This window comes from Myotis nattereri (genome assembly GCF_964212035.1).
Source record: "Myotis nattereri genome assembly, chromosome: X".
Lineage (NCBI taxonomy): Eukaryota > Metazoa > Chordata > Mammalia > Chiroptera > Vespertilionidae > Myotis > Myotis nattereri.
Window position 1 is genome coordinate 119,226,327 of NC_138078.1, and position 70,748 is coordinate 119,297,074.

Consider the following 70,748-nt stretch of genomic DNA (forward strand, 5'->3'; position numbering starts at 1 on the left):
TGCCTTTGTCTTCTAGTGTTTTTTTGTTTTTGTTTTTGTTTTCGGAAAGTTTTTTGCTTCATTATGGTTTCTCTTCTACCTGCTTGCTCTCAGCTTCGCTGCTATTTTCACCATTTAAAAGTTATTGTTCTCCTATTAGTCCATTTTCTTTTTGGTTTTTCCTGTTTCATAGTTTGGTGGTTATGTCTGGCTACCTACTTGCTGCTGCCTGCTTGTTGGATTCATTCTCTTGGATCTTGTTCGTTCGTTCTACTTATGTGTACATGTGCTTTCTAAATAGAAAAGTTTTATTTATTGGTTTTTTGTTTTTTTCAACCACACTTAACACTTTGGGTTGCTGGAGCAAGTGCTCTCCTTTGTTCTCACTATGAGTTGAATGTGTCTTTTGAGTTTTCCCCCACAAAGTGGGGCTAACTCACTGTGGTCCCACTGCCTTCTAAGTGGTGACCAGCATTTGATTTTGGGGCAATGCAGCTGTTCATTTCTTAACAATTATATGGTTGTGACATCTGGGAAAATCCTTTGAGGTATTTCATATCCTTGTGCCTGTGCTTCCTGGGTCACATGGGGTTACCAGGTTTCTTCTAAGTTCCTTTTAAGAATTTCGCCTTTTGCCTTTGATGTGATGGTTCCCATCAGAGAGAGAGAGAGAGAGAGAGAGAGAGAGAAAGAGAGAGAGAGAGAGAGAGAGAGAGAGAGAGAGATTAGAACACACACCACACATGAGTGTAGGTGCTACGAGCAAAAGCAAGTGGTATACGAGTGTGTACACCAGCAGAACCTACCAAGTATGGCATATCTGTAAGGTTTTTCCTTTCCTCTCTTCAGAAGTAGTGTACAATTGAGCAGTTAGTGATTTGATTGGACATGCTAGTAAAACAAAACCCTAGGCCTACTGGATTAGAAACTCCAGGGCTGGAACCTACAACTCTTGTGTTTTGAACAAGCACCTCAGTGATCCTGACTTGGGAAACATTAATGTCTGTTAGCCATCTTGACTCCTTCCATCCTGTGTGGGCATTGGCGCCATCAGTGCCTCTTTAAAAGTTCCCCTTGCTTATTCTCCAGCTCAGGAGGATCCATTCTTTCCTGCCTATGCTTTCTATCCCTCCATGTCCCTCTCCTGCAAAGGCTACTGCTAATTAGCACCAGTGGGCTTCATATAGGAAGGGATGCTGCTCTGACAAAAGCACAATTCAAGACTGGGAGGCCAAGATTTAAACAGGTGTTTCATCTTTGGGAGCTTGTGAAAATGTATGTATCATTTTTTTCGTTAATCCTCATCCAAGGATATTTTTTCCATGATTTAAAAAATGTTTTTATTGATTTTTAGAGAGAGAGGAAGGGAGAGAGATAGAGAGATAGAAACATCAATGAGAGAGGAACATCATGATTGGCTGCCTCCTCCACCCCCTCCCCCACTGGGTATCGAACCTGCAACCAGGGCATGTGCCCTGACCAGGAATTGAACTGGTGGCCTCCTGGTTCCTATATCGACACTCAACCACTGAGCTACACCAGCTGGGCTCCATGATTGTTTGGAGAGAGTGGAACGGAGGGGAAGAGACAGAGAGAGAGAAGCATTGATGTGAGAGAGACACATTGGTTGGTTGCCTCCCACAAATACCCCAGGGACTCTGGAATGATCCTGCAACCAAAGTATGTGCCTTTGACCAGAATTAAACCCAGGACCCTTTAGTCCGTGGGCCGACTCTGCAATCACTGAGCTAAACTGGCTAGGGCCAGTATCGGTTTTGATCTCTAGGTAGTTATAAAATGAGTATTGTGTGGTAATTATTTTGGTTTTTACTTGGTTTTCTTTCTGTGGTTGTTATTTTGTTTTGGGGGACAGGAGTCTAAAAACTCCTTTATCTAGGTGATGATATTTTTTTATGTTGTTCTGTTTCCAAATGCCAGGATTTCCCCCTCTGATTGCTGTCCCAGGCCCTAGTTTACTTTTATCTGCTGCCACTAACACTCATAATTCGTGTTGAAATTTATCTTATGGCAAGAACGACCCCTTCCATGACTGGAGTCTTCCAATGCTTCATACTGAGAAAGGTGAAAAAAGTACCTGGTGTATCAGCCAATAGGCTGAGCTGTTGTTTCTTAAACTAGGATATTCCAGGACAGTCTAAGAAACAGTCAAAACTTGATTGACCAGGATGTTCAGGGAATGCAGTCCTGGTGAACTGATGTGAAACAGTCAATCTATTTGTCATACTTCTTGTTGAAATCTTTCTAAAATTATGTGTTAACCCATATAACTGTCTTAGTAATATTAAAGATAATTTTCAGAAAAGACAAAATCATGAGTCTTGTACAGATATAAAAATGAACACGTGTTAAAGATTTTATTTTACTCATTAATCAACAAGGGAATCAGACAGATGTTATATATGGTTGAATGTAAAAGTCCGGAAAGCATAAATTTTTACGGAGCAAAGGAATTGAGTTGCAAATGGAGGCAAAACTGGTTTTTCCACAGTAGGGAGGGAAGTCAATCCAAACTCTATGGGACAAGACAGAGTTTGCATATCCATCAGTTACCTGCAATTTACAGAGGTACAAAATAGCTTAAAGACAGTGAACCGGGCTAGGATCTGGCAGCTCCGAAAGGGTGTGTGCTATAGACAATTCATAGGGTTTTCATTGAAGTACAACAGTTTTTTTCTGTAGTAAAATACATGGTGGATACTTTTTTGGGGGTTGATTTTTCTTCTTATATTTTTTCAGGGTTATCACCTCAATTCTCATCCGAGATTCAGTTCCATATAACATGTATTTACTAATTACTTATTATATGTAAGACATTGCAGGAGAACTAGAGACAAAAAAGGCGGGCAGTATTTCTTTACCTTAAGTAGCTGATTGCCTGGTGGGGGAGACAGACATGCCACTCCTCCAACTAACCACACTGTGGAGGAGAATAAGAATCAGGGCTGCAGTAGAGGTAGGAATGAAATGCTTTGGAACCAGAGAGGGAGGAGTTAACTGACCAGGGGCTAGGGCTGGGGAGATGACATGATGACATTTAAGCTAGGCTTGAGGGTGACAAGGAGGAAGAGGGTGTACAGGAGAGACCATTTCAGGGTGAGGAAACAGCAAAGTCCTGAAATTGCATGGCCTGTTCAGGGAAGGGTTAGGATGACAAGGACAGCAGGGGAATAGCAGGATGTGGCAGAGAAGACAGAGAATTGAGGCTAGGTCGTGGAGGGCCCTGAATGCGGTGCTAAGAAACACAGGCTTGATTCGGAAGACAGAGGAAAGCTATTGAAAGCTTTTGAGGAGGGAGGGGATGACGGGATCGAACTGGTGCTTTAGAAGATGAATTGATTGTAGAATCAGGAGATTGGAGACAGAGGGACGAGTTGAGAGGCTATTGTAATATTCTGGGTGAAAGATGATGAAGACCTGCATCAAGTTTAGTGGCCAGAGGGTAGGAGAGGATGGAGATGGCATGATTTAGGCTTGGCTGCTGATTGGATGTGGGCAATGGGAGAGAGAAGGAGTTGGATATGAGGAAGGTGCTGAAATTTCCAGGCTAGGAGATAGTGGTGCTATTGACTAAGAGAGAAAACACGCTGGGCGTGGGGGTGGGGTGGGGAGCAGGTTTATGGGAACAGATAATGAGTTCAGTTTGAGACACATTGAGTTTGAGGGGCTCTGTGGACATCCAATTAACAGCAAGTTGTTGGCAGCTGGAAATTCTGGTCTGGGTCTAAGAAGAGAGGTCAGGGCTACAGGTAGAGATCTGGTTGAGTTGAAACTGTGGGAGCTCATGAGCAGAGAGACAAGAAGGGGCGGGGCTGACACACACATACACACTGAGGGAGAGAGGTGGGGGTAGTGGAGAGCCAGCAGGAGCCAGACAGACTAGAGGAGGATAAGAGAGGAAGACTGAAGGCTGAGGTGTGAGGAAGGAGAGTGGGGGCGGGGGTGAAGGAAGGAGGAGGGGGAGTGGGAGGAGAGAGTGGAGCCTGAGGGAATAAGAGGAAAGTGAGATAAAGGAGGGAAAGGACTCTCGGCTAGAGAGGCAGGAAAGGAGAGAAAGTTGGAGGAAGAAGGGACTGTGCCAGAGAGACATAGGAAATAGGGAGAAGCGAAGTGGGAGCCGGGGGGAGGGGGGGGGAGAGACTGTTGGGAGAATATGAGGGTGAAAGGGAGGTGATGAGGAAGAATAGAGGGAAATAGGAGAGAGATTGAGGGGGGAAGGGAAGGGAAAGAGATGTATGGGGGTAGGAAAAGAAAGAGGGAAGGAGAAGAGATGGGAAAGGGTGGTAGAGGTGAGGAGAGAATGAGCATGATAAGGGCCAGGTTTCTGGGGTGGGTGGAGATAGAGAAGGGCCCTAGAGAAGGCAGCAGGCACAGAGTCAGAACAGCTAGGAGAGGGCCAACTACAGGGAAAGGGGTGAAGGCATCAGTAGCCTATGCTGCAGAGATAGGGATTTAGGTGAGGACCAAGAAGTGTGCAGCTCTGCTCACCCCTCACTGCATCTTTCCCTTCGCTCACTCCCTGTGTGCCAGACTGGCCTCCTGGCTCTTCCTTGATTTTAGCAGGCAGCCTTAAGCCTTAGGACCTCTGCATCGGTTGTTCCCTTTTCCATGGAATGCTCTTCCGCCAGATAGCCACATCGGTCCCTTTGCTTCCTTTAAGATGTTGAAATGTCTTCTTCTCAGCAAGACCTACCCTGATCACCCACTTTCAAGTTGTAGCCCATTCTGCCTCCCACCCCTGACCATCACCATGCCTCTTGGCCTGTGTTATGCCTCCTTCTAACACTACAATAAATATAGAATCATTTAATGTGTTTATTGTCAGTCTCCTCCCACTAGAATATAAACACCATGGAGGCGGGGTTTTTGGTTAATTGTTGAATCCCCAGTACCTAGGTCCTAGGACAATGCTGGCACATAGTAGGAGCTCAATAAGTATTTGTTGAATGAACAGTATAATTGTGTTGAATATGAGCAATATCTGAAAATTGTTTAAAGAATGAATTAAACAAATCCCTAATATGACTATGAGTTGCTTCTTTGGAAAGTGGAGAATAGCATAAAATTCTGGTCACTGTAGGTTTCTGTTTAACTGAACCTTGATGAATAAGGCTTTTGGCTAATAAGTCAAGAGTTTAAGTGTCTCAAGATAAGCTTATTGGGTAAATCTCTTTTTTTTGATGCCTCATTTTCTCTAGAAGGTGAATTGGCTGTGCAGTGGTTGTTAACAGTGAGAGAGAGCTGGACATTGGCTGGTGAAGGGGGTGGTATGTCATGGGGGTGACAGACTGAAGGCACAAGGACAGAAATGTGTGGTTCTTGATGGTACATTGTTGTTTGTTTCTTTGCTTATTTGCGGTCACAGTACAAGGAGTATTGCATCTGATTTGGAGGGAGCTTTAAAGCAGGTTAGATATATGCATCACATCTGTATAACTCCCAACTTGAAATCAGAATAGAGTATTTTTGAAGAGCTTATAATGAAATCGTGTGCTTCCTCTGGAGAGCTTAAATTGGCTACGTCACTCAAATACTTCAGTACCCATGAATTAGAGTTGACGAGAAAAAGATCCCCAGTAGTCTTTCACTGTTCACATATGGGAACGACCCTCTAATTGTAGTTGGTTAGGCTAAATGTGTGTAGAAAAATATACTGTCATTTCATTTGTCTAAAATAGATTGAATTTCCTCGAACACTCAAGCATATCTGTCTTTATGATAATTTAGAAAATCACTCTAGGTGATTAACAGCATTCTCATCTCCATCCTGAAACCTATGGATTCCTGAAAAGCTGGTGCTCCCTCATCCCCATTTGGACCTTAATTTCCCATGGTAGGCTGGCTTATGAGAGAGATGGCTTTAACATCTGGGTGCTATAATTACGTTTTTTTAAGTGTTTCCTTGTTAAAGGTGGTTAAGCAGGTGGTTACAAGTTTTGATTTTTGGGGGATTCTTTTTCCTCAGGGGAAGTGGCCACAGCAGGTCCTATCTGGTGGTGAGTGGCTGTCATGATCTCTACAGCACCGCTCTACAGCGGCGTACACAACTGGACCAGTTCTGACCGGATTCGCATGTGCGGTATCAACGAGGAGAGGTGAGGAGGCTGGGAAGGTGGCTGTTGCCGGCTTCCAGTGAGTGGTGCCTACTCACTAGGAGGTTAGCCACAGCAGGGCCTGGGGAGGGACCCTGGGGATGTGGCTGGTAGTCATTTCTAATTTTCCTGAGATAGGACGGGGCTGGGATGTGTGAGTGGCCTGCTCTGCCTTGCCATCTCTGTTCAGATGAAGGTGAGGAGGCCAACAGATGACTTCACCAACCAATATTTGTCTACATATTAAGAGCTGTCATGCCCTAGCTGGTTTGGCTCAGTGGATAGATTGTCAGCCTGCGGACTGAAGGGTCCCAGGTTTGATTCCGGTCAAGGGCACATGCCTGGGTTGTGGGCTCTATCCCCAGTAGCAGGTGTGCAGGGGGCCGCTGATCAGTGATTCTCTCATCATTGGTGTTTCTCTCCCTCTCCCTTCCTCTCTAAAATCAGTAAAAAATATTTATTTTAAAAAGAACTGTCAGATGGTAGAAAAAGGGGAAGCTCAGGCAACTGCAGTTTTTATTTGCTGTATCCACGTTTGGTGCTCAGGATATGCATGCGACATTTTTGACCCTTGATATAAGCCTGGAAGAAAGGCAGTTCTATCATTGAGCTTTATACTGGGTACTGTTAGTGAGTGTTCTGGTAACCAGTGCTTTCCTGCCTCACGAGATTAATGATGATTCACAGTAAGATCCTTGTCCACATAAGAGAGATCAAACTGCTTAATGTAGTTTTCATATGAAATTGAGAGTTGGTGGTGCCTACTCCATCTGGGTGTGTGTTCAGTTTTCTGCACACCAGAATATTTCATTGACCAACCTCTATGTCATTTTCTGATCATGCCCCCTGTGAAGAACACTCAAAGTGGCCTTTAGATTCTATATTTGACTTTCATAATTCTTGGCCAGAGCTGTGTGTGATGGTTACAATGCCTCTCCCATTTTTAGAGAAGGCATGGCTCTCCCATGCTTGCTGGTATTTAGCCGTTGTTTCAATCCATTGCCTGTTCACATTTGGTCAATCACCTAAAACATAGAACGATGTGGCTTTTCCTAAAATTTAAGATCTGGCATTTTCCTTGGATAAATCTTAGAAGAGTGTGGATGGGTATGTGTATATATGGGGGAGTGTTGGCAGTTTTGAAGGGAAAAGAAATGGACATCTTTGTGTGGATCTACTTTCTTTTTCTGTTGTTAACTGGAGAAGTGTGTACTTGTCTGAGGTTCAGGTTAGGAGACTAGACCTTTTTTATATTTTTAAAAAGCCATCAGCACCTGACAGCTTAATGTTCTTTATACTGGGGAGCAAATTAGAGATGGACTTAAAAGGAATTTAATTTTAGAATATGAAAGTCAAGACCAAGGAAAATGAGACAAAATTCTTCTCATATGTGCATGAGAAAGGTATTTTCCTTTGCATATGAGGTATGGCCATAGATAATTATTACGGGGTGGTCGGGGGAAGGCAGGGTAGTGCTATTGATTTGTGTTAAGTATTCATTGGCAACTAGTTGTAAGTGGTTGAGACTTTGATGCAGACATCTGGACTAGAGCCTTCAAAAATATCAATGTATAAGTTACTTTCCTTCACTGTCCAGTCTAAATGCCTTCTGAGAAGGAGCAGGGAGTGGGCCTCAGACCTGATTTTCCCTCTTTATGGACCTTTCTTGGGATGTTAAATTACCAAAATATGCCTAGTAGTTAAGAAGACCTTTTAAGCGTTGTCATTTCTGATCTCGTCTACCCTTTATTGTCACATTCCCACTGCAGTGTAGGCCATGCTACAGCTGATTTCCAAAATGTGATCTCACCATATTTAAAAGCCATTTCTTCAGCCCTTTACAACTTATGGAACTTAGACATTTTGAGTATAACACTGCACCTGTGGCTTAACTCTTTTTATTTTAATATGTATTTTTATTGATTTCAGAGAGAAAGGGAGAGGGAGAGAGAGAGATAGAAACATCAATAATGAGAATCATTGATCGGCTGCCTCCTGCATGCCCCACATTGGAGATCAAGCCCGCAACCCGGGCATGTGCCCTGACTGGGAATCAAACCGTGACTTCCTGAACCACAGTTGTCTGGACTGTGGCTTAACTTTTAAAGTTATGTTTGGAAGCCTGTCCAGCTTCATCAGATACAGTGATGGCTGCAGGGACAGTGGGCAGGGGCTTTCTCCTGGCCCCAGGTGGCTGACTCTAGTAAAACCTCCAGCTAAAGCTCTCTGCTTGCTTGCTTCCTTTTTGCACCCATTCATTCCTGCATTCAACAAACATTTATTAAACCCATTGAGAGCAAACCAGTCATCACGAGATATAAGTGGTGAGTGCTGTAGAGAGACAGATACAGGTTCTGTGGGAGTCTAGGTGCAAGATTGACAAACATCCTCGGGGAATAAAGGAAGAGAAGGTTTCCCAGAGGCAGTGACATTGGGGTTGGGGCTTGAGGGATGAGTAGGAGTTTGAGGTGAGGGTTGGCCTTTCCCATATGGCATGTTTGGGGAAGACCCTGTGGGGAATGAAGGTGGTCTTGGGATGTGGTGGGACTGAAGCAGGGAAAGTCTGCAGGAGCTGGGAGGGTAGGAGCCTGATGGAACTATAAAAGGCCTGGTCTGACAGGAGTGCTAGCCCTTAATAATTAGGAAAACGGCCTGGAAAGGTTGTGGCCAGTTCTGGTTTAAGTTCAACACAGCCTTGAGCGTAACAGCCCAGGGTCATCTCTGTTGGGAAGAAATTGTGGGATTGATTTTCAGTCCTGATTGAAGCCTGCTTTGACCCCTGCTCCCTCCTCCTGGTCACCTGAACCCCCCTAACCTTGCCTTGTTGACCGAGCTCTCCGAGTTTACCCCTCCCCTGCAAGCTATTCCTGTCCCAGGTTCTCTCAATGGAGCAATTTAATGTTTGCTTAGCTTTGCACACCCCTCTTCTCAGAGGATTTGAAATGTGGCCTCACGACATTTTCCCAGAGCCTCGGGGGCTGGCACTCAGGCATGGGATGGCTGGAGTAGCCAGGACTGCTGCTCCTGCTGCCACTGCTGCTGCCACTTCCAGTGTCTCTGCGCTGGCAGGTGGCTCTGCACTCCCTGGTGGAGGGCAGGGTTTCTGCTTTCAAGATGATTTTATGCCAGGTGGGAGCTGAGCAGGGCGGGGGGGGGGGGGGTGTCGAGTATGTAGCCAGCTCCCCTTTGCATGGTCAGGAGGGGAAATAATGTAGATAAATAGCATTTTCCCTCTGCAATCCTTCATGTGGAGTTGGTGAACAGGGGGCACTTCCGCTTAGTTTTCCTGGTCACACTCCCCCCACCCCCAAGCATCCTTGGCAAATCTATTTGGGACACGCTTCTCCTCCCATCCCAAGGCTGGGGGATAAGTCTTGCTTTTCTGGTCTCTCGGGAGTTGATGTCAAAGTATGTTTTTCCTTTTCCTCAGGCCCCCTTTTGCCCCATCGATGCGAGACCCCCGACTGCATCTCTAGCCCTTGCTTCTCCTTACTATCATTTCTGTTTGTCGCCAACAGTCATTGCCAGCAATGGAACCCTCTCACTTCTACCAGCTAAGCTGTCTTTTAAAGGGAACAGTCCACCCCTGCTCCCCATTGCCACCTCTGGGGCCCTGAAAAGATGGGGAGAGGCCTGTAGTGAACCCCTTGCCTTGCCTTTTTGCTTCTCTTTCCCCAGGTATAAGTTTGGAGTCCTTCAGTGGTGCCCTGTTCCAGTGAAAGGGAGGAAGTTAGCCTGGCCCTCCCCATTCTCATGGGCTTGCCTGCAAGTGCCCAGACTGCCCTTTGGCTAGGGTGGTGGTACGGCGGGCACTAGCTACTTTGGGAGCTCAGAGTGAGGGCTCTGAAGAAGGGATCCAAAAACCCAGGCAATCTACCTCCCCAGTGGCACACAGGGCATTCCAATCTTTTGCTCCGTAGGAACCACAGTGGGCACTTCTGCTGGAGCTTTATTCTTGCATCCAAACTCCCCTCGCACCATGGCTCCTGCCCCATTGTGTCTTCCCTAGGGCAGGCAGTGGTACGCTCTTGCTGTGGTCAAACCACCAAACTTCCAATGGGTTTTCTCTCTTTAACTTCACCCTCCTAGTCTGAACTTCCTTTTTTTTTTTAAGTCAGGATGTACCATGTTCTAAGGTTCTTATCTGAAATGTAGAGAAGATTTTTGAGCAGGTGGGACGATACAGTTAAGTTTTCCTCCTTTGGGACCCAGATCTCTGGCCTGAAGCCCTTCTCCCTGTGATCTACCAATTTGAATTTGGAGTCTGTGGCTTTAAAGGCCTTGCTTGGGATGGGAGAGAATGCAGTAGTGCTGGGAGATCAAGGAGAGAATGGAGAGTTGGCAGGGGGTGGGACACAGGCAGGGGAGAAAAGCAGGAGGAAGGGGCTGGCTGGAGCTTGGTGCTACTCTACAAGGTGGGAAGAGGTACCCTGGAGGGAAAGAAGTTGTACCCTTGAAATGCTCTTCAGCACCCAGTGACCTCCAATCAGTATCATTAAATGTACGTACTAATAAGCATGGATCTGCTCTAGGCAAGCCCATCGGGTGACTGGGTGATGAGTCATATTTAGAACATGAAACAGTGGAGGTGGTTATTTGTTTTAGGAAAGGATTACCCTTATGGTACCTGCAGCCCACTTCCTTTATAGACTTAAAATAAGATTGCATTTAAGAGAAAAGCCCAGTTTGCATGCCTTTTGATATCTTCTGTAACTCACCTCTCCCCTCTTTGGCAACGCCCAGTAACTCACTTTGATGGGTAAGCTCTGGAGACAAGGCAAAGGTGCTGGGGTGTCTTTCACACTCTTGATGAGAGCCCTAGAAAACAGGATACACGGCCCCAAGAGGGGAATCTATAGATAGCAGATGGGGCTCCTTTGCAAGAATTTGCAAAGCTGGGTGTGGAGGCTCTCGTTTATAACCTGGACCCTCCAATTCCTTGTGATTTCCCCCAAGCCAGCAAGGGAAACAAGGCAGGAAGGTTTATGGGAACCCAGGCAGGTAGGGGGCATTCTGGGGAAGATGGCCGGAGTCCAAACACGAGGCCTCATGTTCCTTCTCTGGTTGTGTCTCCCATGATAGAAGAGCACCTATTTCTGATGAGGAGTCCACGACAGGTGACTGCCAGCACTTTGGATCTCAGGAGTTTTGTGTCAGCAGCAGTTTTTCCAAGGTAAGGGGCCATGTGGAGCCACATGCCACCCGCCAAAGGGTGGAGCTAAATTGCCCGGGCAATGTGCCCAGCCTGTCATCCTCAGAAGAGGGACAGGAAGGGGCAGGGTATTTCCCAGGAGTTGCTGTATGTGAGACAGAAATTGGCCAGCTGCTCTTTGCTTCTGCCGAGACCCGGTTGGTCAAGTTGCAAAGAGGACCAGCCATCGCCTCACCCAGGCCTTGAGATACTTGAGCCCTCCACAGAGAACTACTAAGATGGGCACGTTGCTCTGTCGTTGCAGGTGGAGCTCACAGCAGTTGGAAGTGGCAGCAATGCCCGGGGGGCAGATGCAGATGGCAGTGCAACAGAAAAACTTGGGCACAAGTCAGAAGACAAGCCCAACAGCCCCCAGCCAAAAATGGACTATGCTGGGAATGTGGCAGAGGCCGAGGGCCTTTTGGTTCCCCTGAGTGGCCCGGAAGACGGGCTCAAGCTTCCCCCTACTGACAGCACCGAGGCCGGCAGCAGCAGGCCTGACTGCTCCTGGACTCCCCTCAGCACGCAAATGAGCAAACAGGTGGACTGCTCGCCCGCTGGGGTAAAGGCTTTGGACTCTCGGCATGGTGTTGGGGAGAAAAATACTTTCATTTTGGCAACTCTGGGAACTGGAGTGCCCGTGGAGGGAACCCTGCCTCTGGTTACCACTAATTTCAGTCCGCTGCCAGCACCCATCTGCCCCCCTGCTCCCAGTTCTGCCTCCGTCCCCCCATCTGTCCCTGATCCATTCCAGGTTCCTCTCTCTGTCCCCGCCCCAATGCCCCATTCAGGGCTAGTTCCTGTCCAGGTTGCCACTTCAGTTGCGGCTCCTTCCCCTCCCTTAGCACCAGTCCCTGCCCTGGCTCAGGCGCCACCATCAGTGCCCACACTCATCTCTGATTCGAACACCCTCTCAGTTTCAGCCTCAGTCTTGGTGCCTGTGCCGGCTTCTGCTCCCCCTTCAGGCCCTGTTTCCCTGCCGGCTCCAGCCCCTTCCCCCATGTCGGTCTCAGTTTCAGCTCCTTCCTTGACCTTGATCCAGGCTCCTGTGCCCCCTTCTGCTCCGACCCTGGTCCTTGCGCCTGTCCCCACTCCAGTTCTGGCTCCCATGCCGGCATCCACACCTCCAGCAGCTCCTGGCCCTCCATCAGTGCCCATGGCCACTCCAACCCCATCCTCCGGCCCGCCTTCCACCCCCACCCTCATCCCTGCCTTTGCTCCTACACCGGTGCCTGCACCCACCCCAGCCCCAATCTTTACTCCAGCCCCCACGCCCATGCCGGCTGCCACACCAACTGCCATTCCCACGTCTGCACCCATCCCGGCCTCCTTTAGTTTGAGTCGAGTGTGTTTTCCTGCAGCTCAGGCACCAGCTATGCAAAAAGTCCCTCTGTCCTTTCAGACAGGGACAGTACTGACACCGAGCCAGCCGCTGGTATATATCCCACCTCCGAGCTGTGGGCAGCCACTCAGTGTGGCCACACTGCCAACCACTCTGGGGGTCTCCTCCACTCTTACACTCCCTGTCCTGCCGTCCTACCTACAGGACAGGTGTATCCCTGGCGTGCTGGCCTCCCCAGAGCTACGGTCTTACCCATATGCATTTTCTGTAGCCCGGCCTCTGACTTCAGATTCCAAGGTGGTCTCTCTGGAGGTGAACAGGCTTCCGTGTGCTTCCCCATCCAGCAGCACCAGCACCCAGCCTGCGCCTGATGGGGTCCCCGGGCCTTTGGCAGATACTTCCCTCTCCACTGCTTCTGCCAAGGTGCTTCCAACGCCACAGCCTTTGCTGCCAGCCCCCAGTGTGAGCTCAGCCCCACCGCAACCCGCCAAGATGACAGGTGGCACCGAGCAGCAAACAGAAGGGACTTCCGTTACCTTCTCTCCCCTCAAGTCACCTCCACAGCTGGAGCGAGAGATGGCCTCTCCATCTGAGTGCAGTGAGATGCCCCTCGACCTCTCCTCTAAGTCCAACCGCCAGAAGCTTCCATTGCCGAACCAACGCAAGACACCCCCCATGCCCGTGTTGACCCCTGTGCACACCAGCAGCAAGGCCCTACTCTCCACGGTCCTCTCTAGGTCTCAGCGTACAACCCAGGCTGCCGGCAGCAATGTCACCTCATGCCTGGGCTCCACTGCCTCACCCTTCGTCATCTTTCCTGAGATAGTGAGGAATGGGGACCCGAGCACCTGGGTGAAGAACTCAACTGCGCTGATCAGCACCATTCCTGGCACCTATGTGGGAGTGGCCAACCCAGTGCCTGCTTCCCTGCTGCTGAACAAAGAGCCCAACCTGGGCCTCAACCGAGACCCCCGCCATCTCCCCAAGCAGGAGCCCATCTCCATCATTGATCAAGGCGAGCCTAAGAGCACTGGTGCCTCCTGTGGCAAGAAGGGAAGCCAGGCTGGGACTGAGGGACAGCCAAGCACAGTCAAACGTTACACCCCAGCCCGCATTGCCCCAGGGCTGCCGGGCTGCCAAAGCAAGGAGCTCTCTCTATGGAAGCCCACGGGGCCAGCAAATATTTACCCGCGGTGTTCAGTCAACGGGAAGCCCACCAGCACCCAGGTCCTGCCTGTTGGTTGGTCACCATACCATCAAACATCTCTGCTTTCCATTGGCATTTCCAGTGCCGGGCAGCTGACCCCCAGTCAGGGGGTGCCCATCAGGCCCACCAGCGTTGTTTCTGAGTTCTCTGGTGTGTCATCTGTTGGCCCCAGTGAAGCTGTGCACGGACTTCCTGAGGTGCAGCCACGGCCTGGTGGCCCCTTTGCTCCAGAGCAGGACACTGGCACAAAGAACAAAACTTGCCGGATCGCTGCCAAGCCTTATGAAGAACAAGTCAACCCTGTCCTTCTGACTCTCAGCCCTCAGACAGGGACTCTAGCACTGTCTGTTCAGCCTAGCAGTGGGGACATAAGAGTGAGTCAGGGGCCAGAGGAATCAGAGAGCCACCTCTGCTCTGATGGCACTCCTAAGACAGAAGGCCCCCAGGGGGCTTGTGGCCTGAAGCTGACAGGAGACACAAAACCTAAGAACCAAGTGCTGGCCACCTACATGTCTCATGAGCTGGTCCTGGCCACCCCCCAGAACCTGCGCAAGATGCCTGAGCTGCCTTTGCTACCTCATGACAGCCGCCCCAAGGAACTCATCTTGGACGTGGTCCCAAGTGGCAAGAGGGGCTCCAGCACAGAGCTTTCACAGCTTGGAAGCCAGGTGGACCTGGGGCGGGTGAAAATGGAGAAGGTGGACGGTGATGTGGTCTTCAATTTAGCCACCTGCTTCCGGGCTGATGGCCTCCCAGCAGCTCCCCAGAGGGGTCAAGTCGAAGTTCGGAGTAAGGCCGCACAGACTCGAGTGAAACAGGAAAGCGTAGGGGTCTTTGCTTGCAAGAACAAGTGGCAGCCAGACTCAGTGGTGACCGATGGGGTGACTGAATCTCTGCCGTCTAAGAAAATAAAATGTGGCAAAGAGAAGGATGGTGAGGAGCAGCTGCCACAGGCAAAGGTCATAGCCCGGAGTTCTCATGGACCCAAGGTGAGTATTGGACTGAGGTTGAGGGTTGAGGGCAGGGCTGAGAAACCAGTGGCCTGCTTTGTCCTGCAGGTGTCAACCTTGTTTAACTGTGGCAGGATTCTTGAGTAGCTCTGTGACCTGAACTGATTGGAAGGCTTGTATAGAGTGAATAATCTGCTGTCCCCTTTCTAAGTCACATTCTCCATATATGGTGTTCTAGCGTGGGGAGGGGCTATATTTGTAGGATGTGGGAAATGATTTGGTCCCTGAGGTGAGGGAAGCCATTGTCTCAGATGAGGTTGGAAAGTGGAAGAAGGTATTCGTGAGGGAAATCAATAACAGGCCCTTCCCAGCAAAACCATTCTTCCTTTTCCTTTTCCGCGATGACCTCTGGCCTTGAGAACTTGGGACCCAGGGAGGGAAGGGGCCTTTGACAAGGTTGTTGTCTCAACCACTGGGGAGCCTGTTCAGGATTTGCTTGGAGTGTAGTGGGGCTAGAGCCAATTTGGCTTCTGGGCTCATCCACCAGTTTTCTACCCCCTCCCAATGCTTAGGGTGGCAGCACTGGGGCTCTGCCCATTGAAAATTTGGTGTGCAAGGCAGATGGGCACCTGGGCCGGGATTGTTTTTTAAAATAAATAAATAAATATATATATTTATTATTGATTTCAGAGAGGAAGGTAGAGGGGAAGTTATGTTAACAAGCATTCAAATTGGATGTTGATATACATCGATGAATAGATTTGCAGCCAGAGCAGCATGAATTTGTTTTGGCAGGAGTTTTTAGTGTTTTTTGGACTATAGAGTGCTTTGAGAAGTGATGAGAGCTATAGAGCCTGTCCCCAGAAACATGACTTCAGAATTTTGACAATAATTTCAAGGGGTCCATGGACCCTTCCCAAAGCCCGCCTATGGACTGCAGGTTAAGAACCCTGGGGATTGAATTTGGTTGAGTTTTACTCAGTGACCTTACAACCACCTCTGTATGGCAGAGATATTCCAAGTAGGAACATAGGACATGACATAGTAGAGCATAAGTAGTAGAGCATTTGCTCAGGTAATTGTGATCTGCCCTTGAGGGTAATAATAATAATAATAATAATATAGTTGTTACCATTTGTTGAACTCCTATATACTACAAGCTTCCTATATATGTTATCTAACTTAATCTTTAAAATAACCCAAGGAGGTAAACACTACACTCATTTTACAGATAAGAAAATAAAGGAAACAAACTGAGTGGGTATGTTATCCGAAGTTACACAGCTACTAAATAGCAGAGCTGGAATTCAAACTCAGTCCTCATTGGCTCCAAAGTTCACATTCATCTCAGCTATACCATAGCATCGTTCACCCTCATGCACTGCTGTTTCACTGACCACTTAGCAAGTGTTTGTTGGGCAGCTCCTACATGCCAGTTTCTCCCAAGCAGTGGGAATACATTGTCAGGAGGGAGGTATAGCATTTTGGTGAGTGTGCTCTCTGGAGCCAGGCACAGTGCCTGAGTTTGAATCTTGGCCCTACTTATCTGAGTGATGTCAGTCAAGTTACTTAATCTCTCTGGCTCTCAGTTTTCTCATCTATACAATGAGACCATGATAGTGCTTACTCTAAAAAAAAATAATAGTGCCTACTCATAGGGCTGTGTAAAGATGAAAGGAATGATGATGTGAAATGTCCAGAAGAGGCAGGTCAGTAGAGACAAAAAGTAGATCAGTGGTTGCCTCAGGTTGGTGGGGTTAGGGATTTGGGGAGTTATGGCTTCATGAGTATCGGGTTTCCATTTGGGGTGATAAAAAAAGTTCTGGAACTAGATAGTAATGATGGTAACACAACTCTGTGACTGTTAAAAACAATTGAATTGTATGGTATATCTCAACAAATTATATGTCAACAAAGCTGGTAAAAAAAATAGATTAAATGAGGTGATATACTTAAATGCTGAGAACAATTCCTGACACATAGTAAGTGCTTAGTAAATGGTAGTGGCCGCTGTTATTATTGTTAGTATTGCTAACAAAATAGATGTGCTGTCTGCTCTCATGGAGCTTATATCTTGCAGATGACTCAATGACAGGCTAGGCACTGCCTATTCCTATCTTGGATGGACAGTTCACTGGGCTCACTGACAGACGCAGAGGCCAGAGAGTAAAGTTACAGGATTAGGGACCTTGAGGCAGTGCTTAGCCATGGCCTGTAATGATTTAATAAATGCCCATTTTTTCAGGAGAGCAAATAACTTAGAACTTTCTTTTCTTATATTCCATTTTCCTGAGGGGGAAAAAAACACGTTGATAAGCAAACTATGATCAGGAGTTAATTTAAAACAGCCCGTTTCAGGGCATGGCCAAGAATCAGAAGAGTCACCTGCCTCCAACTCCACCTGCCCAGGGCCTTGCAGAATCCTGAAGAGCCTTTTGAATCATCAGAGAAGAATGAGTTCTGCTTCATCTGGCTCTGAGTGTATTTAATTGTCGTCTCATCCCTTGTAAAACTTCTTGGGGAAAACCTTTCAAAACCCTGCTCACTGGAACATTCATCTTACACAGTGGCCCCATCCTCTCAACTTTTTGCCTAAGTTGGAGTACGCAATATATTTTCACTCTTAGTACTGCCCCTGCAGAAGATACAGACAAACCTTCTAGATGTTGTACTTGTTTTTGTCTGTTTTAGTTAGTAAAAGTTAATGATCTGTACTTGAAAGAGCCAACTGAAAAACGATATTCAGAAATAAGTAGGACATGTTCAGATTTACATGCAAGGAATTTTTTTCCCCCCTGACTTAAAATAGTTTTTCTCTGGCCATATCCGAAGGTCAAATTTTAAGCATCAGTTCCTATCTCCTTTCCTCCTCAATTATTATTTTTTTCTCTTAACACGTTAGATTGTAGGAACTGGCAGCTAGCAAAGGGAGGAACTGAACTTAAATATTCAGCCGAATAAGAAGCAGGTGGTGTCCATGGGCTAGTAGGAGTCCCCGGAATTTGATGGGGAATGGTAACTTCCCTGTCCCTGGAGAATTGAGATCCCCATTCCCATGGAAAATGTTCCATCAATAAGATAACTGCCATCCCCTTAGCTGGAGCTAGACCAGTGATGGCGAACCTTTTGAGCTCGACATGTCAGCATTTTGAAAAACCCTAACTTAACTCTGGTGCCGTGTCACATATAGAAATTTTTTGATATTTGCAACTATAGTAAAACAAAGACTTATATTTTTGATATTTATTTTATATATTTAAATGCCATTTAACAAAGAAAAATCAACCAAAAAAATGAGTTCGTGTGTCACCTCTGACACGTGTGTCATAGGTTCGCCATCACTGAGCTAGACAGGGATAACCTTCAGTGGTTCTCAATCTGTGGGTCGAGACCCCTGAAAATACATCCTGCGTATCAGATATTTACATTACGATTCATAACAGTAGCAAAATTACAGTTATGAAGTAGCAACGAAAATAATTTTATGGTTGGGGGCCACCACAACATGAGGAACTGTATTAAAGGGTCGCAGCATTAGGAAGGTTGAGAATCTGGTGGCGTATAGGTCTGCTTGGGGGAAACAACTTTCTTCCTAGGGCTTGCTTTCATTGTTAAGACATTTTGCTTATTCTGCATTCCCTGGATACTAGATACTGAAAATCCCTACCCTGTCCTATTTCTTATTTGGTGGAATTAAGAGACCTCGGAGCTTGTGAGAATATGTGACTATTAGGCTGAGAGTGTCCGTACAGTGCCTGTCTGATGCATTGAACAGGAGGTGTGAGTTGGGTTGAGCAAAACAGTTGAGGACACAGGTAGGGAAATAGAAGAATGAGAGCTGATGCAAAAAGGCCCAGTGTGGGAGCCAGGAGCACTGATCCCAGCTGCCACTTTGTCACTGCAAGCGCAAATATGCTAACTTGCCAGATTTGCCTCGTAAGTGGCAGCCCCTGAGTGAGCATATGCTGTGGGTTATGTGTTGCACAGGACAAATCATTTAACTTATTGTCTTGGAACCTCAGTTTCCTTGCCTTTTTAATGGGGATGATTGTAGCTTCCCTCTCAAGGTTGTTGGGAAGATCAAATAAAATAATAAAGAGGAGAGTATTTTGAAAAGTTGAAAGTGCTGCAGAGTATAACGTGGCTTTATTAATAATGCCTGGGCCTTTTCCATGCATTTCATAAGTGTGGGGAGATTTGGATTGCTCCTGTGTCATGCTTTTCTACTTGTTTCAGTTGAATCTGTTCTCTGTTATTAATTTGCACGTGAAAATAGATAATTTTTATTGAGTTGGCCCGTATAGCAAATCATTTTCAGTTGTTGGTGTCAATACCATTCACAGTGATTTTGCACTGTTTAAAATGACTTTGAGTGTTTATTTAGCATGTGAATGCAGACTCTGTAGACCTGTTTAAAATGATGGGGTATAGATGTCTATGAGGATTACCTAGGGCACAGGATAAAGTTCAGAAAAACCTCTGCAGCCTGCTGTGGAAGGCAGCCAGCAGTCCCTTTCCCTGGCCCCCACCTGGTGTCCATGTGTCAGAATCGGGGCACAGGGCTCAATATTAGGAGAGCTTTCTTAGGAAGGGAAACTGACCTCAGACCTGACCTTCTCTACCTCTCCACAGTGCCGGAAGCCACCTAGTGACTCCCAGGAAGTCACCAAGAAAACCCCCAAGGGGGCTTCAGATTCAGGAAAAGAGCACAGTGGAGTCAGGGTAAAGCACAAGCACCGGAAGCCAACCAAGCCGGAGTCCCAGTCTCCAGGAAAACGAACAGATGGCCAAGAGGAAGGTAGGTCCCTGGGTCCTGGCCCTCTGGGCTGGGCTGGGCTGCAGAGGGATCCTTCTGCAGGCCGGGAGGAGGGGCTCTGAGACTGACCCAAAAGTGAGACTTCCTCACCCTACAAGGAGGATATAATTGACACCTCTGAAATCAAAGGGAAGAGAGAAGGGAGAAGCGGCTTATTTGCCTCACCCTGGTTGCTAGAATAGAATAAGACATAGTCTGAAGGCCGAAAGAGGTGGTTTTCAGACAGGCAAAAGTCAGTTCTGCAACAGAGTAGGCAACCCATTACCCTGCAATAGGTCCAGGCTCAGAGAAGAAACGAGTTTAATGAGGATTGAGACAAAACAGCAGAATGGGGTTTGTTATACTGTTTTCTTTACCTTGGGTGTACTTGAAAACTCCCATGATAAAAAAGCTAAAAATGACCAGTTAGCCAGCTAGAAGGGTTTAGAGAAATTCTAAACCTCTATTATTTAGGGACACACAAGATGTTTGGGGTGGGGAGGTGTGTACTTAACCTGTATCCTCTGCCACTAATAGCTCCTTGGCGCCCTCATCAGAGAGAGAAGCCCAAGTATTTCTGCCCACAGTAGCCTGTGTTCATGGCCTTGCCCGTCTGACACGACCTGCCTCTTTTGTAGTCTGTTCTTATATAGCAGTTTTTCTCTGTCTGCCGCTTCCTGCTCCCCTCTTCCTGCCTTGCTCAGTCCTCTAAGATTCATTGAGGTTACCCTTCTCTGGGACTTGCTCCAGCTCTGTGAGAACTTCGTGGAGGTGCAGCAGCCGCAGAGTCATACAGGCAGCCTGGCCTTCTCCTTTCTGGCATGCTGGTGAATCTATTCGATGCACTGCCTTTTTTTGGTGTCAGCAGAAATGACCCAACTCCCAGGTTTTCAAAACCACCAGGAAATGCTCCTTCTCGAAAAGAGATACGTAGGTGATAGCAGCCTAACGGGAGCTGATAACTGAAACCAGGGGAAACATACACCCTCCCTTGATTTTCCCACCTGAGCCACTCAGGGGGTCTTCCCGTGTCCTTAGACTCTGACTGTGATATTTCTGCCTTCTGCCCCGAAACCACACATCACTTCAGGTTCCTTGGAGAAGAAAGCAAAGAGCAGTTTCCGTGACTTCATCCCTGTGGTTCTGAGCACCCGGACGCGCAGTCAGTCTGGTGAGTGAGTGCGAGGCTGTGGTCCATCTTGGCACTGCCAAGAGAGAGAGAAATCTAGCCGAGTGATTTTGACATTGGCCCAGTTGGAGATTTGGGAATTTGATTCACTGTGCCAAGGTGCCCAGCTCCTGGTGGAGACGAGAGAGCCTAGGGTGGGGATGGGTGGGGGGATTGCCCAAGTTGTGAGGAATATTTACTTAGATTTTCATAACAGGGATTTGACACCTCTTGTTGGCAGCCAATGGTAGAAAACGGAAAGGCCTGTGCCACTTAGGCAAACTGGCTCTACCGCAAGCTTTGGCATCTCATGATTATTGGGGCCAAGCTTGGATACAGACATTTAGCCCTAACCCTAACTCTGGTTCACCCAAATTTTTATGCAAAGTGGATAGATTGGGGAAGCAGGGCCCAGTGTAAGCTCAGTTATCTGACATTCTATTAACTGACACTTCAGCACATGGAGAGCACAGTGGTAATTGGGACTCATAATGACAGCCTGAAGCCTCACAAAATCCTGAAGTGTCCTCTGAATCATTGAAGAAGGCTTACATTGCTACCAGCCCCATTTTCGCATTAAACACATTATACTGCATTTGATTCTTTAGAAATTGGTGATCCTGTGTGATCTCTATGGTGATTCTGTATTATCCAGAATATTAGATTAACCAGAACACTTTGTTCCCTGGCTGATCTGTATAATGGCAAGTTTGCTGGATATTTGCTGTCTTTAAGTGGTGTGACTACTTGAAGCTTTGGTCAAGGGCTGCTCTGTTTGCCTCGAACCATTTCTTTCTTCTGCTTACCTCACTTGGCTTTGGAGATGGTTGAGTTAATAGCCGGGCCTTGGGAGAAAGAGGGTGGTGTCTCAGATCTGCTTCTGAGGGAGATGTCAGATCCCCTGTAGTGCTAAACTGGGCCAATTTAGGATTATACTTTTGTTGTTAGCAGAATTGAAGGAAGGAGTGGGGAGGAAAATGGCCTCTTGGCAAGATGGCAGAAGAGGGTAGGGAAGAAACCATCGTCCTGGGGTGGTGAGGAGAGGAGGGGGATATGCTTTGCCAGAGGTGTAGAACAGCTGCAGTGGAATAGGGGGAGGTACCGGGGAGAAAGCTCCACCCCTGGACTCTTGCCACTCAATAGGAGGTGGGGTCAACATAAGGGAAGAGGGACTGGCTGAGGAGCATTTGGGCGGGACTAACCCAGGCCAGTGCCACAGGAAAGGAACTCCTTCTTGCTTCGCTTTTCCTGAGACCCTTCTTTTGTGAAGACCCAGATCTGCTTCTTTAGGGTGGCTCTATCAGTGAGATTGGTGGTCACATAGTAAGCAGGGGCGGGGGACCCCATGCCAGTCTGCCCTCCCTCACTCTCTTCTAAATCCTAATTTCCCAAGGGGCAAGGACCTGTGGCCCTCTCCTGCTCCTCACAAAATGCTTGGCACCTTGTAAGCACTAAGTAAGAGTTTGTGGAATAAAATAAAGTGGCAACATGGATGAGGAAGGGTGTGTGGTTTGGATACTCAATAGCTGTGTGATATATTAGACTCTGTAAAGCGCTTATGGGCAAATCATCTCCTTTGAGCCTCCAAACAGTCCTGTAAGATCTTTAAGGCAGAGAACAGTATCCCCGTTTCATAGATGAGGAAACAGAAGTGAAGGAACCTTCCTACAGCATACAGCTAATAACTGCCAGAGCCTGAACTTGAACCCAGACATTCAGATTTCTAATGCAGGACACTTGCTTCAACACCATGCTTTGTCCTTTGAAGAGATACCTGACCACCTTCTGTATGTCCTGTCTACAGGAAGCATCTGTAGCTCCTTTGCTGGAATGGCAGACAGTGACATGGGAAGCCAGGAAGTCTTCCCCACAGAGGAGGAAGAGGAGGTGACCCCCATCCCAGCTAAGCGTCGGAAGGTGAGAAAGACCCAACGGGACACCCAGTATCGCAGCCACCACGCCCAGGATAAGACTCTGCTGAGCCAGGGCCGTAGGCACCTGTGGAGAGCCCGAGAAATGCCCTGGAGGACAGAGGCTGCCCGGCAAATGTGGGACACCAATGAGGAGGAGGAGGAAGATGAGGAGGAGGGTCTGGTGAAGAGGAAGAAACGGAGACGACAGAAGAACCGAAAATATCAGACTGGGGAGTACTTGACCGAGCAAGAAGAAGAACAGCGGCGGAAAGGGAGAGCTGGTAAGGCTGGCCAGGGGGTGCTGCCCCAGTGAGCTGCTGTCACCCAAGCCACAATGACTTTAGCTTCTGGGCGCCCTCTGCCTTTTCTATACCTGCCAAAGACCTCTGCACCCATAGAAACCTGGTGCTATGAGCCTCAGCTGCCAGAGGGGTCATTTTTTAAAAAATATATATATATATTTTTTATTGGTTTCAGAGAGGAAGGGAAAGGGAGAGAGAGATAGAAACAATGATGAGAGAGAACCATCAATCAGCTGCCTCCTGCATGCCGCCCACTGGGGATCAAACCTGCAACTGGGCATGTGCCCTGACCAGGACTTGAACTGTGACCTCTTGGTTCACAGATTGTTGCTCAACCACTGAGCCATGCTGGCCGAGTGAGGGGGTCATTTTTTAAAAATATATATTTATTGATTTTAGGGGGGAAGGGAGAGGGAGAGAGAGATAGAAACATCAGTGATGAGAGAGAATCATTGATTGGCTGTTTCTTGCATGCCCCCTACTGGGGATCAAGCCTGCAACCTGGGCATGTGCCCTGAGTTGAACCATTATTTCCTGGTGCATAGGTCGATGGTCAACCACTGAACCACACTGGCCGGACCAGAGGGGGTCATTTAACACTAGTCATAGGTTTTGGCTTGGGGTTGAAATTGAATGAGTTTGGACTAATCTACAGGTGAGCTGAGGATACATAGGCCCAAACTCTTCAATTTGTTATAAAAGTCTGAATCTATGGTCAAGGCCACAGTGACATCCTGGCATGGTACAACTCAATACCAGGGAATTCTCTGGTTGGCTTGAGGGACTTGGGTTTTTTGGGAGGCTGGGCTCTCTCACCTAGAAACTTGGGTTCAGGAAGGAGGAAGGCATTAATTGGCTTTTCTGGGATGTCTCCAGCTCCTAAACTAAAATAAAGTACAATGGTTTTCTCAACTCAACAGAATAACTTAAAGTAGAAATAGGCATAACTTTGCTTTCTCCCTTAAAGCCACAAAGGCTATTAAGAGGCAGCGTGAAGCCATAGTCAGTTGCTCAGTGGTTAGAACATCGGTCCATAGACTGAAAGGTCGTGGGTTTGATTCCGGTCAAGGGCACTTAGCTTGGTTGCAGGTTCAATCCGCAGCCCTCGTCCAGGTGTATGTAAGAAGCAACTAAAAAATGTATTTCTCTCACATTGATGTTTCTGTCTCTCCCCCTCCCTTCCACTCTCTCTACAAATCAAAAAAAAAAATATCCTTGGGTGAGGATTAATAAAACAAAACAAGAAAAGAGGCAGGGTGAAGCTTTGAGGTGACCGAGGTGGCATTATTTTGTTGGACCCGAGTTGGACCCAAGGAGAAAAGCAGGTTTTCTTTGGCCATGTCAGATGCTATAATATGTAATCACGAAGGCACAGCCTGTCACCTAGCTAATATCAGTATGTTTCACTAAGTAATGTTCAGGAGCATTCCTATAATGGATTTCTAGATGAGCAAAACACACATCTCTGGGCTCAAAAATAACACCTCTATCTCTCACTCACTCTCTTTCTCTGACCTCTGCCCTTGAAGCAACAATTGGTTGTCTCCTGTGATGTATTCATCCTGAGCTGCTGGCAAATATCTGCAGTTTCCTGATTAGCAAAAACTGAATAACCGCACACTCAGCCGGTAGTAGATACTGGGCTTGTTATAATGCAAAGAAGGCTAAACTTCATTTCCAGCTCTGTTTAAATAGAGACATATATGATACCGATCCCTACACTAATGAGAGTAATTGAGCTAATTTTCATCAACTATGTGAGACAGCAGGGATAGTTTTCCCTTTTTTCTGTCAGAGCCATAATGGATTGGTCAGGAATGAGTTATCAAGCTGTTGGCCTCAGCCACTTGTGTTCGGAGGAAGAGGAGCTTTGGTAGCACCAGTCTTCTCTAATGAGGGCTAGTTCCCTAGAAACTTGGAAACTTCTTATTGAATTTATGGGCTTTTGAAACCAGAAGATCCTTCAAGGTTGCCTGGTCCAGTTTTCCATTCAATACAGAGATCTCCACAGCACTCTTGGCAGGTAGCCTTTCCTTAAACAGCTCCAGGAGCATGGAGAACACTGCTTAGCAAGGCCTCCTATTTGACTTGGGGGCAGCTCCAGTTGTTGGAAACTAGGTCATTCTCCCTCCATGTGTGTGTCTAAGCGTTTTCAGTTGAGGAAGTTGGCTTTGGTATATGGCCTGGTCACCTTCCTCCAGATCTGGTAGTGACCTTCATGAAGGAATTTCTTGGCAAACATCTCTCTTCTCAAAAAACTCTGATCCCTCCTATTACTACTACCCACCTTTCAGGTGGACATCAGAGAGTCAGGCAGAGTCCAAACTAGACAGGTTACCTGACTCCCGTCAGAGCTTCATGACCTTTTCTTTGGTTCTGGGCTTGTGTTATTCCCTTCTTCACCAACAGAAGGGAGAGGAAGAGCTACTCCAACTCCCACACCCACTACCTCCACTCTCCGTTCCTTTCTGTGTTACCAGGAAGCCCTCGCTCCACCACAACTGTATAAATTCCAGAGCCTGCCCTGGTCTAGGTAACGGGGTAGGGGCTGCTGCCTTTTTGTGGCCTTGAATGCTGTAATATGGCTACCCCATGTTTTCTGAGGTCCTCACAAGGCACGTTCTGTCCCTTCCTCTTTTTGCCTCAGCTCAAACTTGTTGCGTTAAAATCCCTGGTTTAGAATATTTTGATCGGAAGTGCCATTACAACCCATCTAGTACAGCAGTTCTTGGACGAGTTTGGGGACCCACTAGTGCAGCAGTTCTCAACCTGTGGGTCGCGACCCCTTTGGCGGTCGAACGACCCTTTCACAGGGGTCGCCTAAGACCATCCTGCATATCAGATATTTACATTACAATTCATAACAGTAGCAACATTACAGTTATGAAGTAGCAACGAAAATAATTTTATGGTTGGGTCACAACATGAGGAACTGTATTTAAAGGGCCAGAAGGTTGAGAACCACTGCACTAGTGGGTTGGGACTAGTTAGGAGAAAGTGGTAGTGTGACTTCTGGCCTTCTAAAAGCTTTGCATAACCTACAGTCAATTCCTCATACTGTAATGATGGCTCCCACATCTGGTCTGCCCTTGGTGATGCCACATGTGAGAGCACGTGGCCAGGTCCAGGGAGGCGAGTTGAGAACTCTTGGATCTTGGCAACCCCCTCATTTTACAAATTGGAGAAACCAAGGCTGCAGCTATACATTTGACAGGCATGCTGATCTTGTGCCATGTACTAGGTAGGCATGGTGGTCAGGCTTATGGGGGCAATAACACATGGGCATGGCCCTATGTAAAGAGCTTACACTTAAATAATATGATAATGATGCCTTACTCTTTCTAACACTTTGTAAAGGGGTTTTGCATTTGTTACCTCATTTGATTCTTATATTAGTCCTATGATGTGGATTATATTCTCCTCATTTTACATGCATAGAAATGAGGTTTGGGGAGGTTATGACTTGTCTCCAGCCAGTCACACAGCTAGTGGCGTGACCAAGCCATGTAACACTAATAATAGCTAAGAGATAAGGGTAAACCCCGTCTATCCCTTCTACATGTGAGGTTTAGGACTGACCTGGGTGATGAGACTCTTGGTAATGGGGTTCCCAGTGCCAATCAGGGATCTCTGCTCTGGAGTTGGAACCAGTTGTAAGAAATTAGGAAGTGCTTTGTTCAGTGAGCTGTGGGTAGAATTAGAGATGTTACCCAGTCTGTTCCAGTAACTTGATTTCCACCTCAGGGGGCAGCATGTTTCTGTGATTGTCCACCGGTTGAGTCCCAATGGCACTTTCTGGTTTTAGGGAGTTTCTGTGGCTTTGATCTTTCTGTCCTCAGAGAGTGACCAACAGGGCAATCAGGTGGGTAGAGTTGAGGCTATGAAGGAAGTCTCCCACCATTTACTCCCCACTCTAGTATGCTTCATACTTCACTTCAGCAGAGCTTCTAAATTTGTTTTCCTATTGGAATGGAGAAAGAGGCAAGGGGGATAGGGAGAAAGCTGAAAAGGAAGTTCTGACTTGCTTTGGGCTTTGGGGAAATCTTTTAAAAATGACCCTCATTTTGGGGACAGACACATGAGTCTCCCCCTCCTGGCAGTGCTGGGAGTTGTCACCTGCTTGTAGAGGAGGGACTGACATTGAAATAGAGTGTCCATTTGTGAAGTAGTTCGTGGAATTGTCAGCACCAATACAGGTAGATAATTACACAAGTTTGTACTGAGAGTCTCACCTCCAAATTCCTCTGATTCATGTTGGAGGAAGGCTTGATTTTCTGTGTTCTATTTCCCTGACATTCCTTCTTTCCTCTTTCGTGCCTTCAGATTTAAAGGCCCGTAAGCAGAAGACTTCGTCCCAAAGTTCGGAGCACCACCTCAGGAACAGGAACCTTCTCTTGCCCAACAAAGCCCAAGGGATCTCGGATTCACCAAATGGTTTTCTCCCAAATAACCTGGAGGAGCCAACCTGCCTTGAAAATTCAGAAAAGCCATCAGGAAAACGAAAGTGCAAGACCAAGCACATGGTGAACGTCTCAGAAGAGGCAAAGGTATGTTGCTAGCTACGGGGAGTTGTGGGAGAGGGGAGTAGGCTAGGGTTGCAGGCTTTCCAGAGGCAACTCTGTCAACAGTTCTCTGAGTGAGACAGTGAGTGAGTGAATGAGTGAATGGATCACATTAACCTATATTTATTAAAGTATTTTAAACTAGTTCTAGAAGCATTCAGGGGAGGATTTGAAGTTAGAGCTGACTATAAGCATTTGCAAAGTATAGGGTTTGGCTCATGATGGCTTTTCCTCCACAAGCCTTGGATCGCTTTTGAGTTAAGGAAGAGTTAAAGAATATGGCAGCCTGAATAGCTTGTTAACATCCAATCAAGAAGCTTTTGTCTGCGCTTAACTCACTGGGAAATCAATCAGGGAGATTTCTGAGTTAATCAAGGTAGCAAATGGGAGCAAGGTAGTTAATGTCTAGAGACAAAGGTTGCTAAAGAGTGGGACTGAAGGAATTCCACTTGGGTCCCTTTATAGCCACCCATCCCCACACTCACTATCCAGTCCAAAAGGAGCAGGTAAGTGGGCACTCATCATTCAGTAGCCAGGCAAACATTCTAGAAACCCTGTTTAAAATTGACATCTCTTGACATCTCTTTTGGGTCTGATGTTAACGACATAGTTGTTAGGTTCCACATTATACAATTTGAAAAAATCACAGTTCTCATCATGGGTGAGCTATACATTTGAGAGAAGTGAAAGTTTGGGTTCAAATGTGTACTCGTAATATGTGTTCATCATTGCCAACAACAAAAATACGCGCATATTGGGCTTTTTATGGTGGTTGTGCTTCTTCTTGCTCTTTCCAGCTCCCAAGCAGGGGTCCCTGCGGGGCACTGGCAAAAGGTGGGAGACTAGGTGCTCGTTTGCCCCCCCTTCTTCCCCATTCTGGAATCTGGTTCCAGCTCAGATGAGGTACTCAAATGTAATTTATTATCTTTAAAAATAGAGATGAGCCCTAGCCAGTTTTGCTCAGTGGATAGAGCATTGGCCTGCGGACTGCAGAGTCCTGAGTTTGATTCCGGTCAAGGGCACATGCCCAGGTTGCAGGCTCCATGGGCTGTGCAGGAGGCAGCCGATCAATGACTCTCTCTCATCATTGATGTTTCTCTCTCTCCCTCTCCCTTCCTCTCTGAAATCAATAAAAATATATTTAAAAAAGAAGAGATGATACTCCTTCCATCTCACAAGGGTGTTTAGGGGAACAAAGGAGGAAGTATGTCTGTTAAAGGCTTTCATCATCCTAAAGTGCTTTCTGAGTTGGTGTACATCCTTGAGCGTTAGCCTAGGCAAGAATGAGGGGACAGCCCTAGCTGGTTTGGCTCAGTGGGTAGAGTGTTAATCTGCGGACTGAAGAGTCCCAGGCTCAATTCAGGTCAAGGGCACTTACCTGAGTTGCACATGTCTCTCTCACATCGATGTTTCTATCTGTCTCTCCTCGTCCCTTCTACTCTCTTTAAAAATGAATGGAAAAATATCCTTGGGTGAGGATTAACAAAAACAAAATAAAACAAAAACAATGAGGGGTCAGAGGTACAGAGTAGCAAGGGAGCAATGACCATTCCCTGCAACCCCCAGAGGGCTGAGGGGTGGGAGTTCTGGGGGGAAGGACAGGAAAGTCAGGTCTGTGCTGAGTGCTCCATTCACACAATGGCTCTCAATTCTCACAGTGACTCTTGGAGGTAGGCGCTGCTATCTTCTTTATAATTAGGAAACTGAGGCTCTTGGAAGTTAAGGGACTTGTGCAAGGTTACTTTGGGGTCCTAAATGACAATTAGTTCATGAGGCAGGCCAGGCTGCCTACTGGAGCCCCACCCCTAGCCCCACCCATCCTGCTCTTTGCATATGCCTCCACCCTGTGAATGGATGGCTGCTCCTCTATCCAGGAGTCACTGGGGGAGGGGAAGGCCAGGGAGGGCAACACTGCAACCCTGAGCAGTTTTGGCAAAGGTGGGAGTCACTCTCCCTTCTCCCAGCTCTTCCAACATTGAGATGGCCTTGTCCCACACAAAGGTGACCAGCTGCCTCACATACTGGAGCACATGCTGATACTTCTGTCTGGTTATTCTGCTTGGCGGTGTGTCCACTGAAATGTTCCTCCCAGAGAGGTTTTGTCCGTCACGGGGCCTCACTTTCTCCCTCACACCTTTCTTTCTCTCCCATTCACCACCACCTACTCCAGTTGCCCCCATGGCAAGGGGCTTTGTAGTGGGAAACAAGGTAGGGGGTTGTGGGGGACACGCCTGCAACACTGAAGCTGGGGCATTGGCCATAGGCTTTTTCTCACAGGGGATCTGAGCCAGGATGGAAGGGGGAGGGGGAGGTGACTCCCATTTACTCTTGTTCCTCCCCGTCTAAGGCAGCCTTCCTTGTCTCTGGGAACTCTGGCCCCTAGAAAGAGAGTTACCCTTTGGCGCCTATCTTCGCTTAGCAAAAACCTGGGCCCTTTACCCAGCATCCTCCAGTACTGCCATTATACACCACTGTCCTCCTGGCAGCAGAGCAGCATTCTACTCAGAACTAGTGCCTTCCTGCTAGTGATTGTATCTCTCTGCCCCTTTGGGAAGAGGATGGATAGCGGCTCATGTTGTCTTGGGATTTACCAGGGGAAACAAATGCCCTGGCCCTCCTTTCCTGGCTTCATGTCTTTCTAGGCAACTTTTCTGGCTGCCCAGGGCTTGGCAGATGGCTCAAGTCAACAAATATTTGTTGCAACTACGTGCCCAGCCCTGAGTTAAACACTATAAGGAACAAAAGAGAAGATGACAGTATAAACCCTGCTTTCAAGGAGCTTAAAACTTAGAAGGGGAGGCCAGACTTGCCCATGGCTTCCTCCCAGAACGAGTGATCCAAAAGAGAGCAAGGAGAAGCCACATTGTCTTTTACGACCAAGCCTTGGAGGTCACATATCATCATCTGAGCAATCTCCTGTTAGCTACATAAGGTTAGCCCTATCCAGTGTGGGAGGAGGCTATGCAACAGCATGAATATCAGGAAGTGGGGATCATCAGGGGCCGTCTTGGAGCCTGATGAGGGTACAGTCTGCCCTCTGCCTCCCAATGATTCATGTCCCTCCCACGTGCCAGACACACTCACCTGGCATGGGCCTTTCCCAAGGACCTTCAAAGTCTCAACTAAACATGGCATCAGCTTCAAATTTAGAATCTCATAGTCTAACTGAGGTCCAGGTTCAGATGAGGCTTCTTGGGTCTGGTTCCTTGAATGCAGCTCCTGGAGCACAGTTCTTCTCAATACGAAGACCCCTGAATTAAGGAGACAAGTTACTTGTCTCCATAGATGCAATACACCATGGTGGGACAGGCATGGGAACTTACTCTAGACATTCCAGTTCAAATGGGAGGAAAAAGGAGACACGGGAGTCATTCATAAAGAAAGGACTCTAATGTTTTGTGAGCACCCACCCTGTGCATAGTTCTGGAGCCTCTTGTTCATGATTTCAAAGACCCTGCAGGGGAGAGAGTGGGGGTCAGAGAGTTGGGGCTTTGCAGCTAGTAGATGACAGAGGCAGAATTCAAACCCAGAATTGCCTGAATCCCAAGCCTGAGGCCTTCCACCACTCCAGGTGGGCATGAGTGTGACCTGGGGACAGGTATGGTAGAAGATGGGGAAAGCCTGGTGAAGGTTAGATGTGGGGGAAGGTTTTTGCAACAAGAGTGAAGGCTTTCACAAAGGCTTTAGTCAAAGTTAGTTGTCTCTGCTCATCTTTACTCTCAGAGTTTGCTTCTGCTTATAGCAGTGGTTCTCAACCTTCTGGCCCTTTAAATACAGTTCCTCATGTTGTGACCCAACCATAAAATTATTTTCGTTGCTACTTCATAACTGTAATGTTGCTACTGTTACAAATTGTAATGTAAATATCTGATATGCAGGATGGTCTTAGGTGACCCCTGTGAAAGGGTCGTTCGACCGCCAAAGGGGTCGTGACCCACAGGTTGAGAACCGCTGGCTCATAGGGATGATGTATACAAACCTCTATGAATGGAGATTGGGACAGGTTACAGAAGGCATGCAGAGTGCTTGAGAGAAGCTGAGATGTCCCCTCAATCTCTGATGTCCAATCCCTTCGTCCTTCCTTGGTTTGTGTGGTTGAGGATTTGAGCCCCCTTAGCATCTGCTCTCTGGGTAGAAGTGAATGGGAACCTGTGCTGACCCAGGACTACATCGCTGCTTTCCAGGGCAAAGGACGTTGGAACCAGCAGAAGACACGATCTCCCAAGACCCCCACCTCAGTGAAAGCCACGGAACTGTGCACACCCTCTAAGTGCCGAAGTGCCAGCCTAGAGGAGGCCTCAGAGCCCCCAGCAGCCCTGCAGATCCCCCCAGAGGCACGTCGGCTCATTGTGAACAAAAACGCGGGCGAGACCCTCCTGCAACGGGCAGCACGTCTTGGCTATAAGGTAAGGAGCATCCGGCTGCAGGACACAATTGCCCTAGCATCTGGAGGAAACCCTCCCGTTGGCTCTTCTGTGGCCTGGGCAGCGCTTTGTTTGGGGCTTGAACCTGGCTGGCCTCCTTGTTGTGAATGCAAGCTTATTTGAATGGCACCTTAGAATGAACATAACTGAAATGGTAACACAATATTATGCAATACATTTCTAGGCCAGAAATGGTTTTGAGGGGGTTATGTTTTCTTGAATTACCTTGTGCAGTGGCTCCCGCACTCAGAGGAAGAGGAGTGATCATAGAGTAGGTCCCCCCTTTTTTTAGGTTTCTGATGCCTATAACCAACTCTTTTAAAATATCTTTCTATCGCCCTGACCAGTTTGGCTCAGTGGATAGAGCGTCAGCCTGCGGACTGAAGGGTCCCAGGTTCGATTCCGGTCAAGGACATGTACCTTGGTTGTGGGCACATCCCCAGTAGGGGGTGTGCAGGAGGCAGCTGATCGATGTTTCTCTCTCATTGATGTTTCTAACTCTATCCCTCTCCCTTCCTCTCTGTGGAAAAATCAATAAAATATATTTAAAAAAATAAAATAAAATATCTTTTTATTGATTTCAGAGAGGAAGGGAGAGGGAGAGAAAGATAGAAAGATCAATCATGAGAGAGAATCATTGATTGGCTGCCTCCTTCATGCCCCCTACTGGGGACTGAGCTTGCAACCCAGGCATAAACCCTGACTGGGAATCGATCCATGACCTCCTGGTTCATAGGTTGATGTTCAATCACTGAGCTACACAGGCCAGGCTGTAACCAACTCATTTAATGGCTATCGCACTCCCAGTGTCTCACTGGCAAGCTACGATCTTTCTTGAGCACCTAGTGTAGGGGCCTGGAGAACTGCCAAGGCAGATCTAAAGAGAAAACGATGAGCAACCCTTGCCCTCAAGATTAATTTTCTTTAACCTGGGGCCAAACCGCAAACAGGAAACTGCAGGAAAACTAACCAGGACAGGGCCAGAGCGGTAGGGCAGCCTGTCACAGGAGGGAGAGAGGGGTAGTCTGAGGCCAGGGAGAGAGGCGAACATCTGCAGTGGTTAGGAGAGTCGGGGGCCTCTTGTTCCCTGGGGCACAAGCAGGAGGCAGTACCCCTGAGGCAGCATCCCCAATGCAGGCACACGTGCTCATGTGCACACTTGTTCACTTACTCTACCGGCCATCCTGTGAGCTAGCTGTCAATCAGTATGGCTGAGCAGGCCATTTTCACCAGGGCCTGGGAAGGTTGATAATGGGCCCCTGGTAAGTGCTGTGGTCTCTTCCCTCAGAAGGTGGCTTGCCTCTCCCTTCCACTCAGCTTATTCACCAGCTTTATCCCAGACTAGTTAAGGTGCTTCTGGGCCTGGAGTTCTGCTTCTGATCCTGTCATCTCAGCCCAGGGAAGCTAATAATTACTACCTGGACAAATGACCACACTGGATTATACTCAGAACAGTCTTTGTTGTTGTTGTTGTTAATCCTTACTGGAGGATATTTTCCCCATTGATTTTTAGAGAGAGTGGAAGGGATGGGGAGACACAGAGAGAAAAACATCAATGTGAGAGAGACACATTGGTTGGTTGTCCCCCGACTGGTGCCGGGGATTGAGCCTGCAACTGAGGTATGTGCTCTTGACCGGAATCAAACCTGGGACCCTTCAGTCTGCAGGCTGACACTCTATCCACTGAGCCAAACCGACTAGGGCAAGGAACAGTCTTGATTAGGGGAGGGCTGAGATAAGCATCCACGTATAGTACTTAAAATGATGAAAACCAGCACCCACGGGTAGTACTTAAACCAATTCTTTCTTCCTTGCTCTCGAATTGCCAGCAGAGGCTACGCTTGTCACCACATGTCTCATTGCCCTTGCAAAGCACCAGACTAGGGAACCAGTGCTCAGGGAGTCGAGGCCTGAGGGTATGGGCTCTGGGTGGGTAGGTGAGCCTCTCTGAGGCTTTCACCACAACAACCCACACCCAGATGAGTGTTGTTGGTCATGAGAAATGCCTCCCCATTGGTGAGGAAACAGTCCAGAGCTGAGGCCCTGGTGATGGCCGCTCAGGGCTGACTTTGTTGTTGTTGTTTTTTTCTTTTTCTGTTAATCCTCACTTGAGGATATTTTTCTATTGACTTTTATAGAGAGTGGAAGGGATGGGGAGAGACAGAGAGAAACATCAATGTGAGAGAGACACTTCTATTAGTTGCCTCCTGCACATGCCCCGACCAAGGCTGGGAATCGAGCCTGCAACAGCGGTACCTGCCCTTGATCAGAATTGAACCCAGGACCCTTCAGTCTATGAGCTGACACTCTATCTACTAAGCCAAACTGGCTAGGGCAGGGCTAACTTTTTAAAAAAATATATATTTTATTGACTTTTTACAAAGAGGAAGGGAGAGGGGATAGAGAGAAACATCAATGAGAGAGAAACATTGATCAGCTGCCTCCTGCACACCTCCTACTGGGGATGTGCCTGCAACCAAGGTACATGCCCTTGACCGGAATCGAACCTGGGACCCTTGCATCTGCAGGCCGATGCTCTATCCACTGAGCCAAACTGGTTAGGGCAGGGCTAACTTTCTTGACAAAAGATATTGAGACTCGCCTGTTGGTCCCCAGAATAAAGGGCAGGCTCTGAGACTCTCCCAGACATTTGGAGAGCTTCGAACCTAACTGGGGTGGTTTCAAGAATTAGGCCACTTTTTGCTCATGGAGCTATCCTTGTCCCCACAGGACGTTGTTCTCTACTGCCTCCAGAAAGACAGTGAGGATGTGAATCACCGCGACAACGCCGGCTACACAGCCCTGCATGAGGCCTGCTCCCGGGGCTGGACCGAAATTCTGAACATCCTGCTGAAACATGGGGCCAATGTGAACTGCAGTGCGCAGGATGGCACCAGGCACGCTCCCCCCCCCCCCCGCTCCCTGTCACTCCCACCCTCCCCCAGCTCAGCTCCAGTCTAGACCTTTGCAGCATGCCAGGCTGCCAGGCTGCGAGTTGCACAGAGGCCTTGTCAGGGGGGGTTTTAGGAAGAGATCTGCAGACTGCAGGGGGGACCGGATTAGGGCAGAGATGGATGTGTTCCCAGCTGGCCAGTCCACAACATTTACCAGGGGGAGACTGAGGTTGTCTAGGGATCACCCCATCAGATGCATCTTTGCCAGGAAGACTGCTCAGGCTTTCCTCAAACCATCCTGGTGATGCACCTGTCTCAGGCAGAGTCTCAGGCTTCAGGCACTAGGGTAACATACAGATTTAATTTTTTTTTAATAGCTACACTTATATTTTATTTATTTATCCTCACCTGAGAATATTTTTCCATTAATTTTTAGAGAGAGTGGAAGGAGGGGGAGATACACAGACACACACATATCGATGTGAGAGAGACACATTGATTGGTTGCCTCCCACATGAACCCCCACCAAGGCCAGGGATCGAGCCTACAACCCAGGTATATGCCATTGATCAGAGTCGTGCCAGGGACCCTTTAGTCTGCAGGCTGACACTCTGTCCACTGAGCTAAATCAGTTAGAGCCTGATTTGATTCTTGATTGATCTCTATACCCTTTTTAAAAGGACACCTGCTGTGTCTTATAGAAATTGCACCCATTCTCTTCTACTCTATCAGAGAGCTTACTTCCTGGCAAAATTGAAACATGAGCCACATACCAAGTGGGGGGACTTGGGTCAAAGGACTCTGGCTCTGCTTGGCCACCACTTGTGGAGCTGTTCTGCTCATCCCTGCTCATGGGAAGTCATCGGGTCCTTCTGTTCATAACCCCAAGCATCTGCTTTAAGTTTATCCTCAGTCGGGGTCCATTCTCTCCAACCCCAGTAGTACCAATGGAGCTTCATTGTGCCATAGAGACAGTCTCAATATGTGGGGGAACATAAGAGAGAGACATGGAAGGGAGGAGAAGAGCACAGGGAGAGAGGAGGTGGGGAGATGTAGTGGGAGGTGCAGGCCAGAGGTGGTTCCTCTCCTCTAAGTCTTACCCACATTGTACCGGGGTCATCTCATTTTACTTCTCCCTGACAAGGCAGCCTGAGGTCTAGACACCCAGGTTCCCACTTGGACCCTATTGTCCTCACCCTGTATCACCTCTGCAGGCCAGTTCATGACGCAGTAGTCAACGACAACCTGGAGACCATCTGGCTCTTGCTGTCCTATGGGGCCGACCCCACACTGGCCACCTACTCGGGGCAGACAGCCATGAAGCTGGCCAGCAGCGATACCATGAAGCGCTTTCTCAGCGGTAAGCACAGCCCAGACTTGAAGCCAGCATCCTTGAGGCTGGCTTCTGAGTCCTGAATTCCTGAGGAGAGAGTCTTCATCTCCCTCCATCTCAAACAGCTCCCATGAGAGGCGTCAGCCCTTTTCACAGGTTTTCTTTCAAGCGTCTCAGAAATCTCTATATACTTTAAAAAGCCCAAAGGCCCACTTTCTCTTGTCCTTGTGCTGTGAGTGTCCACATTGAATGCATCCTCTTCAAGACCCTGCTAGCCTGCGGGGACCCATTTCCTAGCGAGGCATGTAGGGCAGGCCTCCCTATGGGACAGCAGCCCCACTAACAGATTTAATTGGGGGGGGAAATGTATTGACCTCTGCTTTGAATGGGATATCAGTTGCAAAGAAGTGACACAGTGTTTTGTTTTCTGTTTTTGCATTTTCTCCTGTTGGTGATCAGAGCAGAACCCTTGGGACCCCTCCTGGCACTTTATTTCTCACAGCCCTTGCCTGTGGTAACTGAGTTGTTCCCTCTGCATCCCCCCCACCCCATTCCTTTCTCATCCTCACCTAACCCCTGTGAAAAAGTGTCTGGTGTTCAGGCCTATGGCAAGGGCCACAAGCCAACATGCGTTCGTTTTCTCATGAGCAGATGGCAGCTGTTTGTCTGCAGTTAGATAGCTATAGTGAGTTGGGCAGCGGGAGGAAGATAAGGAGGGAAGTCTAGCTCGGGCATGCTCAGTGGGAATCTTGACCTTTGAAGGAAGAAACCCTGCCTCCTCAATAACATCACAGCTTGGCACTCCCTCTAGCAGTTACTTCTTCAGACTGCCTGAGTGACAGACAGACGGAGCTATATCACTCACCCTCCTTGGAGGTGTTGATGTTTGTGGTAGAACCCCTCTGGGATTGGAAGCCCACAGGACCAAGGGTTTGCCCAAGGTCACTCCCTGGTTAGTCTCCCCACCTCTCCCTGCCCCCATACCACACATGCCCCAGAGAGGCAGTTCTGGGCTCCCAACCAAGGGCTCATTTGTTTATTGAACAAAGGTTAACTAGGTAGCTGATGATGGAGGAACCAGAACTGAAGATCTTCATGAAAGGAAGACTAGATGGGAAGTGCCACCTAGATGCTAATAAAAGCTGGAGGGGAACAATGGAATGCCACTGAGGGAGGCCTTGGCTTCTGCTCAGGCAGCCTCCATTCTGTCTGCAGTCAAGTCAGCTAAACCCAGCAGTTACTGATCACCTAATACAGGCCTCAGGCCTCACAGCCAGACCCAGCCTCTCCCTGGCCCAGGGAAGGACTCTCTTTTCCTTTCCCCCAGCTCTGGCATCCTAGGCCCCTTTCATCAAGGGGCAGAGCCACTTTGTGATGCCCATTCAGTCATTTGTCCTGGGCCAATGATGACTCCTATTCCCTTGGCTGAACCATTCCCAGAGTGCAGGGCTTGAGGCAAGCACTCTGTGGTCTCCTCCCACATACCATACATGTACTCTCTTATATGCACACATGTGGAGGTGTCTGCACACCACTCGATTCCCAGGAAAAGCTGGCACAGGTGACCATCCAGAGCATCTCAACTTGATAAACGCACTGCATGAAGCTCTGTCTCTAATCAACAGCTCTAATCCAGGGCCTCTGTGGTCTAGAGATTGTCCTCCTGAGCTCCTGGGGGTCTTGGGGCCTTCTGGGTCCACATAAAGCTATCTCTGATCACCTGAGTTAGCAGACGAACTCTTAAAATAAATAAATAAATATATATATATATATATATATATATATATATATATATATATATATATATATATATATCAGAGTGGAAGGGAGAGGGAGAGAGAGAAACATCAATGATGAGAGAGAATGATGATCAGCTGCCTCCTGCACGCCCCCACCGGGGATCAAGCCTGCAACCTGGGCATGTACCCTGACCGGGAATCAAACTGTGACCTCCTGGTTCATAGGTCAACGCTCAACCACTGAACCACACCAGCAGGGCAGCAGACGAACTCTTTACTTCTCTGACCCTTTCTCTAAAATCCCAACGGAGTTTGAATGTTGAAACCATTTTAAGTAGTTAAGAAATTAGAAATAGATACGTTTCTCTCTCTTCTTCTCATTTCTATGAGAAATAGGTAGCCTTTTGATGCCTCCTTAAACTGACTCGAGTGCCAATCCCTGTTGCAGAAGCAAGAGAAGACTTTTCTTAATTCCTGCACTTCGTAGCTTGTCCAGGCCGAGCACCTTTATTCAAATCTTGACATTGTTTCTCAACATTATGGGGTGGAGCTGTAGCTTCATAATGGGGTCCAGGAGCTGAAAGGAATGTTAAAACTGAACCACATCTTTTCCATGCAAATGGAAAAGTGGCATTAAAGGGAGATCTCTGTCTGGCTATTGGAGAAAGTGTGAATAAGCCTGGAGACCAGGACCTTAGCCTGCCACCCCAGGAAGGCAGGCACTGAGAGTCAGTGGGATTCCAGGAGGGGGGGCCTTGGGTCCAAAGGCTGTTTGAGGGGATGTGAGGGCAATATGCAGGGTCTTTTTTAAAAATCCAGGTACAGTTCACCTAACAACTGTTTCACACTTAGTATATTTACAATGTTGTGCAACCATCATCAGGCGCTTTTTTGGTTCCTTAAAGTGAGTATTTCTCTTTTTGTGTCCTCGTATCCCTCTTTCTCAGAGCTCAAGAAGCCACTGGGTAGAGTGGCTCAGTGGCTCTAGGAAGCACCATGAGGCTGGAGGTTGGAGAGGCAGTTCCCTCCATTCCCCCACCTCCCTGTCCCTACACCTGGATGCATTTGGGTGGACTTCTGGATTTTTCTTTTACCCTTCCTGTCTGGCTGAAGTATTTTAAAAGCTTTTTGCTTTTCATCTCCAAGCATTTGCCTGATCAGACTCTCCATAGGTTGTCTTCTTCCTCCCCTAGTGGGGATCCCACTGGGCAGAAAATGAAGGAGAATCCCAATAGGGTGCAAAGGGCTCGCAGCCGGAAAGGTAAGCGAGAGTATCAGGGTTGCGCCTTATGTAGAGCTTCCCTCACTTTGTGCAAGGCCCTTGTTCAGGAGGAGTCTGGGAATCAGATCCTCTTTTAAATACGCAAAGGAATATTACTATTTACGGGTATCTGCAGTGAATCCTTTTGTAAAGCAGGTTGGTATTCATTTGGGTTATAAATGTGGATCTCCTGCATTGGGTTGGCTTAAAATGAGGCCCATTTCTCCCGAGCTCATGAAGGATGTAGTGGCACTCCTTCATGCGTTTATTCATCCACGCATTTAGTGATCACCTGTTAGTTTTCAGGTACAGTGTTGGGTACTAGAGGTCAGATAGTGAGCCTTTCTCTTACATCCTGGGGCTTGGAGTACCAAGCCATCCAACCTCCCTCCAAAGGCCTTTGGAAGACCTCCTCCTCAGGTCAAATGACAGGCAGGCATGTGACTGATTTGCCTTTGACCCTTTGAAGGGAAGAATAATATCCAAGCTAGCCAAGGGAAAACAGGTTCATTTTTCCTCCTTTGTTGGAAAGAATGTGGGAGCTGGGGGCGTTGTTGCCGTTTGGTTTGGGGCATTGGAGGAAGTATCGGGACTGCTTTTCCTTCCACTGATGAAAGGGTTAGCAATTTACCACTTGAGGTCACTGAATCACAGGTTTTTGTTTTTCCTGCCAAAGACCTCTGCTGTATGACCCCATGTTGAAGACCGCTTGTTTTTTGTTTTTCTCCCCTTTCATGTCCCTCAGCTGGCAACTTGGTTGGAGGAGATGGGGAGTGGTCTGTTGGGACTCTGGGAAATAGAGAATCTCTGATTGCCATGGTGACCACTCAAACTGAGTACTTAAAACAATTTTTTTTAATCGAGGCAAAATTCACATAAAATTAACCTTCAAAAGTAAACAATTCAGTGACATGTAGTGCATTCACAATGTTGTACAGCCACTACCTCTATTTCGTTCCAAGACATTTTCATCACCCCCAAAATGAAACCCCGTGCCCCATTAACCAGTTGCTTTCATTTCCCTCTCTCCCAGCCTCTGGCAACCACTCATCTACTTTCTGTCTCTATGGATTTGCTCATTCTGGACATTTCATATAAACAGAATCGTATAGTATGGGGCCTTTTGTGTCTGACTTCTTTCATGGAATAGCATGTTTTGAAGGCCCATCTATGTGGTAGCATGTTTCAGTACCTCATTTCTTTTAAGGTTGAATAATATCCCATTGTATGGATATACCACATTTTCTTTACCCATGCATCAGTTGACTCACATTTGAGTTGTGTCCACCTTTTGGCCATTGTGACTAGAGCTGCTGTAAATGTGCATGGTACAAGCATTTGTTTGGGTACCAGTTTTCAGCTTTTTTGTTATATACCTAGGAGCAGGATTGATGGACTGAGGGTATTTTTTTTTAAACTATGTTTTTATTTATTTTTTAGAGAGAGAGGATTATTTTGGTTAATCCTCAATTTTTTAGGCAGGGAGAAGGAGAGAAATATAGAAATATCAGCATCAATCAGCTGCCTCCTGCTTGCCCCCCACTGGGGATGGAGCCCGCAACGCTGGCATGTGCCCTGACCAGGAATCGAACCATAACCTTCTGGCTCATAGGTCGACGCCCAACCACTGAGCCATGTCAGCCGGGCTGGACTGAGGGTTATTTTTCAGGAAAGAATAAGAGTAAAGGACTGAAAGTTATGGGAGGGGGCAAGGAAAAGGAAAGTTAGTCTCCATCCTGATTGTATGTGAAGACCTGTGAGGAAATGTGACTTGAAGCTGCACCATCGAGCAAGCCTTGTAGTTTCTTCCTGTGTTCCACTCATGGGCCTGTTCGGACTTTTGCATCTTTGCTCATGCCAGTTAACTTTGGCCATCTCAAAAAGGGAAATTCACCTGCAAATGACAAAGATTTGCTGTTAGGAGAATTAGAGGAATGTGCCGGGGGCTCTGAAGGCAGTTTCCAAAGAGGAGTCCTAGGAATGTAGTGACCTAGGGCTGCTCTGATGGAGTCCTCGTGTGACCTCTTGGTGGGGACTGCAGTCATTTGAACATATAGGTTTCCGCATGCTGGTTAAGCAAGCACATTACTTTATAGTCTGTAGTCTTGCCTTGTGGTAATTTCTCCCTCTCTTTTTTTGTTATTTTGGTTAATCCTCATCCGAGGATATTTTTCTATTGATTTTTTAGAGAGAGTGAAAGGGAGGGGGAGAGACAGAGAGAGAGAAATATCAATGTGAGAGAGACACATGGATTGGTTTCCTCCTGCACACACCTTGGCCAGGGTTGGGGATTGAGCCTGCAACTGAGGTACATGCCCTTGACTGGAATTGAACCTGGAATCATTCAGTCCACAGGTCGATGCTCTATCCACTGAGCCAAACTGGCTAGGGCTCCCTTCCTTTCTTTCCCATATATTATGTTCTTACTATATGTAGGCACCTGGGCTTAGGTACTAAGGAGACAGTGATGAACAAGATAGATGTGGTCCCTATCTTTATGATCTCATCCCTGGATCTCCTAGCACACCTAGCACAGGGCTAGGCACAGAATAGACACCTGACTGACTGACCAATGCTTTAGGAAGAAACCACTGTCAACTCTAAAGTGACAGGGTACAGAAGAGCACATAAGCTGGCAGCCGTGACCTCAGAGTTTTTTCATAGAATGAACAAAAGATCTAATATACTTGACTAAAGGTTTTCCATTTTGGCTGCTCAGCCATTACTTTGAAAGCTTCTCTCTGGCTGCCTTTTCCTACTGGAAGAAACCCTTCATCTCCTAGAACGCTGCTAAAAACGGACTCCTTTCACTAGGTCACAACAGCTAAGAGGTATTTTTGCTGATAGGATGTGTGAAGATAAAGGTATGTTGGAGTGGATAGGACCTTCCATCATGGGAAAATAGCTCTGCTCCTTTAAGAGTGGCTGCCTGCTCACTTCCTCCTGGGATTTCATTTTCAGGGGGCACTCTCACTTCATCTGTGCCCGGTGGACTCTCCCATCCTGTTGCCCATGTGTCCCTTAAGGGCTGGTGGCAACCATACACAGCTAAGTCAGCTTGCCAATTGCACGAGGTGGCATATTGGTAACCGCAGGGCCATGTGCCCACAGATGACACAATTGAATTTGTTGTTAAAGACCTGCTTTTTGTCCACATGGGACTGAAAATTGAAACAGTTCCACTAGATGAAGCGTAGCTAGGAAACAAGGAGGCTAAGTGGTGACCTGACGTCTGTCCTCAGATCAAGCAAGCAAAAGGTGGTTACAATTTTTCTGTGGTAAAGTACTTATAGCACAATTTATTATTCTAAGAATTTTAAAGTGTACAATTGAGTGGTATTAAGTATAGTCACAATGTTGTACAAACATCACCACTATCGAGTGTCAGAACTTTCTCATCACCCCCAAAGGAAACCCTGTACCCATTAGGCAGTCACTTCCTGTTCCCTCCCAATCACCAATCTGCTTCTGTATCTCTAAATGTGCCTGTTCTGGATATTTCATATACATGGAACCATATAATATATGGCCTTTTTATGTCCGGCTTATTTCACTTAATATGGTGTTTTCAAATTTCATCTAAATTGGAGCATGTATTAGCACTTCATTCCTCCCTGTGGCTGAATAATATTCCATTGTATGGATATACCACATTTGCTTATCCCTTTATCAGCTGAATAACATTTGGGTTGTTTCCACTTTGGAGCTATTGTGAACAGAGCTGCTGTGAGCATTTGAGTGTTAGTTTTTGCTTGAACACCCATGTGAAAGGTTTTTGTGAGGATAAACTTGGCCATCTCCTAGATGTTTTTTGTTGTGTTAACCCTCACCTGAGGATATTTTTCCATTTATTTTTAGAGAGTGGAAGGGAGGAAAAGAGACACAGAGAGAGAAACATCGATGTCAGAGAGACACATCAATTGGTTGCCTCCCACACGGGTCCCTGACCAGGGCTGGGGATCCAGCCTGCAACCGAGGTACGTGCCCTTTACCCCTTGACCAGAATGGAACCCGGAACCCTTCAGTCCACAGGCCGACAAACTGGTTAGGGCTCCTAGATGGTTTTCAAAGATGAAACAGGAATTGTGCTTCCTTATCTTACTTTGAATTGGGGAGATCATGATTTGGCGATGTTTCTCTCTCATCGATGTTTCTAACTCTCTATCCCTCTCCCTTCCTCTCTGTAAAAAATCAATAAAATACATTTTAAAAAATGATTTGGATAAATAAACATTGTAACCAGCAGGGAATTAAAAGTCCTGGGATAGGTCTAGGATTCTGCTTGCAGAGTGATTGCCCTGCACCATTTAAAGCAGGGATCCCAGACCTAAATGCCTTCAGGCTGATCCTGTAAGAGAGCAGAGCAGGCTGGGTGGGGACTGTTGAATTGGACAATAGCACATGTCGCCTCTCCTTCCAGCCAACTGTTGACATGCAGGAATGTGGATTCAGTGTTGCCAGATCTTCTAATATTTTTTTCAAGAGAAGTTGGAAATCTGGATTTTTTTTTAAGTGAAAGCTCTCAGTTTTAAAATGATGGATGTTAATTATTATTATTAATTTTTGTTTGTTTAAAACACTGGGACAACCCCCAGGTGGTCAGTGGGCTAGACTTGGCTCCTGGCTGCTGCCTTGCAACCTGTGATTGACAGCCAGAAGCACATCACTCTCTCATCACTCCCAGCCCCTCTTGTGGTCCTCCCCTTCTCCCATGTTCCTAAGCCCATGTGTATGTACTTTGCTTCAGATTCTTTAACCAGCCTACCCTCCTTGTCTCACTGCCTTCCCTTCTTTTATCAGATCACCTTTCGGATCTTCAGGGCCGCGCAGAGGGTGATCCTGGTGTATCCTGGGACTTTTACAGCAGTTCCGTATTGGGTAAGCTTGCGGTGGGATTCTTCCCCCACCCCCACCCCTATCTATGGCTCAGAGATATGGGATTTGCTTTGTATTTCACTAATTCTTCTTAAAGGCCGGAGTGACCCTGTGGAAATTGCCCTTCTTACCCTGTTACTGTTAGTAGCTTATAGACCTTTTCAGCCCAAACTCTAGTGCTTGCCTCCCCCAGACTCAGAATCCATTGGCCTAAACTAGGAGATGCTGCTTATTTGGAAAAAGCTATCATTAGCCCTCTACCAACCCCACCCTGGGTATTTATTTTTAATTTGCTCTCTTCCAAGGTCCCTTTCTCTTCCCTTGTTTTGTCCTAACCCATCCAGAAGCACCACCCCTATGAACATTGTCACCTTTTGTGGTATTGCTCACACTCAAGAGAGACCCAGCCCCTCATCTGGCAGCTGCCACTCCCTCCCTCCCCTGGCCCCACAATGTGTACAGCAGTGATGGCAAACCTTTTGAGCTCGGCGTGTCAGCATTTTGAAAAACCCTAACTTAACTCTGATGCTGTGTCACATATAGAAATTTTTTGATATTTGCAACCATAGTAAAACGAAGACTTACATTTTTGATATTTATTTTATATATTTAAATGCCATTTAACAAAGAAAAATCAACCAAAAAAAAATGAGTTCGCGTGTCACCTCTGACACGCATGTCATAGGTTCGCCATCACTGGTATACAGTTTCTGAGATAGCTACCATCTCCCCAGCCCTTAGCCTTCTGGCCCAAGTTTTTCTCTCTGAGAAGAGCAGCCAGTCTTTATCCGTGTCAGTCGTCTATCATTTACCGTCAGGCCAGGGGCTGCAGACTGAGGGAAGCACCACCCTCTAAGCTTCAGGGGAGCTGGAGCAGGAGCAGGTGGGGACAGAGTGAAATATACCACACCCACACTCATCTGGGCAAGGGACCTGGCCAAGCCCCCTCTGGGCTTTTGGAGATTCCAGCAGGCAGTTGGGGTGGTTTTGGAAAATGGGGGGTGGGGGTGAAGAACAGGTGTTTTTAACCTTGCCTTTGACCATGATGGTATCTTCAGGCTTTCATCTCCAGCAGTGGAGCAGCTCATCCTTCACATCACCTTGCTTTTTTCCAACTGAAAGGTGGAGTAGTATAATGAATCTCTGGCCTCAAAAGATTACTGTCTTCCAGGGCTCGAACTTTCGTGTGCCGTGGGATTATTGAACCTTGGTCCTGGCCAGGGTTCTGTAGGCTTGCTGTTTTTCTTCTAATCACCCACCTTTATACTCCTTTGTCTTTTTGTTGTTGTTAATGCTCACCCGAGGAGGATATTTTTCAATTGATTTTTTTAGAGAGACTAGAAGGGTGGGGGAGAGACAGAGAGAAACACTGATGTGAGAAACATTGACTGAATGCCTCCCGTACACATCGTGAGCTGGACTAGGCTGGGGATAGAGCCTGCAATCAAGATATGTGCCCTTGACCAGAATCAACCAGAGAACCTTCAGTCCTCAGGCCGATGCTCCAACCACTGAGCCAAACTGGCTTGGGCTGTCTTTTGGGGGGTTTTTAATCCTCACCCGAGGATGTGTTTCCATTGATTTTTAGAGAGAGAGGAAGGGAGAGGGGGAGAGAGAGAGGAAAACACTGATGTGAGAGAAAAACATTGATTGGTTGCTTCCTGTTTGTGCCCCGGCTGGGGATCAAACACGTTGTAATCCGGGCACCTGCCCTGACTAAGAATCGAACCCGAGACCTTTCTGTGCATGGGATGAAGCACCAACCAACCCAGCCCCACCAACCAGGGCCATACCCCTTTGTGTTGTTGGAACATTTCTGTTCTTCCGTTTTGTGCATCTAGCTAAGTCCTAATTCCCTGTGTGCTCTCCTTACAGATGAAAAAGAAGGGTTTGCCTGTGACCTCCTACATAACCCCCCTGGGAGTTCTGATCAGGAAGGAGATGATGGCGAAAAGGATGATTTTATGTTTGAGCTCTCAGACAAGCCTCTTCTCCCTTGCTACAACCTCCAAGTGTCAGTGTCCCACGGGTAAGTGTCTGAGAGACCTATGGGGACTGAGCGCCAGGATCCTGGCAACCCTGGTCTGCCTTCCTTGGAGGGTGGAATTCTCCAGAAGGAAGCTGAGACCCGGAGACAAATGCTGCAACATGAGAAAGATAATATATGACTAAGGCCATCCTCACTTTCCAGCCCAGATTGGTTATGTTCACAACAGAGGCTGGGCTGTAAGCTCTACATACGCTGAGCGTATATATTTCCCAAACCCCAAATCTAGCTTCACTCTCTGGAGGAGTTTGGTGCTGTTCCTGGGTGAAAGAGAGGATCTGGGAGATATTTGGACTGCTGAACTATTAGAATCTCTGGAACATTTTTGTGGTTTCTGTGGACAGCCAGACAGAATATTTGAAATCGAGAGTCTAGGAAAGGTCAGGATATATGGTTGCCATAGGTATGGGGCCCCTGGGGTCTGTAAGTAATCCCCAGGCTGCTTTCTCACAGACTTAATGCTGGGGAGAAGATGGCCATCAGTGCTATCATCTCAGATTAACATGTATTTTATATCGGGGATCAGCCATTGTCGGAGACTAGAATTTACCTGACACTTAACATTAAACTGAACCCAATTTAGTCTCTATTTGATGACTTGGAAGGCTGTTGGGCAGCCTGCAGGGCCACGGTTCTTGTCAGGTTTGCCGTACGGCAGTGTGTGGCAGTGCTAGTTAGGGTGATGAAGGAAGAATTGTCCTTTTTTTCTTAGCCTTCACCAAGTATTTTCTCTCTGGTCTCTTCTTCACATATTTCAAACAGCTTTGCAAACACTTTCAAGGATACTTTTCCTTTGATATCTATTGTTAAAATATCAGATCTTTTTTTTAAGTGAAAACCCACAATAGAGGGAGGAGTGGACAGTGGCTTAGGAATCCTTCAAGTGAGCTCCTCCGTTGAGGACTCCAACCATTCCACCACAGTTTCTTTGCATCCCTTCCCCCATGGCCAGATAAGAATAAAAATAGCCTATATGATGACACTGTAGGGATCAAGTTTCAGGGGCTTTTGGTCCTTATTCTTCTGGGCATAAGCTGATCCCTGAGGGCGGGGCTGGGCCTCTGGGATATAGTATTGCACAGTTAATTAATTCCTCCAAAGTATTCAGCACCTCCTTCTTTGAAACAGGATCTTGGGCCCAGGCAGTAAAAGGACCAGGGCTGTGTGCTCTAGGTGTGGACAGAACACAAGCAACCTGGGCGGCACGCCACTCGGCAAGCAGGGTGGCAGGGAGGTTTTTTGGTCAAGAGCTGGGTGTGGGTAACGCTGGTTTTCCTGATGTTCCATCTTCTAGCGCCTCTTCTGAATCTGCCCTGCCCCACAGCTGCAGCACAATGTGAAAATTTTGTTTTTCAAGAAGTAGGGGGGTGTGGAACAGTGACTTGCTGAGGCCTTGTGGGGTTCAGAGTGCCTTCTGCATCATCAAAACAAACCTGAATTCTGATCACTAGTGTCAATGTTCTAGGGGGTTTGCCATTCTTCTTTTCTTTGTTTTTTTTATTTTATTTTTTTAAAAATATATTTTATTGATTTTTTACAGAGAGGAAGGGAGAGAGATAGTGAGTTAGAAACATCAATGAGAGAGAAACATCGATCAGCCGCCTCCTGCACATCTCTCACTGGGGATGTGCCCGCAACCCAGGTACACGCCCCTGACCGGAATTGAACCTAGGACCTTTCAGTCCGCAGGCCGACGCTCTATCCACTGAGCCAAACCAGTTTCGGCCATTCTTCTTTTCTTAAATATATTTTTATTGATTCCAGAGAGGAAGGGAGAAGGAGAGAGAGATAGAAACATCAATGGTGAGAGATAATCATTGAGCAGCTGCCTCCTGCGTGTCCGCAACCCAGGCATGTGCCCTAACTGGGAATCAAACCGTGACCTCCTGGTTCATAGGTCAATGCTCAACCACTGAGACACACCAGCTGGGCAGGGTTTGCCATTCTTTGATGATCCAAGTGTATGGTATTTATAGTCCTTTTCTCTTAACTCAGAGCACTCCATTCCCTGATTGTGTAAGATGACAGTTTTCACTCATTTGGAAGAAATGTTGCATTTTAGGGATAAGACTTGTGGGTCTTGGTAGAAGTTTTAGGCACTGTGTAGAACCTTCAATTCCATAAACATGTCTTAAGCAGTTGCACCTTTCCGAAATGGGCTCCATTATAAATAGTATAATAGGGGTGTGAACCAAGTGCCAGAGACTGTGGAGGGTGGGACGAGCAAGCAGCTACATTGGCGGAAGGCTTAACAGGTAATATGGCATCTGAGCTAGGCCAGAGAGGAGAGGAAGACTGAAGGTGTGGCATGAGCAAAGGCACTGAGACACCCAGGTTCCAAAAGTTCAGAAAACAGGGCTAGTCCTTCCCCAAATGGCTGGCACTTGGGTGGAAGATACTCTGTGTGTGTGTGTGTGTGTGTGTTGGGTGATGATTGCCCTAAAGAGGTTGAATGGGGTCATGATGCTTGGAAGGTCTTGCATAATGTCACGCCAAAGAATTTGAAGTTTGGTGTGTTTTTTTTGCTGAAGGTACTGGGGGTCCATTGAAAACTGTTTAGGGAATGAGTGAACAGGTCAGGTTTCTTTTTAGAAAACTAATAGTAACAGAGGGTCCAGTGAGGATTGGGGAACAGAAAAGTGACTCTTGGCAGCAAGGAAACCAGCTAGGAGGCTGATGTAATATGTAATATAGTACAGGCCAAAAGTGGCGAAGGCTGGACGTGGGACAGTTGAATGGCAAGAAGGGAAAGCCCTGGATGCAGGGACCACTGACATGGGGATGCAGCATCGCTTCTTGGTTTAGTCCACGCAAGCGGCTGGCCTATGAATGGCCTCTCCAGCACCCCTCTCAGCTGTCCCCAGGCTGCCACCCAGTCGGGTGTGCTCAGCAAAGGCAGACCGGCTGTAATGTGAGCTCCGGCCCTGCAGAAACGACGGTGCTGCCGCTGGAGAAAAAACTTGTCTAATGCATTCCAGAGCCAAAGAGAAATGCCTTTTGGATTACCCACAGTTTCGGCCTTTCTCCATGGCCCCCCTCTGCTGGGGAAGATCTTGGAGAAAAAGGAGGCAGGGGAAGCCAGAGTGCGAACAGGAAAGAGAAACCAGTGGGGCTGCAAGGGTCAGTGGTGAGGAGAACTGGACCCCGCAGATGGTCAATTCTGGGGCATGGTACCGGTGAAGGCCTAGGGGAGCCTGCTAAGAGTTTTAGGTTCTGAAAGGCCCTTTCCCCCCTGCTCCCACTTTTTGGAAGAGGTCAGTCATGGGTGGAGTGCTCGCCATTTAGCTGAAAAGCTGGGCCAGCCAGTGGAGCGGGCAGGAGCAAATGTTTGCCTCAGCTACACCCAAGGAGCCTCTCGTTTAGTGGGGGTTGGGGGGCGTTGCCAGATGGGCAGCCTTCCTGAGCCTTCCAGAGTGTTCTCTGCACGCCCACCGCTTCCCCTCCACCCCCTTCCCTAACTCCCATCCTTGCCTTTTGCAGGCCCTGCAACTGGTTTCTCTTTACTGACGTCCTGAAGAGGCTGAAGCTTTCCTCCAGGATCTTCCAGGCCCGGTTCCCGCACTTTGAAATTATCACCTTGCCCAAGGCTGAGTTCTACAGGCAGGTGGCCTCCAGTCAGCTGCTGACCCCTGCCGAGAGGCCCGGAGCCATGGACGAGTGCCCCCCGGGCTCCTCGGAGACTGTGGAGCTGGTGCGGTATGAGCCCGAGATACTTCGGCTCCTGGGGTCCGAGGTGGAGTTCCACCCCTGGAACAGTTGATGGGGAAAACAGCTCCTCCCTTTTCTTCTTTCTCCTCCCAATTTCACCCTTCCCCACCGTCCATGTTTTCCCCCACCCAGCACCAGACCGCAGAATGAGGCAATAATCCGGACCAACAAGAAGCCGCCTTATCAACGCCAGCATTAGTGACTGGATTTTTTTTTTTTTGAGGGGGCGTTACAATTAGTTCTCATCTCCCTGTCATCGTTATTGTTGTGTGGTTGATGATGGGGGTGGAATGTTAAACTCCACATCTGAGGACAAGAGGTCCCGGGGGTGGTGGGAAGTGGCACCAGGGTCCCTTGGACTGGCCTCCTTGTATATGACTAAGACCAAACCTGGGCCCTGGGTGGCCGTGGCCTGTCTGGAGGAGAAAGGAGAAAAGCCTAAATCTCTGAGCGCCCCTTCCATTCCCCTGTGTTCTTCTGTCTTCCATAGTATTTATTTTATTAGTATTTAATTTGTATTTCATTGGTTTCTGATAAGTCTGTATCACTGTGATAATTTGAGACAACTTGTATTGAGGGACTTTCTTCACCTCCTTTCTTTGTTTTTCTGTTGATAAGCTCTGGAGCTGCTCCCCCCTCCCTCCCTCTGACAAAGTTACTCCCAGGGTCTCCCCTACCACCACTGGGGAGGGGGTGGAGAGAGGTGGGAGCCATCCGCTTTTGACTAATGAAGGTGGCTGGTGCTGGCCCAGGGCTGGGGGTTTTGGGGTAAATCCTGAGGCTTTGGTGCTCCCCTACCCCCAGTTTTTTCTGTTTCATCGCCCCCTACCCTTTGCAGCAAGCAGCCCTGCTACCTTGACATTGGTGTTTACTGGGGAAGAGACAGCATCGTGGGAGGGAGGGGTTGATGAGAGTTGAGAGGGTCTGAAGGATGAGGTCACCTCCTCCTCATGCTTTCTTCACTGCTCCCCTCAGAGTGCACAATATGGGTGTGTTCCTGCAGCTATGCCCCTTGCACCCCCAGCCGCCTACCCCTGTGTGCTCTTAACCTCTGTGGATACTGAGCCTCTCTGCTCCCAATCCTTTTACCCCATCTCTCTCCATCACCAGACTCACAGGACCCCTTCCTCTCTCCCTTTCCTCCTCCCTCTGCCCCCTATTCTACTTTGGAATCTGAAGAGGGCTCTGGGGTTGACTGCCAGATGTGAAGTCTGGCCTCAGCTGTTTCCTAGGTGAGGGCAGAAGACTGGTCTCGGGCAGGACCCGGGGCTGAGTGTGCAGCCTCCAGCACTGGGCGTGTTCAGGGAGAGAGAGGGATGAGCTTGGGCTGCTTCCCTGTCCCCACCCCAACCCCGTGTGGAATTGTCTTTCCCACTCTTGTTCTTATTTTTCTACCAATTGCTATTTTTCCGAACAATCCTTGTAGAGAGTATGTGCCATCCAAAGGCAGGAGGGCCTAGCTGCGGCCAGCTCTGGTTGGAGATGGTACAGTTTTATTGTACAGGTGCTAAAACAACAACAACAAAAGAAGAAAATGGAAAAAAAAAAACAAAAAAAAAGACAAAAAAAAAAAAAGCCAGTTTGAGGATGGGGACAATCTTCTCTGGAGACTCCTGACCCATTCGGGAGCATTGGTGGTTATTTTCTTTGTATTGTGTTTGTTCTTTGTTCCAAGGGGAGGGTCTCAGCCCCCTTCTGTAGGACTGCTCCCCACCCCCATCAAACTGCCCAGTTGGTTTTGAAGTTGTTCTCCCTTTTAAAACAACAACAACAAAAAAAATATATATATATATATAAAGTTGAGGGGTTTTGGGTTTTAATTTTTTTGTTTTGTTGGGGTTCATGGTATTTTGTGGTTTATTTTGTTTGCCTTTACTTTTTTGCATTTGGGTGTATATTCTGGCTGCCCTTTATGTTTCATTTTAAGCAACTGGCTGTGGAGTCAAAAACACTTGCATACTGAAAAACCTGTGTCAGGGCTTCTGTCTCCTGTCTCTCTTTACTCTCTGTATTGGCTTTTCTGTGTTTGAAGAAGATGGGCATTGTGGGGAGGGCAGAGGGGAAATTCCTGATCCTGCTTTGCAGTTTTGGGTCCTTCAAGGTACAACTAAGGAGGGAAAGCTGGAGTGGCTAGTGAACATTTACATCACTGGGGCTGGATCAGGAAAGGAAAGGACAGGAAAGGAAAAAGGAAAAAGGAAAAGGAAAAGGAAAGGGAGGAGCAAGTCCTGGGGGACTGGCTGGTGGGGAGAATTGCTTACCTCTATTGGTTGAGTGTGTGTGTGTGTGTGTGTGTGTGCAGGCATGTGAGTGCATATGTATGTGTGTGCATGTACAGGCACGTTGGAGGGAGGAACCCTCTTTTAGGTGGCTGTGAGGAATGGTCCTCTCTCACTCAAGGAAATCACCTGCCTCCTGCCTCTCTTTCCTGCCCTGGACCACCCACATCGGCGTCTGACTGCAGGGTCTCACCACAGCCCTCACTGTTGTGCCAGTGTCCTGGCTGCCCACCCACATAGTACAGATCTTCCGAGGTTCTGGTTGCCTAAGATCCAGCTGTTATGGAGGCAAGATGCTCTACTTGCCTGGATGCCCTGGGTTTTAGAACTTTTCTCCCCACTTCTGAAAAACAGTGGTGGAAGCTATGATTCCTTCTGACCACTGGCTCCAGAAAGTACTGTTTGAGGGGAAGGGGATGTTTGATAGGCCTATGATGGGGCCATTTCAAGCAGTATTCTTAGGTCCTCTCATTGTGGTTTAGGTCTCTGGAGAGCCCTGTCAGTGTATAGGCCAGATCTGTATGTTTGGCCAACTGAAGTCCAGCCATCTCCAGGAAAGAACAGTGAGCTGCTCTCTTTTCTCAAGCCTCAGAATCAGCCTCAACCAGAGTCTTTCTGACCAGATGGAGGATTATCAACCCCTTTGGTCCCCAGCATGAATCGTTCTCACTGGCCTCTGCTTCCCAACTTTCTGATCCTGAGACCCTTTAACATCCTCCTATTTAATAAAAGAGAAACATGGTAATTAGCGTATGACCGCTACCCTTCCCATTGGCTAATCAGGGTGATATGCAAATTAACTGTCAGCCAAGATGGCGGCCGGCAGCCAGGCAGCTTGAAACTAACATGAGGCTTGCTTGCTTCAGTGACTGAGGAAACCAACGTTCCCTGCCTGCCTTGCCGGCCTCTGAGCCTGCAGTTTGAAACATTGTAACAAATATAGAAGCTAAACAAAACCCCAGAAACCTGCTTTCAATGAGCCAGGAACTCAGAGCTGGAGTTATACATTGTTTCGATTATAGAACCCAAACAAACCAGATACCTACTTTCAGCAGCAGAGGCCTCAGAGCTGGAGCCAGAGCTAAAGCTGGCCCAGAATTAAAAAGAAAGAAAAAAAGGAGCAGTTGGGAGCTTCAGCCCTCAGCCCCTCACCCAGACTGGCCAGGCACCCCAGTGGGGACCCCCACCCTGAAGGGTGTGTGACCAGCTGCAAACAGCCTTCATCCCCTCACCCAGGCTGGCCAGGCACCCCAGTGGGGACCCCCACCCTGAAGGGTGTGTGACCAGCTGCAAACAGCCATCATCCCCTCATCCAGGCTGGCCAGGCACCCCAGTGGGGACCCCCACCCTGATCCATGACACCCTTCAGGGCAAACCAGCCAGCTCTACCCATGCACCAGGCCTCTATCCTATATAGTAAAAGGGTAATATGTCTCCCAGCACCGGGATCAGCGAAGACGCGAGGCCTCCAGGTACCGGGATCAGCGTGACGGGGCAGCACCCAAACCCCCTGATCACCCTGTGGCTCTGTGTGTGACAGGGGGCGGGGCCACAACCTCCCTATGGGCCCTGCTCTGTTCGTGACAGGGGAAGGCACCCCAACCTCCTGATCAGCCCTGCTCTGTGCCTGATACGGGGGAGCTCCCCAACCCCCTGATCGCCCTGCGGCTCTGTATGTGACAAGGTGCGGTGCCCCAACCCCCTGATTGCCCTGTGGCTCTGTGTGTGACAGGGTAGAGCCATAACCTCCCCATCGGCCCTGCCCTGAGTGTGACAGTGGCGGCGCCCCAACCCCATGATCGGCCCTGCTCTGTGGGTGATAGAGGGCGGCACCCCAACCCCCTGATCCGTCCTGCTCTGTGTGTGACAGGGGGCGGTGCCCCAACTCCCCTATTGGCCCTACTCTGTGAGTGACAGTGGGGAGCTCCTCAACCCCCTGATGGGCCCTGCTCTGTGCATGACCGGGGGAGCTCCCCAACCCCCTGATCGACCCTGCTCTGTGTGTGACAGGGTAAGGAGCCCCAACCCCCCTAATGGGCCCTGCTCTGTGCATGCAGGGGGCAGCGCCCCAACCCCCTGATTGGCCCTGCTCTGTGCGTGACGGTGTGGTGCCGCAACCTCCCCATCGACCCTGCCTTGAGTGTGACAGGTGGCGGTGCACCAACCCCCCAATCGGCCCTACCCTGAGCGTGACTGAGGGTGCAGCGCCCCAACCCCGCCCCCCCCCCCCACGGGCCCTGCTCTGTGTGTGACGGGGTAGAGCCATAACCTCCCCATCGGCCCTGCCCTGAGTGTGACAGTGGCGGCACCCCAACCCCATGATCGGCCCTGCTCTGTGGGTGATAGAAGGCGACGCCCCAACTGCCCCCCACGGGCCCTGCTCTGTGTGTGATGGGGTAGAGCCATAACCTCCCCATCGGCCCTGCCCTGAGTGTGACAGCGTGCGGCACCCCAACCCCCTGATCCGCCCTGCTCTGTGCATGACAGGGGCGGCGCCCCAACTCCCCAATTGGCCCTGCTCTGAGCCCAACCAGGGGCTGCACCTAGGGATTGGGCCTGCCCTCTGCCACCCGGGAGCAGGCCTAAGCCAGCAGGTCGTTATCTCCCGAGGGGTCCCAGACTGCGAGAGGGCACAGGCCGGGCTGAGGGACCCCCTCTTCCCCCCGAGTGCACAAATTTTTGTGCACCGGGCCTCTATATAATAAATGCATAATATGCTAATTAGAGGGATGTCCTTCCAGACGTCCTTCCAGACAAAGCCACAGTGGGTGGGGCTGAGGCAGAGGTCGCAGAGGCCCCCCAGCCGTGGTGGGCGGGGCCATGGCTCTTGCACAAATTTCGTGCATCAGGCCTTTAGTTATATATATCATTTATTTCAGACAGGGAGATAGAAACATTGATGAGAGAGAGAATCATTGATCAGCTGCTTCCTCCATGCCCCACACTGGGGATGGAGTGCTCAACCCAGGCATGTGCTCTGACCAGGAATCGAACCATGACCTCCTGGTTCATAGGTTGACACTCAACCACTGAGCCATGCTGGTCAGCTGGAGACCTTTAGTATAGTTGCTTTATTAGGTTTCCAAACAGCCTCATAACAGTACTGATTTCTGGGCAAGTGTCCTCTGTTTGGCACTTGTAGATATGCCAAACTCTGATATGTCAATAGGTGGTAAAAGCCATGTGGTGAGTGTCAGGGTTCAGCTAGGCCCAGGGTGGTTTGGGAGCTCAAAAAGATGGACAAGGGCACTGGGGTGGTGGGAAGGACGTTCTGGGAGAGGTGATGCCCGTACACTTTAGTAGAAAAGTAGGCATTAGGGGTGGCAAGGGAAAAAAATCTTTGAACTGAGGAGACAATCTGAGCAAAGTCTTGGAGACAAAGAAGGTAGTATGTGCAGGAAACTATAACCCATTTCAGTGTCACTGCAGCTGGAAGGGACAGATGGAGAGGGAGGGCACAGGAGCCCTGCTGGCCATGCCAAGAAGCACAGCTTGGACTTTTGCCTTAGGTGATACAGGATGGGAAACTTTAAACTGGGTAGTGGGTAGTGACAGGGTTTGTTTTTGTTTTAATAAATTGGTAAAAATGTGTTGAAGGTGGGGCAGGTAGAGGGAGGAAAAGGTAACTGCTTGAGATCCCCCCCAAAAAAAGATGAAGGGAGAGTGGTGGGGGTTCTACAAGGATTTCCTTTTAAGACAGGAAGGAGATGCTGTGGCAAAGTCAGAATGAACCAAAGGAATAGTCGTTTGGGGAGCCATGGACAGCTACAGGCATTTGGTTTGGTTGTGTGGGTGCTCACACCCCTTTGGTCCCCTGGAGAAAGGCAGAGTTAAAAGTGGAACCAAACAGCAGTTTATTTCTTACCTCCATTTTGGGTTCCTTTCCCCAGACCTTTCCTGAGTCCTCTGTCCTTCAGCCCAGGTTAGGAAGATCAGAGCAGGAGGTATGGACGATGATATGAAATCTGCATCCCTGGTGAAAATTGGGGCAAAGACGGTGGCCTCTTATGAAATGACCTCCTAATACTTTCAGGGTGGTCTAGACCAGTGGTCGGCAAACTCATTAGTCAACAGAGCCAAATATCAACAGTACAATGATTGAAATTTCTTTTGAGAGCCAAATTTTTTAAACTTAAACTATATAGGTAGGTACATTGCTATTAACTTAATTAGCGTACTCCTAAGGCTTAGGAAGAGCCACACTCCAGGAGCCAAAGAGCCGCATGTGGCTCGGGAGCCGCAGTTTGCCGACCAGGTCTAGGGGAAAGGGCCAGCTCCACAACTTACCACCTAGGTTGGTTAACCTTGGGCGAGAACCTAATGTTTCCAAGCCTTAGTTGCTCCATCTGCCAAATGGGGCTCAATTTACTGACTAGGGAAGAAAATCATACTGAGTAAACATGGCTGTTCAGCTCGAAGTTAGTTCCTCCCACACGCCCCAGGTCATGAACCTAAAGTTAGTTACTGACGTTCTTACCAGACTGTTCCTCTTTGGGGTGAAGGGTTGAAACGGAGGTCCTATTCAAGGGTCTGTATTCTGGGAGAAAAGGACCATCTGCTATGTCTGCATCCCTATTTGGGTGGCTGGATGGGGTCGGGGTGGATTGGGTAGTAAACCCCTGCCCCTTCCTTATTCTAATCTCTAACGGGGAGGGGGGCAGGGGGAGGAAGCTCGTTAGGTATTTCTATTGTGTCCCACCCCGCTAAGACGCACGCGCGCGGGGTGTGTGTGTGTGTGTGTGTGTGTGTGTGAGTGTGAGAGAGAGAGAGAGAGAGGAGAGAGAGAGAGAGAGAGAGAGAGAGAGAGGAGGGCGGGAATTGGGGGGGGCGTGCAGTGCTCTGGCTTTCTGGCTTTCTGGACCCCGCGACGGGCGGGCCTCCACGTGTTCCCCTAGACCACGGATTTCAGTGTGTGTGTGTGTGGGGGGGGGGGGGCTGGCTAGCTTGCAGCGTCGGGCTGCTGGGCGCAGATACATTCCGGGCTCACGCAGCGGGCAGTCGGGGCCCTCCGCTGCCAAACCGATGTAGCGGGCGCCCTGGCCCGATTGCTTTCCGGTTTTAAGGTAGAAAGCAGCGCTGCGTGAAAGTGTAGTTAAAGGCAGGCTACGGAGGGGAGGTGGGCCAGGCCAGGCGCCCTGCGGCTGGAGCAGCGGCCTCGGGAACACGCGCGCCCCGGCCGGGAGAGCGTGGCAGCTGGACTGTTGGGCCGCTGGGCCCTCCTCGTGCTCACCTGCTCATCAGGGAGGCTGGGGGAGGGGAGCGCCAGGGGCGGGGCCATAGCACGGCCAGCCAATGGGAGGAGGGCATTCCACCGATCAAGACCTGCATTTCCCCTGGAAAGTCGAGGGAGGGGGCGGGAGCCGGGGAAAGTTCGAAGCTACTGAGCCATGGAAGGCCTTGGCGGGGGTCAGAGTCACACGGGGATAGTTGGGGGCGCAGGGTCAAGACATAGAGACTAAAAGATGCCGGCCCTGTCGGCCTCTGCCGGGAGGCGCAGGCCCCGCCCCGCTGCCTCTCTTTCCCTGGGCTCCTTGGGGCCACCAGCCCGCTGTCCTTGGCTGGACAGCGCCCCCTGCTGGACGTCGGCCCCCACGTCCTGCGTGCCAGGGACGAGGCTCTGGGAGGCTGCAACTGCCTGGCCTCCCAGCTCTGGGAGCTGCCTGGAGAGGAATAAGCTCATTTGCCTCAAATCCAGCAACGTTGGAGCTGGAGGCAGTGGCATATTTAAAAATATGTGATGGGGTCAGAAAGACCTATGTTCGTGAGAATAACTTCTTGTCCTGCCCCTCCCATTGGGTCTGACCTTTCTGTCACTCAGTCCCACTCCGGAATGAGGAAATGGTCATGAGGCTGTCCCAGGAAGGGCAGCAGCTAAGGGCAGGAGTTCAGAGTTGTCCGCAGCACCTGGTGACAGCAAGGCACAGCTGGAAGCAGCCTTGTGCTCCTTGTGGCCACAGACCTAGGCAAAGGAAGCAGCTGCCTGCAGTGATATATGAGAAGTAAAAAAGCTGTGGTAGCCCCCAATATGGGTTGTCCTCCTCCCCTCTTGCCTGCCACAGCATAGGGCCACAATCCCCATGATCATATACAGGACTCATTCATTCTTTCAATAAACATTTATTGAGCACCTACTGTGTGCCAGGCACTGTGCTAGGCGCTGGGGATACATCAGTGACTAACACACAGTCCCTGTCCTTGAGGAGCTCACAGTCTATTGGAGGGGAAACAAACATATAACTAAGGACCTACATGTGCTAAGTGCTACAGTAAGAGGTATATACAAAGTGCTGTGGGAGCCCAAAGAGGGGAGTAATACATCAGTTGCTGGGGGCGAGGAGCGAGTCTCTTGACTCCATTAAACCATCACAAAGGCAGGGATGTTGTTGCCACATGACGCTGGTTAAAAGAAACCTGTCTCCTGGTTCTCCTCTAGCCTTCTCCCATAACTATATCAGCACAGGTTAGTTTATCATATTAGCTAATTTAACACTTTGAGTTAGGAAAGAAACTGACAGGGAAGTTTCTTTAGGGGTAGAGGACATTCAAAGTAGTAACAAGTATTGGGTGTGGAGGCTGGGGGTGGGGAGGCCATGAGGGCACTGAGCCAGGGAGTGCGGGCCCTGGGCAGTGGAGCACCTGGGGTGGGTGCCTGTGCAAAGGGGAGGTCAGCATCACCTACCTCAAAGTTTGGTCCCCATCACTCACCAGCTCAATCAGTAACCGTTTGCTGATGCTCACTAAATGCTTCTTATGTAGTGTGCCCTGCTCTGTGGGTGCTATAGCCGCCCGCCCCTCAGAAAGTAACACTAATTGGGGTGACTAAATAAGTCCAGGTCGTTGAAGATTTAAGTAACAGTTTGTGATTATAACAAAGGAGATGTCACAGGCTGTTTGTGATCAGTTGCCAAAAGAGTGGCAATTGCTACAAGTTTCAAAACAAGAACTGTGGAAGGCAGCTTCCAGGAACTGAGTTTCCAAGGATGGATAGTATTCGGTTGGTACTAGCGGGATGGGAGGAGCATTCTGGTTAAGTAGAACCAGGTAAAGCAAGAACACAGAAGTGGGAAATTTGAACACAGAAGTGGGAAACTTAAACTTGTTCAAAGGCCAGCAAGTGTATTGGTTTGGCAGGAGCAATACACTGGGGGTGGGGGGAAGCAATGTGAAAAATGACTGGGGAAGTCAGATGGGACCCGATGGTGAAGGACCTTGCTGGAAGGTCAAGGACTTGGGACCTTGTCTGAAGACAGGGCTGATGCTACATTCAAAATACTTTTGGAGCTACTGCCCTGAGTCTTAATGTGCCCCCCTCCCCCTTCTCCAGGACCCCTGGACTGCCTCATGAGTCAGCAAATAAAAGGGTTAATGCCCAGCTGCCTAGAATGGATAAGAGGTTATCCTGAGTCCCACCCTGTAGGCATTGAGGAGCCCCTGAAAGCTTTCTAGCAGATCAGAATTGGTGCCCTGGCAGATTGGAGGGGACAAGGCAGGTCACAGTGGGGCTCTGGATGTGTCTAGGGAGGGAGGGGATTAAGCTCTGGGTAGTCTGAGGCTCTGGGAATGTGGAAGAAAGGTCTGAGACATGGTAAATGGCACTGGACTTCAGGAGATGGGGAAAGGGACAGGGTCAAGTGAAGGCAGCCTTCAGATGGCTCTGAAATGTCTAATTTAGAAAGTCAGAAAAATGGTGGCACCATGAACAGAAATAGGCAAGTCATGACAGCTTTTTTTTTTTTCTTGGAAAGGTTTTGTGTGCATATGTGGGAACTTTCAAATTGACTTTTGGGAGAGGGGCTGCCTTTGAGGACCTGGCAGGCATCTAGGTGGAAATGTCCAACAGACCCCTGGGCATGCGAGCCAGGAGCTGGGGAGAAATGTGGGGGCTGTGGCTCTAGATGTTGGACTCATCCCCAAAATGCTGATCCAGAGCCAAGAGGATGGATGAGACCCTTGGGGACACCCACACCGAAAGTGGTAGATCCGGAGCCAGCACTGCACAGAGAATGGGCGACAGAGGGCACAGTTGAGCCCGGCTAGTGCGGGAGGTGATGGGAAGTAGTGTGACATGTTGTAAGGGTTCACAGGGGCCAAGAAATGTGAATGCATTTGATGTCACCATGAAGATATCAGTGACTTTCAGATGATGAGTTCTATGGAGTTGGTGAGTGAGACAGGGCCACCCCAACCCATGCAGCGTCTTTATGCAAAAAAATAGAAAGAAAAAAAGGAAACTTTCTCAAAATGCTTTACTTTCCACCATCAGGAAATTGTCATAATAAACTGATTTATTTTTTTTAAAAAGGCACTTTAATGCCAAGTGCTGGAGACGTGTAATAAATACACCTGCACAACCGTATATACTTTCCCCACCCCATGGGGGAAAACAAGAAGAAAGTGAGAGAGGGCGATAGTGGGCTTGGCAGTGACCGGAAGGAGAGCGAGAAGAGCAACCTGGGGAGGTAGATCAAGTGGATGGTTTTGCACCGAGGACATAGCAAAGGTCCTGAGGCACTGATTCACATTAACCAAATTCACCAGATAACAATTGTTTCCAAGGCTGACGTATCTTAGCTTTGCCCCCCACACTTGGCAGGAGAGAGGCAGGCTAATGCCAAGAAGGGAGGGGGAGGAGATCCAGGCCCTAGGCGGAGGAGTTGACTTTGAGAGAATCAGTTGCCCCTTAGAAAGAGGAAAGAGGGAAGCAAAAAGCCATGTAGAGACAGAAGTGCCATGGGGGCTCACATCTGCTGGCTCCTGTCTCCTTGAGGAAGAAGGAATCAGGGTCAGGAGTGAAAGTTGGAGAAGAGGGGCGACAGTCCACATGAACGTCTGCTGTAGCCACAGTGGGGGCAGGTGGGTTGGCAAACTTACGAGGTGAGTAGAAGACTGGCTGCGCGGCAGGCACATATGAACAGTGATGGAGGCAGATCCATTCGACATTGCTAACACAACTATCCCCACCATGCCTGACAGCAGGAAAATATCAGGAGCGACATTAATCAAGAGGGAACCCAGAATTTGGGGTGCAGGCCAGGCGCAAAGCCTGGTTTTACAGCCCCAGCCCTCGGTGCAAACATTTAATTAATTCAGCTCTGCCTGGGTACTCGGCTGGGTCTAACTCTGGAGGGGCACTCTGCCCCTATCTAACCCTTCAACACAGCGGTCAAGGTTCCAAGCGTGCTGGCAAGTTACTGGTGGGCCATGAGGCCAAGTCCAGGGAGAAGCCCTCAGTCTAGACTGAGGGGCTGCTCCGGAGGGCTGAGTTTCCTCTCTTTATGCTTTTATCCCACGTGGCCTTCTCCTGTCCTTTAGAACTGCATTTGCTCCAATGTATACACCAATGGGAGCTCTTCTACCCTGACCTGCTTCAGCTCTGTGACATCTCTCCAGATTTGGGGGATCCAACCTGCACCCCCATAGTCTCAGAACAAATGAGTCTTGGTTTGTACAAAGGGGACTAGGGAATGTTTTTCCTTAAAACAAATCCTCATCTCTGCGGCTGATGTGTGCGCAGAGACACATGTTCTTAAAGACCTCACGGCTGCACCCTTGTCCTCTCCAAAGAAATGAAGATACAGTCTCATGAGTACACACGAATACATACCGAGATATTCACATATGGGATAGTCACTTCCCCGCTGAGGGAACATGGATGTGAAATGCAGCCAGGCAAACATGGATCTTCCCATGAAGCCCCTGCATCCACCCTGGCCACCAACTTCTCAGGAGGTTTATCCCTTCATCACCGCACCAGCCCATTTCCCTGGCAAGAGCATATCCCCTAGTGCTCTTGAGGGCCATGGTCTGATGCCAGGAATGCTCAAACTGGGCATGGCTTGGCCATGTGACCTCAAGCAGAGGTGAGGGATGGGGGAGTCTGGTATATTGACATTCCACCAAAATGTAAGGGCAGGCGAGCTACTTGTCAGTCTGCTAGAGGCAGTCCATATGAAAATGCTGCTCAGCTTTGCCTGGTGGGTCACTTCCCCAACCCCTCTGTTTATATGTTGTGGGGCTCCATTTTAATGAGCGAAGTGGGGTTGAATGGGAAGGGGGCTGGGGTTGGGGATCTAGTCAGTAGGGTCCCAGATGTGGTCACACTAGGCTCAGCCATAAACAGGGACCCTGAGCTTGAGGAGAGCTCAAGTTCAGCCACCGGGGTCAGCCCAACAGTGGGGCGGCTGGGAGGAGAGAAAGTCTGGTTTCCCAGAAGGCTCAGATTGTGGGAGCCCCTTGAAACCACGTGGGTTGGAAGTGGCTGAAGGTGAGCCTGATCTCTCAGAAGCTCCCTCAGGGTCTCTTCAGGAACCAGCAGCCCCTCCATGGGGGCCCCAGTCACCATGCCCTGCACATATGAGTTGGGTCTCAGTGACCCATCCTTGACCCCAGGGGTTGCCGTGGCACTGGAAGTCCTGATGAAGGCAGCAATGACAGTCCCCGGGGGCTGAGAGCTGGGCCCTGCTACTCCAGCCCCTGCGACGGAGGCTGCTGTGGGATTGGTCGAACGGTTGGCCCCAGCCAGAAGTTGGGGGAGGCCACTGAGAATCAGTGGAGTCCCCGGTGCTGCCACCTGGTTCTCTTGGAAGCTGGCATTCAGGGGGAAGGAGGCCTGCAAAGTGAAGGTGTCCTTGAAGGTCGAAGCAGGTGGAACACTCTGGAGAACGAGCTGGGTTGAAGTAGTAGTACTGACAGGAGGGCCATTGGTGAGCACTGTAGTCAGGGGGATTGTCTGCAGGGTCAAGGCCGAGGCTGACCCCACAGGGGCCACTCCTAGGTGGATGTTGCCAGGCACTGAAGAAGCACTGAGAAGAAACAGAAAACAGATTTGGTTAAGGCAAGAGGCACCTCCCAACTGGCTAGAGAGGAGGGCACAGGAGGAAAGGAGTCGAAGGTGTTTTGTTTTTCAGTTAACATTGATTGAGTGCTTCGTCAGGGACACTCAAAATGATTGACATTCGCTGTTTTCCTCTATCTTCAAAATAGCCCATGGGCTGCCTGGCCGACGTGGCTCAGTGGATGAGTGTCGATCTATGAACCAGGAAGTCAGGGTTTGATTCCCAGTCAGGGCACATGTCCAGGTTGCGGGCTCGATCCTCCGGATCCTGCAGGAGGCAGCCGATCAATGATTCTCTCTTATCATTGAGGTTACTCTCTCTTCCTCTCCTTCCTTTCTGAAATCAATAAAACAAACAAACAAAACAAAATAGCCCACGAGTTGAATAAGTTTAATAATCTGATCTTACAGCTTGAGGAAACTGGGGCACAGAGAGGTTATGTCACGTGCCCTAGGTCGCACAGCTAGTAGGAGGGACTCACATCTAGGCTTTCTGACCCCAGAGCCCATGTTCCTCGCTGCTCCATTCTACCAACTTCTCTCCTTACAAGCGCATCTCAGTGACTCATGCCAGCAGAGTGAGAGCTATATACACACAACTCAGACAAAGCCCAACCTTTTCAGGGAAAATTGGAAGCACTTCGCATGGACAAGAGGTATCAAGAGCTTTGCATGTGGGCCTGGAGGGCCTGAGGAAAGCAGACGGGTATCCCTGTAACATTCTCTGTTGCCTCTTTTTTGGAGTGGGGGAGGCTCAGGGAGAGAGGCCCAGATGTGGAGGCCCCTGCTGTCTGTTTGGGGAGCCCTCTGGGATAGCAGGAATAGCCCTAGCTGGCAACACAAGTCCCCCAGGTCAAGAGCTGACTTTGCCATCACTTTGGTGTGTGACCCCAGGCTTTTCCTTTCTTGACCAAGTGCCCTACTGGCTTCTCAAGGGTCCTGCGAGGATCCCATGAGGCTGGACACGCAGCAGAGCTTTGCAAGAAGTTGAAAACTGCTCCCCACAACTCAAGGAACTATGGGAAGACTCATGACAACTTGGGTGCCCTTACCTCACAGCTTTGGTGAGTTTGGCCTGGCCCTCTGGTGGAGAGACCAGCACGGTGGAGGTAGTGGGAATCTCCTCATCTGGAGACAGGCCCAATTCCAGACTTGCAGATGACTGCAGACCGACATGCTGAACCTTTGGCTTCTCCCAGGGAGGGCTGCTCTTGCCCTGGGGAGCGGCTCTGGATGAGACCCTGGAGCTGGCTCGCCGGGTAGTGCTGGTGGAGGTGGAGGCCTTTGGGGATGCCTCTGCCACTTCGCTTTTCTCGTCCTCATCTTCAATCACCACTAAATCCTTGGGCATCTCTTTAAACTGGTACACCAGCCTCTGCCCTTCCACTTTGGCAAGAATGCCCCTTTGGTAGTAGTATCTGGGGAAAAGGGTTGAGGAGTTAGCCAGGGGCATACCACCCTCCGGGCAGGGCAAGCATGAGGAGGAGCCTGGCCAGGAGGCAGATGGGAGCTCAAGGACAAGGGTAGTGGGAAGGCCAACGCTTGGACTTGGAAGAAATTTATGAAATTTCTGAGATCTCCTGAGGACTCAAAGGGTCCATAAAAAGGGGTTTCAAATGTCAACCCCCACCCTGCACTGGAGCAGAGGACAGGGGGTGAGTGAAGAACGGGAGAGAATGGATGGATAATGGGGGGGGGGGTGTTCAGCACTCTTCCAGTGTGACACACCAGCTGTGGGTAACTCTGGCCCGTCTCCCTAGCTCTCTGGCTTGAAGAATGTGAAGGAAGACCTTCTTGCCTTAGCTGGTTTGGCTCAGTGGATAGAGCGTCAGCCTGTGGACTGAAGGGTTCTGGGTTTGATTCTGGTCAAGGGCACATGCCCAGGTTGTGGGCTTGATCGCCAGTAGTGGGCATGCAGGAGGCAGCCAATCAATGATTCTTTCTCATCATTGATGTTTCTTATCTCTCTCTCCCTCTCCATTTCTCTCTGAAATCAATAAAAATACATTTTTTTTAAAAAAAAGGAAGACCTTCTTGGGGATGGGAGGCCATAAAATGTTCTCCTATCAAGAAAGAAAAGGCTAGGACAGAGCTGCAAGAGAGAGGGAATTGTTCCTTCCAGAGGGGGTCTGGGGAGTGGCTTAGGGCAAGCAGATGGGAAGGTTAGGAGACCCTATAGCAGGAGGGCCTCCTTGCACATGAGGAAGAGTGTGGTCACTCCTCCAGGACAGGGACCCCCAGCAGCTCCTACCTTAGGGCCCTCCCCATTGTCTCATAGTTCATGTCAGGCTTGTTCTTCTGCTTCCCCCAGAGCTTTGACACAGCTTTGGAGTCCACCAGCTTGAAGATGCCCTTCTCTCGCTGGGTCCACTTGATGTACTTGGGGCAGGTGTTCCTGTCTTGCAGAAGTGCCAGGAGGAACTCCCACAAATAGATGGTGTTGCCTGAAGAGGACCAGGTGGTGAGAGGTGACCCAGGCACCCTGGCTCCCTTCCCATCTCAGCTCCCCTGACTACCAGCCATACCTTTGCCATCCTTAGATTTCTTCCGAATGGGGATGCTGGGGTCAGTGACAGGTGAGGTACTGCGGTTGCCCTTTGTCTTCCGGACTGAGGAGAAGGGGAGAGCAGGGTGAGGCTGAGACCACAGCAAGTGCTGCAGGCTGGGCTCCCAAGCAGGAGGGCCTGGAGCTTATCAAGTTGGGTGTGACAAGGCAGACAAGGGAGATCCCAGGATCGTTCTCCTTGGCCACAGCTCCCAGGTATGTGCACCTGCCCTGATTTTCAGGCCCCAGAACAGCAGTACAATGTGGGGCAATGAGTCACTTTTAGATCAGAATCCACCTAGGCTAATTTTTGGAATGAAAAGGCAGCCTAAAGGTGTGACTGTTGTGCAGGTGAGTGAGACACTGGGGTTTTGGTTGCCATGATGACAAGGCAGTCTCAACCAGCCATCACCCGAGTAAATCAATAACACAGGGCTTGGGAAAGCCCAAAGTCCTCTCCCATATATGGTCTCGGCTCCATGAGCTCTCAGAAGGAAGATAAGAACACAAAGCACACAGCAGAGGCCCCCAGGGGGCCAGGGACTGGCCATGGGGGCCAGGCCTGGTGTTTGAACACCCAGCCTAGAATTTTATCCATTGGGATCATCGGCACTTCTGGAAGAGTTTACTTCTATGCCGAGCAGACAGGAATGGGCTGGGAAATGTCAGGCTATGGGTGGACCAAGCAATAAGGCCAGGTTTTACTTTATGTAAGGGAAGCCTTTTCATCCACCACTGCCATACCAGAGAGCTGTCTTCTTAATGTGTCTGTGGGCCTCCACCCATTCAACCCTATGTTTTCCCTGACTGCCCCTCTCCTACCACCCGCTCCTTGAAGACACACACACACACATTTCTTTCTCTCTCTCTTACTTCTCTTCTTTGGTTTTCCAGTCTTCTTGGCACTTTCCTCTTTGGAGACCTGCTCCTCCAGAGAATGCCCCTCCTGGTCACCAGTGTCACCAGCACTGTTCATGGCATTGGGCTCAGAGACAGGAAACAGGTAGTTGGGCAGAGTGGTGGCTGGAGCAGGGTCTGAATCCGGAAGCAGTTCAGAGGTGCTGACTATAAAAGAAAGGCCAGTGCAGGGTAGGAGCATGCTCTCCCAGTGCTCCAGAGAATGATGGGCTCCCGGGGAAAGAGCAGAGGTGCCGTTCCCCTGAGCCCCAAACACAGGAGACACCTGAAAACACCTCATGTGTCTCGCACCATTGAGGAGAGCAAACATCTGTAGAGCTGTGGGCATGAACCGGCCCCAACGATGGCTGCCACATTTCGAGCCCACTGCTGTTGGGAAGCTCCAGGTGACACCCAGGATACAGGGCCACCTTGATTTAGTCATTCACTTATTTTTACAACTGGAGGGGGCCTTAGACACCCGTTAGCCCAATTCCTCTGCTTTCCTAATGAGGAAACTGAGACCCAGACAGGCAGGGCACGTGCCCAAGATCACACAGTAAGAATTTGCCTGGTACATGTGGCCACCCTGTAACTATCTGTTGAATCTTGAATGAATATTAGTGACAGAGTCAGGATTAGAAATGCTGGGACTCTTAACTTGAAGCTTCAGGGCTTTCTTTCCTGCGCTGTCTACCAGAGCCCCCTTGGGAAGGGGCAGTTACTAGGTCCAGGAGTCCTCCTGTGGAGTCAGGGCAAATGCCTGAGGGATTCCTGGAGGAAAAGCCTGCCTTGGGGGCCTTCTGGGGAGGGATGGCCAACCTCCAAGATCAGGAAAGGGACGAGAAGGTACCGAACCCTGTACATTATAAAATAAGCCACACCCTGAGTAGTCCTCCTGGGAGCCCAGCAAGAGAGGGGGACCCTGAAAAGTGACCCTGGCCAATAGTACTCAGTCTTAAAAAGGAAGTAGATTCTGACACGTGCTACAACATGGGCAGGCCTTGAGGACATTCTGCTCAGTGAAATAAGCCAGTCTTGCCTGGCTGGCATGGTTCAGTGGTTGAGCGTTGACGTATGAACCAGGAGGTCACGATTCAATTCTTGGTCAGGGCACATGCCCAGGTTGCAGGCTTGATCCCTGGTAGAAGCCGTGCAGGAGGCAACCGATCAATGGTTCTCTCTCATCACTGATGTTCTATCTCTCTCTCCCTCTCCCTTCCTCTGAAGTCAATAAAAATATATATTTTTTAAAAAAGAAGTAAGCCAGTCTCTGAAAGACAAATACTGTAAGATTCCACTTATCTGAAGTACCTAGACTGGTCAAATTCATAGACATAAAGTAGAATGGTAGTTGCTAGGGGCTGGGGGGAAGAGGAGGGGGAGTTGTTTAATGGGTAGAAAGTTTCCGGTTTTCAAGATGAAGAGTTCTGGAGATGGATGGTGATGATGGCTGCATAACAATACAAATGAACATAATACCAGTGAGCGGTACACTGAAAAATGGTTAAGGTCATCAATTTTATGTGTATTTTACCCCAATTTAAAAATTCGGGAAGCCCTAGCTGGTTTGGCTCAGTGTATAGAGTGCTGCCCCTGGACTGAAGGGTCCCTGGTTCAATTCTGGTCAAGGGCACGTACCTCAGTTGCAGGCTCGATCCCTGGCCTGGGTTGGGGTGTGTACAGGAAGCAACCAATCCATGTGTCTCTCTCACATCGATGTTTCTCTCTCTCTCTCTCTCTCTCTCTCTCTCTCTCTCTCTCTCTCCCTCCCTCCCTTCCACTCTCTAAAAATCAATGGGAAAATATCCTCAGGTAAAAAAAAAAAAGAAAGAAAGAAAGAAAGAAAGAAAAATTTCCTTTGGTGAGGATCAACAACAACAAAAAACAATGGGGGGAAAAGTCACCCTGGCCACCTTTCCTTGTCCGTGGTGCCCTCCAGCCCTTCCCATTCCAGTCACAGCTCAAGAATAAGTTTGTGTGTATGTTGGTGGGGGTGGGTACATATGCCTGAATGCACATGTGTCTGAGAATCCAACACATGGACGTGATCTTTTTTATTTATTTATTTTCTGTTCTGAATATATTTTTCCATTGATTTTTAGGGAGAGTGGAAGAGAGGGAAAGACAGAGAGAAACATCGATGTGGGAGAAACACATCAATTGGTTGCCTCCTGCATGTGCCCTGACCAGGGCCCAGCTCAGGGAGGAGCCTGCAACCGAGGTACATGCCTTTGACTAGAATTGAACCCGGGACCCTTCGGTCTGCAGGTCAAGGTGCAATCCACTGAGCCAAACCGGCTAGGGCTAGACATGATCTTTTTCAATACCATTTGTTTTGCCTTGAGTAAAGACACCAAAGTTCATACTTACAGATCTGCTTCTCATCCAGGATGTTGTTGGGAGACTCAACATTGAGCAAGACTTCAGTGGTTGACATGGTTTGTGAGGTTGCTTCATTTTCATCTGGTTTCAGGTTTCATGATAAGAGGGGAGAAAAAAAAGCTCTCTTAGGGTACAAGATTGAGGGTACACCCATAACCAGGGCCAGCCCAGAGAACAGTGCAAAGGAGCCACCTCCCAGCCTAGTCTTCCACCTTCTCTCTACACCCACCCCAGCTATCTCCACTCCTCATTGTCCTCCATCTCAAAAGATCATAAATCCACCTGGCCAATGTGGCTCAGTGGTTGAGCATTGACCTATGAACCAGGAGGTCACGGTTCGATTCCTGGTCAGGGCACATGCCTGGGTTGCAGACTCGATCCCCAGTAGGGGGTGTGCAGAAGGCAGCCAATCAATGGTTCTCTCTCATCATCGATGTTTCTATCTCTCTCTCTCTCCCTCTCCTACCTCTCTGAAATCAATAAAAATGTTAAAAAAAAAAGATCATGAATCCATTTAGATGACTTCCTCCTCTATGAAGCTGTACTACCTTTTGTTTGTCCTAACTGTCCCATCTAATTTCCAACTGTTGGGGGCCTTGCCTTTGCTGTATGTGTCACTATAAGCCATTGTGTGTGGGCTACTGTTCCCTGAAGACAAACCCCTTTATCCTCCACAGATTCCCTGCCCAGGAAGGGGACAGACCTGCCAGCATGAAACTGCCTTCCAGGATCTGATCCTGTGTCATGCACAAGGTCCTGTCCGTTATGATGCCGTTGTGACCATCTTCTAGCTCCAGTCCTGAATACAGATGCAGTAATTCGGGGTAAGGTACCTGCTCCACGATCACAGCGGGGAATACTGAGGGGTCTTCCAGCTGTGGAGAAAAGAGGGATCTGGTTCATGACCCACCCACCTCTTCCAGGAAGCCCGCCTACCAGAATCTAGCTGTTCTTGCAATTTCGAATTCTTAGAACCCTCAAGAACTGTCCTTTGTTAAGACTATGACAACGGTCTGACTTCACTGGATGATGAATTTTTAATTAATAGTGATGGGCTAGGTCTGTACCACCTGCATTCAAGGGCAGACAGCTTTCATTGGCTGTAGTTATGGGTTAATCCATGGCCAGGATCAGGAAAGGATTAGTCAATGGCAAGGGCAAGGGACTCGATCTGTAGTCAGGTGAAGGACTCAGCCTACAGTCAGCGCTGAGTACCCAGGGTTAGGAGCTCAGATTGTGGACATCTTAGGGCTCAGTCTGTGGCAACGAAGACAAAAGAACAGAAGCATTAGAGAGTAAGAAAGGTAAGGGCTCAGTCATTGCCTGGATTGGGGAGAGTGTTCCAATTTCCAGTTTGATTCAATGGGTGCATGGGGGCACTGTTCATGTTAAGGGGGGACCTGGAAGAGGGGGAGGAACAGATTTTTGGAGAAATATAAGGAGGGCAGTGTCTGAATATGGTTAGTTTGAGGTACCCTAGAGATATTTAAAATGGAGATATCTCTCAGGGGAGTAAAAAAAAAAAATGTGTCCAAGAACTCAACAGGGTGGTCGCTAAATCCCTTGGAATGGAAAAAATGATCAGGATGAGAATTTGACCCCTGGAGGACGTAGTTGTTCTAAAACCAAAGGCTAAATAAAAATGGAGTGTGATCGAAACTGTTTGGTATTTTGTTGTTTTTGTTTTTTTGCAACTGTTTGTTTTTTTTAATTATGTTTGGAAGGAAATATACCAGAATGTTCATAATGATTATATTTAAGTTGTGGGACTTTGGATGACTTCCCCCCATTCTTTATAATTTTCTGTATTTTTCAAATTTTCTTTCATGGGACTATTAGTTAATTCTTTCTTCATAGAAGAAGAATGAGAATACTCAGTTCTGTGCCTGAAGGTTCCAGAAGAACAAAAGTTAATAACATGCTTTTGGGTTTGGCTACTGGGCAGTCACCCAGGCTAATGCAGTTTCAGGGGGTGCTAGAGTCCCAAGGCACATTACAATGGATCTCA

General features: G+C 48.7%; 2 protein-coding genes across 3 annotated transcripts in view; one reads left to right on the top strand and one right to left on the bottom strand.

Moving 5' to 3' along the window:
- Positions 1-6,006: 6,006 nt before the first annotated feature.
- BCORL1 (BCL6 corepressor like 1) lies at positions 6,007-52,389 on the top strand (the record flags this gene model as incomplete). 2 transcript variants are annotated; one of them, XM_081081145.1, is made up of 13 exons in its annotated part: positions 6,007-6,092; positions 11,172-11,262; positions 11,546-14,818; positions 19,412-19,577; positions 20,665-20,745; positions 22,547-22,936; positions 27,281-27,504; positions 31,704-31,925; positions 34,674-34,840; positions 36,052-36,197; positions 43,971-44,048; positions 45,921-46,074; positions 49,573-52,389. In XM_081081145.1, the coding sequence occupies 13 exons, from the start codon at positions 6,007-6,009 to the stop codon at positions 49,850-49,852; spliced, it is 5,358 nt and encodes a 1,785-aa protein (XP_080937271.1). In that variant the 3' UTR covers positions 49,853-52,389. The 2 variants fall into 2 exon arrangements, with proteins under 2 accessions (XP_080937271.1, XP_080937272.1); XM_081081146.1 differs by lacking the exon at positions 31,704-31,925.
- A 7,435-nt stretch (positions 52,390-59,824) lies between these two features.
- The window catches only part of ELF4 (E74 like ETS transcription factor 4), a gene marked incomplete at its 5' end in the record, with an annotated part of 14,118 nt that continues 3,194 nt past the window's right edge, over positions 59,825-70,748 (bottom strand). Inside the window, 7 exons of the mRNA XM_081081902.1 lie at positions 59,825-62,881; positions 63,966-64,331; positions 65,165-65,357; positions 65,439-65,522; positions 66,332-66,523; positions 68,729-68,821; positions 69,444-69,615. Coding sequence (XP_080938028.1) covers positions 62,080-62,881; positions 63,966-64,331; positions 65,165-65,357; positions 65,439-65,522; positions 66,332-66,523; positions 68,729-68,821; positions 69,444-69,615 — 1,902 coding nt within the window. The 3' untranslated portion in view covers positions 59,825-62,079. The remainder of the gene's footprint in view (positions 62,882-63,965; positions 64,332-65,164; positions 65,358-65,438; positions 65,523-66,331; positions 66,524-68,728; positions 68,822-69,443; positions 69,616-70,748) is intronic.